At 42.1% G+C, this 72089-nt stretch overlaps 1 protein-coding gene across 10 annotated transcripts; it reads left to right on the top strand.

Annotated features, from left to right (window-relative positions):
• Nucleotides 1-17436: 17436 nt before the first annotated feature.
• On the top strand, nt 17437-45056 carry LOC147903284 (uncharacterized). Of its 10 annotated transcripts, XR_015540814.1 has the most exons (11): nt 17437-18360; nt 18550-19072; nt 19193-19352; nt 19458-19548; nt 19630-19701; nt 19783-20408; nt 20508-20574; nt 24898-25007; nt 41048-41107; nt 44627-44746; nt 44913-45056. XR_015540814.1 is itself a non-coding variant. In XM_087373044.1 (8 exons), exons 1-8 carry the CDS (start codon nt 17557-17559, stop codon nt 22552-22554), a joined length of 2382 nt encoding a protein of 793 aa, XP_087229170.1. In that variant the 5' UTR covers nt 17437-17556; the 3' UTR covers nt 22555-23090. The 10 variants fall into 10 exon arrangements, 4 of the variants coding, with proteins under 4 accessions (XP_087229170.1, XP_087229173.1, XP_087229169.1 ...); XR_015540812.1 differs by having other exon boundaries at nt 44627-45056; XR_015540813.1 differs by having other exon boundaries at nt 41045-41107; nt 44627-45056.
• Nucleotides 45057-72089: the final 27033 nt, after the last annotated feature.

The following is a 72089-nucleotide window of genomic DNA, read 5'->3' as shown; positions in this document are numbered from 1 at the left end:
TTGCAATGTTTATCTATTAAACATTTCTTTTTCCTTCTCCAAATTTGTCTATGGAAAGGGGTGTTGTAAATGTCTACACACACACACACACACACATATAGAGAGAGAGGGGGGGGGAGGGAGAGAGGGAGAGAGCAAGGGAGGGAGGAAGGGAGGGAGAGAGGGAGGGAACTTCTATAAATGCTTGAAATAAACCACCATACAAATCAATAAAAGCCAAAAAATGTGTTGATCATGGGAAATATAAAAGAAAATTGATTGCCACCTAAAAAGGGCCAACCATTTCTTGAGATCTCTACGTACTAATTAGGGAGTCTTTGGAACAGGGATAGTGGTGGGCTATACAACTAGCGAATACCTCTCTCCTTGAGAACATAAAAGGTGCCTGCGGGCCATGCCTTGCAAAAATGCTCTTGCCTTTTGGTGGTTGCTCTAGAACCCAAAGTCCCATGCTCCCAAATAGCTGACAGAGTGTAGATAATGTCCTGGTAGATTGTTGGAGACAAACCTCGTGGTGGGGCTAGTGGTATCTTACCCTTCATGCATGGCATGGTTGATGGTTATTTGTCATGCAAAAGGTGGTGGATATATTCTTGCCTCTAATTGCACCCTTGATCTCTCAGGATGAGAGGTCCTTGATGCTTGCATTTGGCTATCTCAGCTCATTTCCACTCACACTGTAGCATATATGCACGATGGCTCTATGTAAGCTTGCCACCACCAAGCAGCTTGTGAGGATGAACTATTAGTTGTAACCATATTTTCTTTTATGTAATGAGTATAGGTCCTCCAGCAAGCCCTGTAGGGATGAGGAGGACCCAGATTGTCTTTCTCTCTGTATAATCTTGCATGCAATAAAGTCTTCGTTTCTTTCATGCTCTCAGTTAGTTGCAAATGATAGTAAACTTGTGTGTGTAGATAATCTTAACCTCATCTATTGGTATCAGAGCACTGATTCAGGTCTTGTGGAGGCTTTTGTCTGCATGCATGAGATGGATTGAAAGGTGAAGATATGGAGTTGGTAACATTCACTAGAGCAAATTCCCTAGCATGGCAGCTTATGGTGTGATTATACCAGAGGGAGAAAAGCTTATGGCATGTGGTCTTGGGAGCTGAAAAGGAGGACTCTAATAGTTCTTTGCAATGCGAGAGTCAGAGTTTGTGAGCTCTTGGAATCCTTGGAAGGGCTCTTATAGCCAGGTATAACCATCATTTGGATTTGACAACGAGTGCAACTGAGAACTGGAGAGCACTTGAAACTCTATTCGGAGTCCGACTAAAAAATTGAAAGGAGATATTGAAATAGGAACTTTTTAGTTTGAAGATGGAAAGCAACATGACTTTGGGTGAGCATTTGAGCATGATGTGTTCGATTCTTAGGCAACTCCTCAATCTCCAAGTAAAGGTTGAAGATGATGATATTTGCTTTCTAGTTTACCTCCCATATATGCACGAATAGTGAAGATCTTGCATGCCAGGGGTGAGGTTTCATTTCCTTAAATGATTAAGACCTTGCTAGATGACGAACACTGGCAGAAGCTTGAAGACAACTATGATGCCAAGGGTGCCTATCTTATGAAGACAATTGTTGGCAAAGGTAAAAAGATGGATCTAAAGTGTGGGTATTGTGGCAAAGCTAGGGCATATTGAAAAGTTATCCTTCAAAAAGAAGGATGAATTTAAAACGAAATACAAGGAGGGAGGCAAGGAGGCAGCACATGCAGTGGTAACAAAATTTGCAGATCTTTCCATGGTTGAATCCAGCTAAGTCAATGATGACTGGGCATTTTTGCTTAGCATCTTTTCCTACATGTTTGAATAAAGCAGCTCCTCATAATATTTTTGGTGACACTTATATTTTGGTTTTGGTTTGAATGAAGTAGCTTCTCATAATATTTTGGTGAAACTTATTTTTTGGTTTTGGTTTACCTCTCCATCTTTGGTCATTAGCGACAAGGTTTTTCATGGACTTTTTTTGTTCATTCCTTCCATTTCTTTTGGTGAAATGGGAACTATTTAGGTTTAGTTATTCCACCTTTTGTTTTGGGGAAGCATTTTTTGTGTTTTTTTGACCTCGTGGTGGATTTCTCTCAGAGCTCACAACATTTGCTCCTAGCTTGGTTTGAGGGGGGTGTTGGAGACAAAACCTCATGGTTGCTAATGGTAGCTTACCCTTCATGCATAGCAACCTACATGTGGCTGATGGTTATTTGGCATGCAATAGGTAATGGATATATTCGTGCCTCTGATTGGGCTCTCGTTCTCTCGAGATAACAGGTCTGTGATGCTCACATTTGGTAGTCTCAGCATATTTTGGCTCACACTACAGTATGTATGATGGCTCTCTGTTAGCTCACTGTCAGGAAGCTTGTGAGGATGAACCGCTAGTCGTAGTCCATATTTTCTTTTATGTAATGAGTATAGGTCCTCCAACAAGCCCTGTAGGGTTGAAGAGGAACCAGCATGTCTTTTCTTTAATTAATCTTGCATTTAATAAAGCCTTCTTTTCTTTCATGCTCTCAGTTAGTCATGGATGATAGTAACCTTGTGTGTGTAGAAAATATTAATCTCATCTCAGATGGTGACTAAAGTGGTTGCTGGAGCGATGTATTGGCCTCACATCACCCAATTGCAGGTGACAATAGGCAAATGTAGTGATGCTAGCCACTATTTCCCACACACTAAATTCTACCAAGATAAAGGACACAACCATCTAGGAGGAGCTGTCGCATGTGCCTCTATCTTGGTCACTATTTGGCCATGAATCCAAAAGGCTAAAGTGGTGGGGTCAATAAAAAATGCATGCGCACATTTCGTGAGCCAAGCAACCATCCCCCACATGAAGACTCTCTCCATGCACTGGGTACTCGCCGCTATCCTCAAAGCTAATGACTAGACCCTCTGTGCTCATGGGCATCCCCAAAGAAGTGAGGAATCATCTTAGCCACTCTATTTGCACAACATTGGCATCTATCATCCACCCTCATTTGCTCCAACTAAGGGCCAATGGGCAAGCCTCCATGTGCTACCATCTAGAAGAAATAGGAGATCTTGCATGGTCATAGGCTAGACTAGAGGTGTGGCCAAAATCGAGGAATGATATCTCTGGGGACCTCCTGCTCAACCTAGTGTTGCTCCCTCAAGGAAGTCCATGTTCTGCCTCCAACTGTAAGTGACATCCAATATGGGTCGTAAAAGAGAAGAAGGGCACCTTTTCCACCTTGTCAAAGTGCCCTACTCAAGCAGGGCCAAAACCACTCTCTTGGATCCCAATGAACAACCATGAGAGGATGCCCTTCCCATAGCCAGAGTCTCCAGTGTGCTTTGTCTCGGTCTAAGAGAGCCAACTCTTGGTCAATAGGAGCTCTTTCCCAATTGGTCCACAATCTTAATCCTTTGCCAAGTAAGCCCATCTAAAGCCACCTCTTCCCATCAATCACTCTCCATGTCTACCATCAAAAGGTCTCCCTCCCTTACTCTGTATAATCTGCACCCAAAAATCACCTAGAGTTTGCTTGAGGAACTGTACCCTCAGAGGCACTCTCATCCGAGAGAACTTCCCAAACCAACAATGTGGGATAGTACTCAACCCCTCCCACCAAGAGTTTGGGATCACTACATCTATCTCTACCGCCCTAGCACCTACTTTTCTAATATGCAAGAGTACCTGATCTCTATCCTCATCATCCATAGGAAGTTGCTTCCAAGTCCCAAAGGAATGCGCAGGGCCACTATTCCAATGTGCCCAACTAATATGCATCCGCTGGCCAAGCATATGCCTCTCTGGATCCCAAACCTCTTGGTGTCACAGCAATGACTCCTATCAAAATCTTCCTTGCAAGTGGGATTGGCTGGAATGCTCAGACCAAGCACAAGCACTTGCAGACTCTAAACATGCTTCTCATCAAGGGGAGCCTTTCCTTGTGAGACGCATAGGTGTGAAAATTCATATAAATGATGATTGCCATTAGCCACCTGTATGGGGGGTGTTCCCAAGAAGCCCGCACTACATCAAAAGCATTTAGAGCTCAAAGCCTAGAGTGAGACCTTGCACTATCAACTTGTCTATGAGGGCTATACTCTACATCTCAGGATCAATGATGCCGAGGCTCCCTTGGGATTATGGCAAAATCACCATCCATCATGTCACCTTAGCTCAAGTATTTTGGGTGTGATCTGAGCCTACCCATAGGAAATTACATACCAAGTGCCTTAGCTACCCATGCAGACCCTATTAAAGCACTGGCTAGAGGCTACGTACCAGGATGTGACAAGGAGTACTTGGTTCACCCACTGAAGCCCTGCTTGCTAGAGAGAGTTTGCTCGGGATCCCATAGGGAAGCTTGCATTGCATGCTCTCTAATATCAGGGCTATCTACTACTACTACTCCACCATAATGTCTGTGCCCACCTAGCACCCAAAATATCACACTATCTACTCCCGTGGGATCCAAGGGCTGCCACCCAATCTCAAATCTCTTGAACATCCTCATTGGCTCTAAGGAAGCCCACTGATATGGTCGAGGTGATCCTACGGAGCCCTCCATACAAAGTGTTATGTAGTTTGTAAATTTTGAGTCCAACAACTCCTCCTCCTGCCATAGTAGGGGTCTCATCTCTATTATCTCTAGGCAGTTCCCTGGACCAACCCTCTAGAACTCCCTAGGTAAAGGTTGCCCAGGGTGAGGCTTCGGGCCTAGAATCTGAGATGAGGAGTCTATTGAAGAGGCTTTTTGTGAAACGGCCATGTCCTATAGATGGTTGGAAGTCTAATAGGCAATGAGGAGGCTGCCACCTAAGAAGAGGGGGGCCTCTACTATACTTTTTCTTAGAGGCTTAGGGTCCAAGGCAAGGGGAAGAGAAGAAGAGAAAGAAACCACTGACCCTACCGCAGTAGGAGGAGGAGAGGGGGGGAATGGGAAGCTACCAACGAGGGGCAGGTGGTGAGGGTGACAACTTGAGAGGGGGAGGGGAGAAGAAGGAGGGAGTGTTAAATTACATAGCGCAATGGAACAGAAACCAAACAAAGAATAGAGAGTACACAACAAATTGAAGATGAACAAAATTTTCCTTCAATACTAATGTAGTACAGATGATGGCTCCATCCACCCATGCTCTCCCACAGTGGAGCTTAGATGGCGATCTAGATAGATACTAGGTGAATAGCTACTAGCTGGAAGATATCTGCTGGAAGATCTAATCTGGTACAATGGACTAGGGAGGTCGCCTCTTTATAGCTATGAGGGTGGTAGTCGAATCAACATAGTCGGTGGAACTAACCAGTCAACCTAGTCGGTGAAGCTGACCAATCAACCTAGTCAGTGAAACCGACTAGTCGTCCATGGAATATTCAAGGAATATTTCCTATACTGTTGCCTCGGAGGCTCTTGCCCCCGAGCCCCCACCAAGGGGCCCACTGGCCCCCCTAGGACCCCCCAGTTTGGGGTCAGCTGGCCCCCAGACCCCAACGAGAGCAAGGGGCTCCCACACAATCACCTTTTTACCATCAATAGTCTCATTGATAGACCTCGTCTGACATGCAACTTGAGCACCTTTGACCACACTGGTGGTTACCAAGAGGGTGGGGGGCAAAAAATGGCTCCCAATCTCTCCTTCCATTGCACCAATGCTTCCATTAGCACCCACAGTCAAGATCTCCACAAACGTACCATAATCCACATCAAGGTCATACACCATAGTTTTATTAATAAGAAGCATAACTCGAACTCTTTTATCGTATGTGCAATTTCATCCCTCTATAATCATTTGGAACAGGTGGAACCTACCCTTTTGGCAAAATTGAAGTTCTCACAAATCCTTCCTTCTGAGATTCTACAATGACGAGAATGCCCTTCACCTGCAATCTTTCTTCATGGTTTTTGGAGAAGAATGTCATATACTTGGAAGCCATCTCTTACATGAGAGTGGGGAAAAATCTGCAGATGGAGAGAAAATCGAGAACATCCTCCTTTATAGCTTCTGGGACACACTTAAAGCTTGTATTCTTTCTAGAACTTGTTTCACAATACAAAACAGATAACTGAGATGATGACTTCTTCACAGTAGATCTTGTCAAGACCATTATCTAATCAATAAAAAAGAGATATTAATTAGTATACACCAAAATAAACCTTCATGTTTAGAAAATGACAATGCAAACGCCAGACACCTAATAAAATGACACCATTGATAGAAGAATCCTCAAATTTACACCTACATAATAAAAAATAAATATATTGACATATTAGAACAAATGAAACTAATAAGAAAGAATTTCATACTATAGAAAAAACAAGCACACATTCCCATATAATGTGTTGGCAAAATTGCCCAGTGAGGACCACAAAGTCCCATTCCCATTCTACTTTAAACCAAATGATTTAGTATTTTATTTGGTAAAGGATCTTAGTTTTATTTTTTTCCCCCTTAGCACAACAAAGTTGGATTATCCAATGCAATGTTGTAGTCATAGGATTGATCTAAAAGCATATGAATTCACACATTAGCATCCATGATTCATGGTTGTCCGCCATCAAAAGGGGGGCTCATGGGACCTCCAAGCCTCAGATGACTCCCTTCAGCAACCGGCTATAGCTCCACATCACTCACAACAAGAAATGACCTAGGTGACCCAACGACCATATCAAGTTACAAATCCTCCATGAAGGAACACCCACAAGCTCTATGTTGCAGCACGCAGCTATGACCTCCAAATGATGACTCCACAGGCTATAGAAAAATGCACTGTGCCTCCACAATCCTCAGCTCCATGCACAAACGTTGGCATTGTGAGGCATTGGACATAAACCATTTTAATGGCGAGGCTATTGATGTTGCTCTCAGCACAATAGCCCTTTCCTTGCCTATCATGCTCCCTTCACTTCCCATTTCGGTGCCATCTCCTCCTTAGCTTTCGAATCCCGACCCTCGCTTCCTTCTGGCATCAATCACCCCTCCAACTCCTCTCCACATCTCCAAGCCCGAGCTTCTAGTGGTAGTTTAGCTACTGTTAAGGCCGAACAAGAAATGTCTCTTATTGGGAACTATCCAGTCCCCCTTTCAACCTCAATTCCAGCTATTTGCAACAAGTCAAAAAGGGGGGCGTCATTTGCAACAAGTCAAAAAGCGGGGCTTGATGCCGAGTCCCCCATACTAGTCTACACATCTATTTTTTGCTACAAGCCCCAAGGGTAGGCTCAGCACCAAGCCCCCCCCTATAAGTCTGGATGTCTCTATGGAATGAACAAGAAGAAGTTGATGCTATGGATATTGTCATCATCTAGTGTGGGGAGTCATTCCCCATCGTTAGAAAAGGATATGCTACACTAGTGTTTTCTCTTTTGTCTTCTAAATTTATAGTGTTAACCTTAAAGAAATATTTAAATTTGGGGTCTACATTAGTATTCATGAGTTTAAAGATAGAGTTATATACTTTCAAGGAAGATTGAGAGCGTTTCTAGTTAGGTTAAACGTGGGTTTAGCAAAGTTACAAGAAGCTACAATTACAGCAAAATAGGCCGACCATTAACATGCAGCTATTATATACTATTGTGAACATAAGGAGAACATGACAGGTCCAATCATAGCTAAAGCAAAGGTCAAGGACCTATTTTACATAGACTATGAACAAGGAAATTTCTAACATAACCATGATTAGTTGGTATCATGCAAAAGACATAACAAACTATTGGCTAGTAAATATTGCTTAATAGATAATGCACAATTGGTACTCAAGCAGATCAACATCCAAGAAAATAAACCATGAGATTCACAATTCATTGTTCCTTACCATCTTGGTGCAAAGGAGTACGTGTGGAAGGAAGGAGGAAGAGGAGTGAGGGAGGTGGAAGTGGAGGCAAGTGGGAGGAGCAAAGAGAATTGGATGAAGGGAGTGAGGGGAGGAGCCAAGTTCAAACATTGGTGTTGGACTTTTATTAATGAGACCAAATAAGGAAGGGGAACATTCTTCTCGTCTAGCATGCATCTCACTGACTTTGCTATGATCTTGTTTTTCTTTTGGCAACTCCATTCTATGGAGGAGTATACATACATGCAAATATCTCTTTATGTCATGTTGTCTTCATAATTGATTGAACTTGTTTGACTTATGTTCTTCTCCATTGTCACATCAAATGGTCTTTTTGTACTTGCTAATCTTTGTTCAATGATTGAACTAAGGCAAAACCCCAAATATTGAAATGTGTGATTTAGAGTATATAGTGCTCCTAGACCATGTAGTGGGGAAAGGTTGTCGATGCTACTTTTCCATAAAGCATGATTCAAAATGCCTTCTAAGACTAGACCTACCAAAGGCCTTGAGCCATGTTGTCTGCTTTAGTGAAACCAAGCTTTTGAAGTTGAGTTTTTCCAAACATTTTGTGATTTAATGTGCTCACTAATCATCCTAGAACTTGTGAAAAGTTCTCACGACTCTTTGAATAGGCACTTATGAAGAAAGTTTGAACATTCTTTTGATCTTGGGATCTTTTGCTATGACTTTATTTGGACTATAAAACTCTCAAACTATGCAACCCAACTTGTTGAATAGTAAGTCCACATTTATTTAAGCCATCAAGCCCACTGACTCTAAGAGTTTTTGTGTCCTAAGTTGAACAAAAAAAGAATCTCCTATGCTTTGAGCATGGCCTTTATAACTCATAGAGAAATGCCACAAACTCCTACTATCTTGTATAGGTATTATCATCCATCACTATGTCCTCCCTTACCTTTCTATCTGGACTCAATCCTAAAAACCATTCTCTCTTATGTGATATGTGATTACTTGCTCTAGAATCAAAGCGTCATATTGTTCAATTGCTTTAGACTTACTACTTTTTAATATTGAGAAATAAGAACATGGAAAACTATTGTCCATGCTTCTTTGCCATAAAGCCTAATTCACAAATGCCTTCTGGGATTAAACCAATCAAAGGCATTGAACCATGTTGTCTAATTTAGTGAAACCAAGCTTTTGAAGTTGAGCTTGTGCAAACCTTTTGTGCCATACATGCTCACTAATCATCCTATAAGTTGTGAATGATTGTCATGGCTCTTTGAATAGGCTTTGATGAAGAAAGTTTAAACATTCTTATGATCTTGGGATCTTTTGCTATGACTTTATTTGGATTGCACAACTATCAAACGATGTAACCAAGACTAAGTCCACGTCTCTTTTAGCTATCTAGCCCAGTGGAAAGAGATTTTGTGTCATAAGTAGAACAAAAAGAGCATCTTCTATGCTTTGTGCTTGGCCTTTTCAACTCCCTAGAGATATGTCAACAAATTCCTACTATCTTGTACAGGGGATTATCATCCATCATTATGTTTTCCCTTATATTTTTATTTGGATGCAATTCTAAAAACCATTCTTCCTTACATGATATGTGATTACTTGATCTATAATCAAACCACAAAACAACATCAAGATCTTTGAACTTACTACTTTTTAATCTTAGGAATAAGAACTTCATGGAAAACTATGTCTTAGGTTGGTTTTGATATTCTTCATGCGTAAATTTAACATTGTCTCTTATTATTTTGTTGTACTATTCACTTGCAAGTGCCCTCGGCTTTTTCATGCATTACATCCCCAATGACCTAATATACCACAATAACTAGTTCTGTTTGGAGCATTTGATCAATAATCAACTCAATTAGAGGATTCCATGTCACTCTCTAATCAGAAGGAACATGTTGATGTGTGGAAGAAAGTGTTGTTTGAGTATGTCTATATTTACTTATGGGTTGATGACTATTTATGATTGATTTCTTCCTTGGCCTCTTTGAGAGCCTATCTCTAGCCAATAATTCCTACTCATGACACGTGGAAACTAAGATAGAAAGCTATTCTTGCAGTCATGAAAAGTCAGTAAAGCATCTCTTTTGCTCCCTTTCCTAGACTATTCAAACGCTATTTGAACAAGTTGTTCACTCTTAGTTCCCTATCCAACGGATGCCAATTGCTTTGAAAGATCTTTTGATCGGATCACAATAGCCAAGACCTATCTTGGACTCTTTCAAGCATGATTGTTTTGGACACTTTATTTGCATTCAACTCATTTTCCAATGCTTTCCATGTAGCCACAATAGATGTCTTTCCTATGGTCTCATTGACATTGAAATTTATGTGGTTGAGTGCTAATTGAGCTTGCTCATCCTAGTACGCTTTTCGATCATTAAGATCTTTGGCCTCATCGACTACTAAGGTTGTTGTAGAGGTTATTAAAAGAGGTTTGATTCTTTTTTCTAACTTGGTGTGACAATGTTCAACAATTTCTTTAATTGAAAAATGTTGTTAATCTTAAACTTTTAAGTTGCATAATTACTGTCTCCCTTTATATTATGATTCAAGAAGATGGTATAGTCATGTGATTTTGCCATGATGGAGCAACCCAATGTACAAGATCAAATATGTAAAGAAATGATTATGGCAAAAATACATTGGAAATAGCCAAAAACACTTTACAAGGATGATATGTCAAAGAAGTGTGTCATAAATAGCCCAAAAAGTGTCTTTACAATGAGCATATCACCTATGAGGTTCAGAAAGTAGAATTGCCCTAGCCAAAGGAATAATATGCCAAGTGAGTCACTAACTATGGTGAACTCATAAACATTGTGGTGAAGGTGCTGACGTGTTAGATGTATGAGCATGAAAGTGTTGTAAGATCCATATGGGACTAATGCATTAGGAATAATCTAAATTTTTTGGGCAACATATTACTGACTTGTTAGTCTAATTATGGACTACACATCATGAGTGAGAAAAAGCAACAATAAGGTGCCAAACTGTGGTCTGTGAAGAGGCTTCAATAAACCACAAGAGATGGTTTTGATAATAAAGCTAATGAGACAGCAAAGCAAGGTCGTCAAAACCCCGAGGGGTCCACTAGGGTTTATCATATGGTACCACATGAGTGTAAGGGAGGGGGGTTATATAAGGGAAGGAAGGTACATTTTATAAGGTAAGGTTCCATAAATAGGGGGTAGATAAGGGGAATTTTCATATATTTATTGCACGCAGGTGATGTCTCCTTATTACTACTAGTGAATCCCTTGTGGTCAAAACTCACATCTAACAATTGTGTATAGCATGAGACACCGTGCACTTTTCCTGTGAAAATTCATTTGGGATCAAGTGGAAGGTTTGCAAAAATTTTATCAAAAGAAAGTGCTCAAAATGATGATGTGTCAATTAGGCGCATATGCAATGTGTGTGCTAGTAGAGGGATGTGCTTAGCATGCACAAGTGATGTGGTAGTAGTGTACGTGCATGTGTTGTTGTACAATTGTGCTTGTGCAGCACACATGGCACAAGGGCAAGTGCATTTACAGTGTGGGTGGTAGTGGAAGAGTGTGTGTAACCTACACGAGTGATGTGGTAGTGTATGTACTTAGCCTACAAGAGAGATGTAGTAGTGTATGTACATTTACTACAATACAAGTGCGCTCATGTACACACGATGCTTAGGTGGCACAAGGATGAGGTGCCATTGTGTGGCACATGTTTGCTAAGACTAAGGTGGATTGCCATGTGGTAGTGACACATGGCACTACCATGTGTCTTGTTGACATGGTAAGATAAGGTGACTAATACCACGCATCAACTGTTGGAATGGTTCTTACCTATGACACCTCCTTTGCTAAAGAGATGCCACGTGTCACAAGGTTTGGCTTCTATTTTCCCACATGGTCTATTCTTCACTATGTGGATGGAATTTGTGGAGGGCTGCAAAGGATGATGATGTTGGAGCTGGAGGTTGATGTAGAGGATGCATCACATGAGGAGATTTATGAAGTAACCGAGGTCACAAAAGTGAATGTAGAGGCTAAAAAGGGTAGATAGAAGCTCGTATTGCACCATTTTCAACATGAAGTGTTGTGAAACAAAGTCCAAAATCAAGTATGAATTCTTGCATTTGAGATAACAATGTCTTGGAATGCCCACCACTTAATACTACATGTGCTTTAGGAATCTTGGTTTCTATGAGTAGAGCTGCTAGCTAAATAAGGGAAGTCACACCTACTCCTTAAGATGTCAATTATCCTTCTATAGAGAACTTAGAGGCCCTGCTTGTGCAAAACGTTTATGAGTCTAAGGAGCTCTTTTATTAGATTGAAGAGAGGCTCACGTTTTCGAATTTCTTTTATTAGATTGAAGAGAGGCTCACGTTTTCGTGGACCTCTAGTCATGGGAATCTTTGCCTCACTCTATAGAAAGGGTTGGAGCTTGGCAATCTAGGAGGACATGATTCAAATAGCTTCATCGTGATTGCTCTTGACAAGCAAGTGCACTCCACCAAGAGATGCTATTGGAGACTCAAGAAACTTGAGACTTTTGGATAGGCTCAATGTCAACACTTTACAACATGAGAAAACATGACGAATACAGATGATCACAAGGAGCACACTTACTTTTTGAATAGGTGAAGAGAGAGAGGAGGACACAACCAAGATATATTATTATGAACATGATTATGAATACATACACCTTTACCCCTTAGGGTTAGGGTCCCTATGCCCTTACAGTCCTCTCTAGAATAGTGCAATTTATGCTCTACTTAACACTCATTTCATTTCTTGCAAGTTGGCCCATAGAGAGTAGGTTCTTGGCATAACCTAAGACATAAAGTAACCCCTTAAGTGATTTCTCTTGTCCAATGGTGGCCTCAAATGGCACAGTCTCGATTCGCTTGATGGGATGGCTTTGGTTGTCACCCAGAGTCATGTTGGATACAAAGCCAACTTTGGCTAGGGTTAGAATCACTCTCAAGTCTTCATCATGTGCTTGGAAGCATCACTATCATTGTACCAATCCTCACCATTGAGACTGAGAATGCAGGTCACACCACCCAAGCAATGAGCAAGTCCTCTTTGATGAGTGCTTGCTACATTTGCCCTTGTTTGATCTAGTTTGGCATTTTTTGAGGTGTTCCATGCTCCTTGAAAAAGTGTCCCAATTTGCTACAGCACGTCATGTGATTTCGATCAGATCCAACATTTTCAAACCTCAAACCCTCATCCAACTTGCTCTTGTCATGTCTCAATTTGCCATCCCTTTTGCTAAGACTTCAAATTCATCGTATTTATTCTCTCAAATTTCTTCCTACAGGAATGACAAAATTAGTTTCTAAAGCACAACCAATGTTGACCTGGCCTACAATCATGGTAGCATTGAGGATGCAACTTAAGTGCATGTTGGGATCTAATAATTCAAAACGACTCCATTTTTTGACTAACCACAGTCAATTAATCTTGTACAACCTTCAACTTTGTGATGTAGGCCTACACCGAATCTCCCTCATCCATATTCACATTGTAAAGATCCATGTCAAGGTCAAGTATATGGGCTTTGTTGGTCACCTCAAACATCTCCTTAAGTACCTACCTTGCAAGATTTTGGTGATGTTTCGACCAACTGAATGGTGTTTGTAGTAGTCTTGATGATGATGGTCAGTATCTTTGCATCCCGCACTACACAATCCTACATAGTAATTGAGCCTACCATGGTGTTCATCACTTTGGTGGCTTTCTTGATGTGCTTGGATCTCGACTATATTCCAATAGTAATTTGCCAAACAGCTCTAATAACCAAGTGACTATGGACCTTCATCTTCCACAATGGATACTTGGATCCATTAGGCTTGTCAATTTCCTTGAAGTTGGGGATGATCATCTAGTTAGCCATCTTGAGATAAACCTCCTTGAGTCTGTGACATGCTACTTAACTGAACACCATGTTTTCTTGGTTCATGAGGAACTCCTTGATTCATTGTCAATGTAGACTGTAAGATCTTTGAGCAAAAATATTTGATACCATGTTGGAAAATGTAGTTGAACCAACCCCTAGATGTGCTGATCTTGACCTTGAAAGCTTCTCTCTAGTCCTACACTCAATTGGTATTGCAAACAAAAACATGGGCATGATGCACATGAGGAAACAATTGCTAGATTCAAATATAGTATGTTGCACCACACCGCATCCTTGATTTATATAAAGCTATCAAGGAGTGTCACTCACTCCGAACCTATTGGAATGTGCAACAACACTTGAGCTAAGAGTATGAAGAGTTGTGAGGATTCAGCATCCCTCTGCAAAGGCTTTCAATGGGATCTTGTATGCTTGCTCAAGGTTTGCACACGACTTTGCAAACAACCCTCGCTATGTGATGTCTAGCATGCCACTCCGTCCATCTGTGTTGTCGGTCGAACAATGGAACTCCTAACCTATTGCTCTTGCACTGTGGCTTTGGACTTTGAACTTGCAATTGTATTACATTGCTAAGCCTATCTCTCTAGCAATTGCCTAGTAGCTACTTCATCTAGCAGCTTTAGTCATCATTTAGTAACTCCTTGAATTGCGTTCATGTAGCCTCTCATTCAAGCTTATCTTATCCATCGCACTACCCAAGTGAAAAATGTGTTAAAACACATGTTTTCATTTTTGGTCAAAGCTTAGCAATATCCCAAAACATATGAACCTTGACAAAGAAGTATGTCCTCAAATTTTCCGTTGAGTCCATGTATTTAGTGAGAGAGGAAGGGAAAGATACGTGTACATGTTTGGCATGCATTCACAAATAAGTGCCCATGCAAAGTCAAGGCATAAGTGATGAGAGAAAGGTAGGAAAACTTGTGCTTGGTGCATATCTCCTGTCAAAGCAAAGCAAATTACTAACATGTTGCTATTACTTTTCTTTTAATGGAGCATCATTACTTTTGTTTTAATCAGATGAAGAATGACTTACATCATTATCTTTTCATTCCTATGAGGAAATTAACCATTTTGAGAATGTTCACATAGCAAAATACATGCTCCATTGAAATGATTCAAAAACATGAGAGGCAAAGTTGTAAATGACTTTGTTACATGGAAACCATATCTACTTCATAAAATCATAGGCTAACATACTAAAGCATAACAAAAAGATATAACCTTCTAAAGATTTGATTTCATACATAAAAAATGTTAGAACGATCAGCCCTACCTAGCCATATAGATATGGTGAACTATACCTAATTATATGGAAACCATGCCATTATTGATTGTGGGGTACAGAGGTAGGAGGAAGAGCATAAGGGCAATGGTGATAATTCTAATTCTAAAAACAAAACAGTCTAAACAGCATTAGAATACAAGAATATGATAATAATGGGGAAACTCGAAAAGGCATACACATAATCTATATGACTGAAGAGTTTCTGAAACTCTGATCAAATCATCACTTGTTGAAAAGAGTTAATACATATAATGTGAATATCAAGCAAATATAAACACCTCATACATAACAAAAGTGATACCAGTAAAGGAGAGGGAAAAGGCTTAGGAAGAAAGAGTAAAAAATTTAGTGGAATGAAACAACCTAAGATATGAAAAAAAGATGAGCTACCAAGGGGAAGTGTCATTTGTGATGATGGATATATAATATTCGCGATCTACGCATGCCAATAATGAAATGCTATGATGAAGGCTTTGTAATAATTTGCAATGTAGAAATGATTCAAAGGGAATACATGCATGCATTGGAACAATAAGTTTTGGATGCCAAGCCCCATCGATGGTGGCTGAACAATGCAACTTGCATGATGAATAGATATGTTTGGCTAGGTCTTCTTCTATGTTTTAATCTCAACATGAAGAATTATGCTTTATTACAAAGATACATAAAGAACAAGGGAAATTTCAAGAAGATCTAAACAAGCATAGGTACTTATGCATTTGATTTGCAAATTCTACAAAGTTTTGATTTGCAAATACTACAAAATTAAGGCTCGCTAATAAAAGGTCAATGAGTTAAAGGCTTGAGGGATAGAACGGGATGACTAAAGAACATGGTTGGATATTTTGGAAAGAGCTACAAAGAATGTGTGTATCAAATTCATGCCTCATGCCACACTAGCATGCATACACAAGGTGCATTAAAGGGCCTTTTTTCGATTGGACATGTGATTATTCATAGGTATCCTTACGTTTTCTATTGGAAGTATGATAATTGGATACAACATGTAGGAAATGCCACTACTTATTAGAGGTGGATTCCAAAATCATGCAAAGTGTAAACGCAAGCCATAGTTAAATCTAGAGTTGTGCTTGCATGCATTCTACATATCCCTCAGCTATGCATAACTTGTTACCTATTGTAATGTCATCTCGAAGCATGATAACTATGAAGCATGTACTATAAGTTTGCAATAAGGAAAAGGATGGAGAAAAGTGTAGCAAGAAGTTATTCTCTATGGAATATAATCGAGCCTTACGAGACAATGAGGAATCAGTACAGGGAAATGATATGGCAAACCTTATGGAAATGCCGGATTTGATTGAGAGGAGGAACACATAGACCATGACCAATCAGATAACATTGACATAGTGTTTTGGGGGGTAGGTGGTTGAGGGATTGAGGTTGGGTTATGAAGCAATTTGTGAAAGTCTTGCTTGTGTCATAATGTCACTTTCACATGTTGAAGGGTTTGTTAGTGTGACTAGTGGCATAACTTATTGCACAACCTTGCCAACCACCTTGGCAAGTTTTCCACTTGCAACAGTAGTGAAACTCAAGGAAGAGAGTCTTCTAATTTGAAAGCATGTAGCCATTAAGAAATGACCATTATTTCTAAATTTATTGAAGGTTTTTGTCATCGATACTCACTAATTTGTGATTTTAGAATGCACATTCCCTTGCTAGTTTGTCTTGGCCAAGGGACTCCTCCCTTGTTAATTGTCAAGATAGAATGGTAGACAAACACAAGGCTAAGTTGAAAGAAAAAGGTTATGCACTAAAAAACACAAAAGATTATGATGAAGCCTATGCACCAATCATGGAGCAGTGGTTTTGCAAAGGAAGTATGTGTCCAAAGAAAGCATGCATGCCATAAATGGGATAAAACCATTGGACTACTGGATCTTGGTGCGTTTGGGTTTGGAATTGAGGACCCTATGATGTGCCATAGAGTTTTAGTTATCTAAGACCATGAGTATGGTGAAGATACAGCTTAGGGAATTGTAAGAGGCAGGATCAATTGATGAGGAACCCGAAGGATTCTAGTGATGTGGTCAAGTTGAAAGTCAAAATCTCAAACCTTGGTTAATTGTTGGAGGGCAGCAGGCTGTGCCACATTGGCTCTTATGGAAAGGTGGGAAAGATCCATCGCCCTTTTAGGTCTAGGTTCCAAACATGGTGAGGAGCTAGGTTCACTTAGACGAAGAGGATATCTGTGCATACCCAAAAGCTGGTTTATAAGGTAAGTTGTTCGTGTGTGGTGCAGCGAGTTGAAGGATAACCAAACCTTGGTGAGATATAGAAAGAGCCCTAGTGTTTGCATGTGTGGATTTTCTTACTTACTAATTAAACATGTTTAGAAGAAAAATCGGGGATGGCTTAAAGGTTAAGTATGTCTGCTTTTCTACTTCTTCTTCCTCAACATTGTCATCTTGTTCACTTTGGGCCTGCAGACCTCGGAGCTTCCTGGCTATGGCGGTCCGCCTGCCCCCCTTGCTTTTCACACACGGTTGAAATCCTCCCCCCTCTCCCTTCCCCTTCCCCTCCCCTCTTTGCCATGGCCTCTGCTTCCCCCCTAATGCCTCCTTGCCCCAGCATTGATCCTCCCCCTCCCTCCGCCCCTTCTTCCTCCTCCTTGGATCATAAGCCTCACCCCCGGTTCAAGAACGCCTGGTCTCAGATCGTTCGCGGCGATGGTGAAACCTCCAATCCTCAGCCCGGCCCTTCCCAAAAGCAGCAGCAGCAACAACAGCCGCCGCCGCCGCCGCCTCAGCAGCAGCAGCAACAACAGCCGCAGCGGAAGCAGCAGAATCCGCAGCAACAACAGCAGCAGCTTCATCATCATCAGCAGCAGAATCAACAGCAGCAGCAGCAGCAGCAGCCGCCACCACAGAACCACCAGCAGGAGCAGCGGGCTGCTCTTGAAGCCGACACAGCTTCAGGAACGGCGGCAGCAGTAGAAGCAGCGCTTTCTTCCGCCTCTTCATCTGCAACGCCCGCTCCGTTGCAATCAGAGAAGAAGCATGTCGGCGATTTGCCCTCTCAGGATCCGAAAATGGGGATTGATGTACCCGATCGATCGGACGCCGACGCTTCGTTGGGGGAAAGCAACAAAGCTGATGCTGCCGCAACAGAGAACGCTAAAGTTTTCAAGCCCGCATGGCGTAAACCTCCCGCTAATGCTGGCCTATTCCCAGAGTCTGGAGCCGTGATGGGAGCTGTCTCTTGGCCCGCTTTGGCGGACGCTCGCACCAGCAAGTCATCGGAGCAGCCTAAACAGACCTCAGCGCCTGCGGCGGGTCCAAAAGCAGGCCCTAAACAATCCCCTGCATCACCGTCAAGCGAGGGTTCCACAATTCAGGTATTTCCCTGTTGGCTCTGTACAATGCAGTTTAGAGAAATTGACTAGATGCCGCTATAATGCCACCTGTGTGACGTTGTGTTCTTGGGGGATCACATCTGATACGTGTTGTTGGGAATACATGCCGAGATTATTTATAGGGGTCGCTATGTTTGCATGTCTAATGCTCTGCACTCGTTGAGATTCCAGGGATCTTACTCTGACTCTTCAATCCATGTGGGGGCTGGGAAGAATGGTAGCATCTCCCCCACAGCGACGAAACAGAAGTCATCTTTCAAGCGGGGGATCACAGGAAATGGCATGCCTACATTTTCGGCGCCTGCCATACCGGAAAGCGTCCCTGCATCTTCCATGGGCCATTCTGCACCCGGTGCTCATGGGCTACCTTCATCTCAGTCGGTGAAGAATACTGGGGAGATTGGAACGAAAGCGGTTCTGGCAAATGCAGCGAATGTTGATCACGGCCGTGTTTTTCATCATAGAGGGGAGGGACCTGGGCCTTTTAGTAACAATGCAGGGAATAGGCGCAATAACATTCGGGATCAAGGCAGGGGAAACCATGGCTTGCAATCTCATGGCAGGGGATATATTAATGGTAGGGAGAATGGCTTTCCATTGCCGCAACAGCGTGTTGGCCCCAGGAACCTACCTCGACTTACCCCTCCTTTCATGAATACCAACCCGGCATATATCAACGCAACAGGATTCCAGAGTAACGTTTTTCATCTTTGGAAGGGTTATGTTTTATTGTAACTCATGTCACATGATAAACCACGTGCAAATTTTTGCAACCGTAAGAGGGAGATTTGAATGCAAGCTAATGTTTGTGTAGATGCACGAGGTGGTATGTATTATATGCCAGCAGCAGCTCCGGATCCTATGCTTGGTGCTGCATATTTTGTTCCCCCTGCACTTCCAGGAGTGCTGATGCCTGGCCCTGACCTGATGACGTTAAGGGTCATGTTGTTGAAACAGATCGAATACTACTTTAGGTGTGTGGGTCGGAGACATCAGTGCCTTTACTAGTTTGCACTGCAATATATGTGTGGTTTCCCTTGACGGTGTGCATGGGTTTTGATTTCTTGTTTCGTTTCCAGTGTTCAAAATCTGTGTAAAGACATATATCTCCGATCAAACATGGATCATCAGGGGTTTGTTCCTGTTTCTGTAATTGCCAACTTCAATAGGGTAAGTTCTATAATATGATTTGGTTATACCATGTGCAAAGCTCGCGGTGAAAGTTTTCTGAAGCTAGTTTTTGTAACACAGGTGCGTACACTAACGCCGAACCCTGCTCATATTCTGGAGGCTTTGCGTAAATCAACAGTTGTAGAAGTCCAGGTATGTTGCTCCGCTTTGCTTATATGTGCATTATGTTCTCTGGCACTTTTGATTGTGAATATTAATATGAGGAAATCACAGGGTGACAGAATTCGCAAGCGTGATGACTGGGCAAAGTGGATACTACCATCAAGCCAGAAGGGATCAATGGCCTCAAGTGCCCCACGAGAAGATAAAAAGGAAAGTGCTAATTCTTACATTCCCACAAGGAACATCAAGGATTCCGATGGAGCCAATGATCAGCATAATGGTGCCACTATATTGGAGGAGGAAACTGTGCCGCATCCTTTAGAAAGATCAGAGGAGCCAATGGCTTTGCAAGAATCTTCTGTGAACACTGATCCTTACTTGCAGGCATGTACATCTGAAGTTAGGGGTGGTTTTGACAATGGACAGGCAAACTTAATTGAGAGGCTTAATGATCTAGGGGACGATACAAGTGCAACGTCCAGCTCTCTGCAGGCTGTGGCTCGATTTAATGTAGGAGACAATCGCGCTCATGATGAGTGCAGCTCTTCAATTTCAAATGACACAGGCCCACTTGAAGGAAGCAGTACGGGTTCCCATTGTATTACTGAGGAGCAGACACAAAACCTGTCAACATCAGATACATTATCACCCTTGACAGATGGAGAGACCTTTCAGCTGGATGGACAGCTTCAGCTCGAGCATTCTGATTGCAGGGACGCAAGATGTGAATCAAACAGGTTTAAGCATGGTTCCTTCTGCCCAATGCCTCTGACACAGTTCTATCCCTTATATTAATTGTTTTACTTTCAAACATTGCATGTTTATGTATGTAACAGCCACAACAATGAGGACGAGGATGCAAAATTGAAGGACAGAGATCAATTGCACATCAATGTGACCCAGGTACAGCTCGGCTCTTTCATTGCTGCATCTTAAGGAGTTCTCTTAGAAATGCGTAGGAGAATTGCTGAGCGCTCACTTTCGAACAGCCATTCTTTCAAATCTGAAATGAAGGTAAAAAATTGTGCAAACTTGTGCAGACGCCCACACGATACATGTTAAAGGAAAGTTGACTTGTCCATGTGCATGTCAAAGCTTTACATTAGGAAATGTGAGGAGTGCAGTCTTTTGGAGTTGAGTCATGTCTGCTTCCCAATTGGAAACCTTGTGAACTTGCCAAAAAGATGGCAATCCTTAAGATGAATTTGTGCATGAAGCCTCTAGCTTAGTAACTCAAAGAAATGAGCTTTAGACCTAGAGTCAAGCTCGGGAGCTGTCATGGTTGGTAGGGCTTGTATTCTTGTAGCTTGCAGTCCTCCTCAAGTTAAAATATATGAGCTCTTAAAAGGGTGTAAAGGTTTTTGTGTGGCTGGATTTATTCTATATGCTGTGGGAAACCATGAAGGCAACTTATCTGTCAACTTATCAGTGTTGGTATCGAATCTCCTCATTAATCCTCTTCTCTCTTATTGTTAGCGTGCCTTGCACATTAGCTTGCTGCCAAGTGGTAGATGCTGAAGTGTCAGCAGAGGATAGTATTGCACAATTGGAAGTGCATTAATTGGTTGAACTCGTTATTTTTTCAGACTTGTTGTCTGGTCCTGTGATGGCAGTACTTCTCATATAGGAAGCATTTTACAAGTTTTCTTCATGGACTTCAAGATGCCAGAGTTTCCAAGTTCATACCTGTTTTTCATGGACTGCCAAGATACAACTTTCAAAGCCCCCCCAGGTTTTGTCAGACTTCTACAAGTTGTCCATGGGTACCAAGATACCAGAGAACTTCAACTTTGGTTAATATCAAGGGCTTGTCAGTCTATCGTATGAAATTTTGCAACTGATGACAGATGATCTCTGCATAATCTCATAGAACAGTGGTATGTGCATGGATGTTTGACAAGAAATCTTGAAGAAGTGAGGTTTCCTAATTTCTAAAAATAGTATATTAATTTGGGTCCTTTCAGAATGTTTTGGCGAGCACTTGTCATTCCAATGATTCTTGATTTTTTTGCTAAAGGTTCTATCTGATGTTATAGTCAAAATAGCAGCACCTTAATACTACTAGGGCTTGCACTGGGAGAATGCGGTTACTGATTAGTATGTTTACCGTGCTTAAGTTCTTGCATGTGGTTGACATTTTGGTTATTTTGTTATATTCAGAAGTACTGGAGGCACAATACTGATTTGTCGAGAAAGAGCAATATTCCTGGCTTGAGATCATGATATCAAGTCCTAATTGCATTCTGTTTTGGCAATTTCAGCCTGCACATTAATTCCTCTCAAAGTTTTGCTACCAATCGGTGGAATCAGCACTTCTGAATTCCATTATTTGCCTCGGTTTGAGAGTGAATTGTTTTACTTTGTCTTACACTTGCATGCTGATGCCCTTTCCATTGGCATCAATGAAGAGCTTAATATGAAAAAGAGAGATCGATGCTTGACAGTTTCTCTTAGGTATGTTCTTAATAAGCAAATTGATAAATTATTTGTAAATCTGATTTGTATGATTAACATCTACTTAAACCCTAAAATGTGGCAACAGTAATTATGGAATGCTTACTACAGAAAAAGCCTTGTGCCTCTTGTTCAACAATATCTCTGAAAATATGGGGAATGCGTGTTTAGTTGACAAAGTGGTGATCTGAATACTGCATTGATCATGACTTATTTGTAGGGTTCTCTGAGTATCTTTAAAAAAAATGAACACAGATTTTATTAAGGGATTTGGTTTTGTTGGGTACATAAATAACAAAATGAAGAGTGTAAAAGTTTTTTGATATTGCTTTATTGTTGATGTTCTGGTATGCAGTTGTGCTGTTAACAATATCCAGTGAAAAAATGCAGGACGTCCAAGGTTTTCATGCCCAGAAAGGGGAAACATAACTAGTTATGCTTCAGGCAGAGATTTTCGTTTGGAAGGTCAAGACTATGTTGGGAAATGTCTGTGCTTTTGATATGTAGTACGAATCTTTCAATTGATTCCATGGGCTCAAAGAATAAGGGAGGTGCGACCGGCAGAAGTTTTTGCATTGCAGACATGGTATTTGACACAGTGGCAATGAGGAGTTGCAAATAAAAGAACTCAAGCTACGATTCACCTGTGTTTAGAGAGCAATGTGATACCCATGATTGGGTCGAAAATGATTATGATACTAGAGGCGTCTGATTATTGAAGCCATATTGGCTTCGAGCTGCTCTATGCAAATTTTGACCTGCTCAGACTCTGTCACCTATATGGTGATTTTACGTTGTACATTCTTTGTTTTGTAATTAAATTCAAGTGATTCTACCAAGGATATTTTCAATTTTGAGTTGTTCTTCAGCTGGGTCAGTCTTAGCAGCTCATCTCTGTTTGCATTTAGGAATGGGATATATTCTGAAGTTTCTCTTAAGAATGCCCATCCTCGTTCTGTCCGTCAACAACAACAGTAGAATGGAATCGGTCCTTTACGGAATATGGTCTGGAGTATGATTAGTAAATATGTTGTAGATAAATATTGGACAAAAATTTCAGAGATTCTAAACCCTTTGGTTCGTAGCATCAAATGTTAGAGGCGATTGGATTTTGTATTGACATTGTACTAGACGCTGAAGACCTGGAAATTTATGAGGCATCAGAAGTATTGCCTGTAAAAAAGACTAGATAAAATTCATGTTAAGGTTTTTTAAATGAAGTGTAGGGCTCTCAAATATATGGTGTGAGGATCTCAGGAGAGTTTAATCTTCTTTATCGAAGTTAGGCCTAACTATTCAAAGAGGCATCAGAAGTGGGGTGTATGATATAATTACAGGCCATAAGGCAGTCAAAAGCTTGAAGGCAAGTCTTTATCATACTTTTCGTAGTTTTATGAGAAGAATGAACCAAAGCTTATATGCTTTGTGAGTTGTGCATTAATTTATCATTATTATGATAACTCGGTTTTAGTTTTTTTGAACTGTTTCATTTGTCTTCAATGAATTAGTGCTACAGAATTTACGTCAAGCTCCCATGTTGTATTCATGGGCAGATTTAGTTTGTTTCTGATGCAGAATCACTTCAAGCTCTGATATTGTATCTATGGGTTTGATTTTACTGCCAGCCTCTGCCATTGACCTTCAAATGCATAGTTAAGCACCGGGAAGTAGATCTCCCATAGCCAATCTGTGGCACCTTGTTTCTTTTTTATTGTGCATTATGCATTAAATGCTTTTTGTCAAGGTTTAGAAGACCTCTTCATTCGTACTTGACTCCTATAAATCTCACCGTATTCCACGTTGATTATCTTGTCAAGGCTTAGAAAAGCTCCTCATTTCTACTTGTTTCCTATAAAATCTCACCTCTGTTCCATGTTTATCATCTTCTGAGTTGTCGAAGCTAGTTCTACCTAATGGATTCATTTGATAAATATCATATTGTAAAGCCTTATTTCTGTTGGCTACAAAGCTGGTTATTCAAGTCTGCTGCAATGCTCTTATGTCTACGTAATGGTTCCCCTCGTATGTTGTACTTGTGCCAGTAATGACTGGTGCTCTGGCTTTTTGGGAGCTGCTTGTGATGCTTTTCGTTATAGTTTGATGGTCGCAGATTCTTAATTTGTCAAGCCCTTTTTGTGTATCCACAATGGATCTCAAGTGTGGTCTGAGCTTCATGGTTTATTTGTGCTGGCTGGAGGAGGTAAAGTTATGCTTATTGGCTTCAGTAGTCATATTTTTTGGAAATGTGGTTGTAGAGGTTACAGCTTAGAGGCTGTTTCTAGGACCTACCATAGGTTGGCTTAAGAGTGTTTTCAAGCTAACAGGGGTGAGGGGTTTATAGCTTAAAGGTGTTTTTAGGAACTGCCCATAGGTTGGCTTGAGATGTTTTCAAGCTAACAGTTGGGTAAGGTAATTTCTTTAAATGAAACTATGGGCAAAGGAAGTTTCTTGAGTTTGTATTTGCCATGAACTTCCTTGGAATGCGTTAATCAAATTGATGTATTCGCTAGTTCAGATGGCAGATGGTTCAAAGGAACAAAATTCTAGACTCACTTTTTGGGAACTTTGCCATCTTGCTGAACAAACCAAAGCTCTAGGTTTGATTTACATCTTTGATCAGGTGTTGAATACTTTCTCTCTCTGGCACAGTCTGGTTCTTTTGAATTGCGAATAGAGACAGTGGTCCGTGGACTCATCTCATAGTGTTTCTGATTGCTGCTTTGAGGCCTGATTGCTTGAGGTGGGAGTAAACAGTTTTTTAATATGGTGCAGGTGCATCAAGGAGTTGGAACAAGAAACTCAGGGGGCCCTAAATCAGGACGGCCATGATAGTTGAGACGAGAAAGGCAGGCTACAGTGTGGAACTTGGTTATTGAGAAAAGGTATGAAACTGTGGTTCTGGATTGTGTTTGGCATCTTAATGCACAGGTACATTGTAGACATATTTCGTTTCTCTTTTTATTTTCTATGTATAAATTTGGACTTTAGACAACAAAAAGCTGAATTTGGATAATTGGATATATTCTAGTCTTACAAAGGTATATGGTTATATTTTGGAAATTTCAAGAAAACGGGCTTGTGAAGATTTTGTAAAGAAATTGATTAATGCTCGTTATTGTTGAGTTTTGTGGTTCGTTTGTCAATCTAGGAAATGCAGTTTATGTGAGGGAGGACGTACTGCTGTGCTGCCCATCTTAAATCAGCTGAACCCGTAGGCATCCTGATGTGGCCTCCTGTCATGTTGCTGTTAGCCTGGTACTTTGTATAGGACCAGGTCATGAAACTCCTGTGTCCAAGCATCTGTGGGTTTGGCGCACTGGAGTATCCCTCTCTACCTTGAAGTGCTTGCTGTGAAGGCACTGCGAGGGGGCTCTGTGGAACAATTCTGTGATCCTTTGCTGTCTAGCTGCGATCCTGTCTGAGATTAACTATGAATGGGACAAGATCACTTTCTGATATAGATCCTACTCAATGTATTGTTAGTGTGCGTGGCCTTGTAGGTTCAATAAGACAGACAGTACTAGGGTTATTACAGTTGTTTCACTATGACAATCTGTAGAACTGTTAGTGCAGCTAGTACTAGGGTAGTAGATAGTACATATTTCCTTGTACTTTCTTTAGTATGTTGCACTTGAAGCCTATGCTGGTTCTGTGCATGTGTGGTGAGCTGAGTGCTTTTGCAACTCAACAAAGTAGGGAGCTCCTCACACAGACTCTTGACACATTGAGGCATGCTTGCAGCTCGTTGTTCCTGCTGCAGCATCCTATTCATGAAGCTAATTGATAATTGTTTCACTCGTCAAACAGCAGACATTTTGCCGCCTATCTGAGTTTTTCTGTAGATCGCGGTGCTTCTGGCAAGCCTTCAATCGGGCCGTTTCTTCATTTGCTACCACGTGGAACTTGTGCGCTGTCCAGCCTGACCTCTTCTTGTGCACCGCCAGTTGAGCCTCTGCATCTCCTGTCCTTGTGCGCTGCCTCAGCAAGGAGTTGATCTGTGTGCGTCACTTTTGCCGATTCTGTACAACTGACCTGATTTTTGACCTAAAAACACTGTAGCCCCTTTCTGCCTATCATTTCCATATTGCATCTGCCCAGACGACATCTGCAATTTTTTGCATGACGTATAAGGTCTTTGGTGCAAAATTAGGGTTTGTGGACATGGTACATATTTTGCGTAAACATTTGGGCCTTTTGTACTCCTCTGCTAGCATTCAGTGCAGATTCATTCAACTTTGAGTTGCATTGTCGTACAAAATTTGGGTCTTTTGCATGGCGTTTTTCTTGGGGGGGAGCATGCATTAGCATTTTCAGTGAGCGTTTGGTGCAGTCAGTTGCATAATTGTGCAGTTACGATAGCAAATAATGATTATTTGGAATGCTGGCAGCTGAAGATAAACTTGATGGCACAAATATCCCATGTGGGCTGTAACCGGCCTTCAACAAACTAAAGGGCAGTAATCTTCATCTACTCAAACATAAACCTCATAAATAGCCACAATGCAAGCTTCAGTCACTTCAACCACTTAACAATACTCAGAAACACAATAGCAACAATGGGGAGGCTAGAATGCCCCTGCTCAGTGAAAACAATACACAATGCACCCATTAGCCCCAAATGCCTTGGCGCCCCTTTCGGTATTTATTTAATGCTTCTGAATGGAAATGCTTCTGGCATCTAATCCAAGTGCACCACTAGAATACCAGTAGCAAGGCAATCTCAGGTATCCACTTCTGAACTGACCCAACTGAAAGGCATTCATGCATCCAATCCTCTAGAAAACTGTGCTCAAAGCAGCCTCAAGGCTTTCACATGCATCCACACTGTCCTTGGGCCTTTTCCAGGAACACCCTTGCCTCTGGGTGCTCTCTAGAACCTGAGAGAGACCAGAAAGGACTGCAAAACACCACACATGCACTGCAAAATGCTCCAAAGCAAGAAATGCAAACAAAAGGAAGCCCAAGTCCAAATACCCGCTGTCCATGGTGGGGGGCGAGCTCAATCCTCACGCCTATCCCCTGACCAGGCTCCCAGCACGGTGCAGGTGACTTCCAGCTTCAGGGAGATGATAGAAGATGAAGAAAGAGAGCGGAAGGGGGCAAGAAATAGGCTGAAGAGGACACCGGCTTGCAGATCTGCCCCAAAGCCCCGACCTCGGGATCCGTGCCTCAAAAAATGCACCCTAGCAGCCCGTACAACAGTCTTGGGGGCAGCGCCTCTGTTTCGTACAGCCTGTAGGGACGGCAGCAAATGCTTCGTACCTTGCCTCGGAATCTGCACCAGCAACCGTACACAGCCTCGAGATGCAGATCTGCAGCAGGGCTGCCTTGAAAAGTGTGCAAGAGATGGAAGAGCAGTCAGAGCAGCAGCAAGGGCCAGCAAAATGCAACAAAAACTGAAGAGGGAGCTTTTGCTAGACTTGCTAGCCCCTAGGAGGGTGAGGGGAGAGAGATGCTAGGTGGTAGGACATACACCTACATGCATGACACTTGGTCCTTCATTAAAACTCTAACCCACCTGACCAAGGACAACGTTGGTTGTCCTTGGGGCCAACTTTTAGACCCCTCTCTAGTGCATATGCCTTGCCCTAAGGACCTAGCGGTGCACCTAGATTTTGCCCCTAGGGACTTCTAGGAAGTGTGCAATTCCACTAGCCAGTCCCTCACGGTCAAACCATTACTAGACCCAACCACGGTTAACCTTGGGTTAAGCGTGGGTTGAGTTACAAAGTACTTTACATCACTTTTTACGTCCCCATGACATGGGCATACATGTACGGGTGGCAAAAGATGTTTGGAACATTGTTACAGGTGTTCAACAATAGATCCCATCTACCGTACCTGTAGTCACTTTAGGGGGTGACAATGCTTCTATCTCTTCATTTCCCAGCGCTTCCATAGAATATGCTAGATGGATGGTAGGGGATGCATAGATTTATGCCTTAATTGCTTTGTGCGTGGAAAGATGCATAATTTCTCATATCAGTTCATGCAAAACATCTAAGGATGCTTGGGATACATTAGCCTCCTTGTATTAGATTTGCAATGAAGCAAGAGTTGCATTTTTGCGAAAGCAATTGGATGCCTTGAAGATGAATGAAGGAGAAAGCATAGATGCATACTTGGCTACCGTCAAAGATTGTCTACCATACTTAATGGACTTCTTGATTCTTACCAAGGTTTGCAACTACATTGAGGTGGGTACCCGGCTATGGGTAACCCCAACCACTACATTTTTCACCAGCTGGTCACTTTGCTGTTGCAAGAGAGGCAAAGCCGTGCAAACATGATTGCTTCTACTAACATTTTTATCTATCACAAAGGCAAAGGAAAGACACCTAGGAAATGCAAAAACAATGGTGGGAGCACATCTGATGCCAATATAAATCTTGAAAATAAAAAGTAGAGGTGTAACTAGTGCAGGAAACATGGACATGTTATCTCTGAATGTAGGAAGCGCATGGAATTTGAGAAGAAGAAAATACAGTCAAGCCTCTAGTCAGCGGATATTGTTAGACTTTTGTTGTCACATGCGAGTATTCCTTTGGTTCAAGATTCATGTGTGGCTGCCACTGATGCATTTAGTACTTGGTATTTTGGATGGTGGTGCTTCTAAGCACATCTCGTTATGCAAGCAATTGTTTACGTCTTTCAATAATGCTCTCAATGGAGGCGTTGTGACTTGTGCCAATAATGCTTCTTATGCATTGAAAGAAATCGGTCAAGCAGTATCTACACAAAAAATACAAGAGAAAACAAAAGAGAAGAAAAAAGAGGTTTAAATTTTTTTTTGAAAAACAAAAGGAAGACATACTTAGCAAGCAAAGCAACACTCATGTCGTCATCAGTGCCCAAGCATAAGCAGCTATACTGGACAATGATTAGATCACTAGATTTTTGGAATTTAGAACAACAAAACTTCTATTTTTGTATGATTGGATCTATTCTAGTCTTACAAAGGTATATCCAATCATTGTCCAAGATGTTTTGTATGTTCCAGGCATTGAAAAGAACCTCGTCTCTATTTCTGCTATTGCTACCTCTGTGTATCGTATTTTTTTTGATAGTTATTGGGTGTTATTTATGACATCAGAAACAGCAGCACCATTGCCATTATGAATAGAGGTCTTTATAGACTTGATACATATGTTAGGAAACTGTCGCAGAAGCACTTGCTCTGGATGATTCAGTACACTCACTAATGGCATGAGATTCCGACATTTAAATCTTCACAGTCTGGTCATATCACATTGACAAGGTATGGTTGTTCACCTTCATAAGATGCTTACATGTTTGTGAGAGATGCTTACTTGGCAAGACTTGAGGAGGATTGGGTTGTTAAAGAGTGTATGTTGCAAAGAGGTTCTGGGAGGAGCAACTGCCATAAATAATTCCGGCAGTATATCAAAAGCCCCTTGTTTTGCGCACTTGACCTTCTTGACAGTTAGATTTGAGTTTTAAAATCCATATTGTTAGAATCCCTTTGGATCGTTCTGAAATTTTATTTGCATAACTTTACCATGTAATCGTCTCATTCACTTAGTGTTAGTGCTGAAAGCACTTTCTATGGAGCTGGCCAATAAATGGATGGAGAACAAAATGTACCCATGGCAGTTTCTCAAGTCAACTCAATGGATAAGGAACATCTTTTACGCAACACCTTATACAGAGTTTAGACAGTTTCAACTTAAAAATTGAATCATTAGAAGTTGAATTTCTAGTCTGGATGAGTTACTTAAAACATTCACTTAATCTATTTTAGTAAAGGTTTTGAAACTCAAGCTAGGATGGATGTCACCCAATTGTAAATACTCCAAGTCAAAGTTCTAGCTGATCATTTTATTTGACCATGGAGTTCTTTATTTATTTGATTATGGTCAAATAGCTATTTTCTATTGGTCAAAGTATTGACTTCGGTCAAAGTTATTTAATCATGGTTAGGTAAGCCTAACCTTGGTTAGGGAGACTTGTCTTACACCAAGAGGGATTAATTGCGGTTAACCAGAGAACCATAAAGCTGACTACGTTCAGAGAATGTTGACTTCGGTAAGCCAAGAGGGATTAATTGCGGTTAACCAAAGAACCATAAAGCTGACTACGGTCAAAGAGTGTTGACTTTGATCATCGAGGCTTGGCTTTGACCAAGGAGGGTTGACTTCAGTCAACCAGTTATTCCAATTTTGGTATGAGAGGTTTTATTATAATTAAAGCCGCCTTGACCTCATTCAAAGCCCTTTATTTACAGTCAAAGAGGGTTGACCTTGGTCAACCAAAGAAATAATTGTTTATGTGCACATGTTTGCTTGGTGGCGATGCCCATAGAGACTAGCATTAGTCTAGAGTTCATTTATGCATGCAAAGCGCTTACGATTAATCAGTGCCATGGCTATGCACATTTAATTAATTGTTGCAAGTACCAAGAGGGGTTGAAAATCCAAGTGGTATGGAGCTTAGCAGGCAATCAGGAGGTGCCCATGTGATCGAGGGCTACGAAGGCTCCAGAACTGCCCTATGTGGCATGTAACTAGAAATCTAGTCTAGGAATTAGACACTCGGCATATTGCCAACTGTGGAGACTAGATCTCCTTTGTAACAGCAGCCTTGGAGCTGAAAGCTTGTATAGAAGTTTCTCAAGTAATAAAAATCTTCGGGTGGGTGGAGCCCGAGGATTGTCCTGGGCCCTGCTGCTCTGTGTGTGTGTGTGAGAGAGAGAGAGAGAGAGAGAGAGAGAATGTTGTTGGTTCAACATCAATCCAAATTAGTTGTCAGACCTATGTTTCATAGAGTGAGAAATTGGCATCGACGTTTTCTTTTTCTGGCACTTTGTATTGCTATTGCTATCAAGAAATCGGCATCGACATTTTCTTTTGCTGGCGCGTTGTATGGTATCAGAGCCAAGGTTCATAGCCTCCTTAGGCTGTGACGATCCAGCAAGAAAGCATCACGGAGCTTCTGAAATTGCTACGTGCAGATACGGTGCAGAGTGCTTAGTTTTGGATCGCATGCTGACGCTAGTCCATACACAGGTGTGAACCAGGGCTTAGCATAGGGTGTCGGGATATAGGCCAGCTACTCGTGAGGTGCCCCAAATCTGGGGTTGATTGATTGCGCGATGCCACGAAGAGGCTAGAGATGCAGTAAGGATTGTATCGTGACTAGGAGCAATGATCGAAGTGGGAGATGCCTTACGGAATTCAATGCTTTTGTTCATGCGTGAAGTGAAACTGAGAATTAGGCGGGGCTTATTGACTTATTGCAATTCTCTGAATTAGTCGTGTTCGTGCGATACCACACATGCCTTGAGGACAAAGCCTGAGTTTGACTGGCTTTTTCTTTGCTGGGAGCGGATGACCACTCGCGTATCTTGTACGCAACGATCAGGATCAGAGGGAATGACGTAGCAGGTGCAGATGTGGCCAGCTCGCTGACATGGTGCTGTCAGCTAGACGCTGACATGGCAGCACAGAGTGCAGAGATGACATGACAGTGCATGCAGACAGGGTGTCCGAATGGCAGCCCGAAGTCATCCCTTTGCATGTATCCTGTTTGTCATCTCTCCCATGTGGCAGTCAGATTTCTGCCCATATGGCTCATAGGTGGGGAGATAGCTGAAGTGGCCAGACACGTGGCATGCTGATGTGTCAACTGATGTGGCATGGCCAGCTAATCTGCTGATGTTGCAGTGCCTAGAGTGCTGACGTGGCAAACCTGCAGTTGACCCATGCTGGGTTAGGTACCCTGACCACAGTTGGTCTAGTTACAGTAACTAGTCTGCTCAGCTAACCAGACCACAGCAAACCAGTCTGGTTAGTTTAACCAGACAGTTAGTCATCCTGTTTCCCAAAAAAAAAAGAAGACAGTTTCACCTGTCATAGACAGTATTTACCTGTCAGAAAACGGAAGAAAAACAGAGAAAATCAGAGATTTGTTGAGAATAAAGAGAAAAAAAAAGCATGCCTTAGTGAGAAAAGAGTAGCCAGATGCACTCTGGGTGTTATTTGCAGCAACCAGAAAGGGGCAACACAACACATAAGGTCTAAAACATAAGCTTTGAGGTGACAGCCAGCAGTTTGCACAAGGCTGGATTAAGTGTGGATGCATTACACCTCTTGTTGAGGCATTTTCGTTTTGAAAAGAAAGGCTGAGTGCATTGGTTACATACACTCTATGTGAGAGTTTGTAAATCTCAGGTTAAGTTTGCAGTGATGGCTTCATGGGAACATGCTCATTCATCCCATGAGGGAACTACACATATCGTCTAGGTCAGGTAGGAAGAGGGCATGCAGTGTAACAAGGAGAGGTTTTACAGAGGACTACTTGCTCAGCCAGTACAGGCAAGAAGGGATCCTTTGTTTTGCCAATTGGTACAACCTCTTACAGAGGAAAGGACAAAGAAAGCTCCCTCTGGAGCACAACTTAGAAGGAGTTTGGCAGGAAGATATCCCTGAGTACAGCTCCTATTCTTCCTTTAAATGATGCATCTAGGAAGAGTAAGATGCCTCGTCATGAGGACGGCAAAAAGAGAAGAAGAAAGCCAAGAGAGAGTTCACATCCCAGGAAGAAGAAGGCCAGGCATAACCACAGCTCTTCGAAGCTCTTCTTCCTCTTCTTCAAGTTTCACCTCTTCATCTTCAGCTTCGTCTTTTTCTTTTGGTTCATCGAAGCAGAAGAAGTCATCTAAGGAAAAGCAGGTAACTAAGAAAGCGAAAACTAAGAAATTCAAAGAAGATAGGAAGCCTATCAGGTTGGCTGCATTTAATGGCCACTATGGTCGTATAGAGAAGGCCATGCAATTTATTAGGCAGTTTGATGCAACGTTTGGTACAAATTTTTTTTATGAGTCCTCCAAACTGCGCATGGTTAGCTTACACTTGAAACAACTAGTGCATGGTGGAATCTTGTGATCATAGTTGAAGGACTTCAAAAAGAACTTCTACAAACAGTTATGTCTAAACGGTATCGAGACCATTCCTTCTTAGATGGAAAAGTTTACATATGTATGATGGAGACACAGTGGAGATCTATAACCAAAATTTTGGGATGCATATCTCAGACTGTAAAAAGGTCCTAAAGTGACACGTCCCAGCACTCCTGAAACCTCTGATCTGCAAGCAAACACAAGAACACACACAACGTGAGAAAACTGAGCAGGTTGCTCACCACCCAACCATGACATCTACGGGATATGATCCCGAATCAGGAGATGTCCCCTCCGAGCCACGAGCTGAGCTACTGGCACGAACTCCCAACCAGATCCAAACCAGCCTGGTGTCCCATATCAGGTGGTGCTGTGAAGCTTGGGATCTGCTACTGGGCCTTGGGCTACGCTATGATGCAAGTGCGCGTCCGCGACTCGATCCAGGATCAGACCTAGCACGTGGGAACGAAACTTGCTCCCATCGGCTCCTTGAGAACTGAACCCCTGGGCCCCTTTTATAGACTCGGGCCCCAAGCGCCAAAAATAGCGAAGACCTCTAACTGGTTCGTACCCTTGTCACTCAACTCGAGAATCAAGCCTGCCTAGCTCTAAGCCTCCCCAGGCTACTTGAGCTAGTCTTGTGTACCCAGTACACGTCAGATACCAATCCGTGCACATGACATACTTCCCCTCCTCTAAGCTGAGCTACTGGCACGAACTCCCAATCAGATCCAAACTAGCGTGGTGTCCCATACCACCAGGTGGCGTTGTGAAGCCCTGGATCTGCCACTGGGCCTTGGGCTACGCTAAGATGCAGGCGCGCGTCCGCGACTCAATCCAGGATCAGACCTGGCAATTGGGAACGAGACTTGCTCCCAACTGCACACTGAGAACTGAACCCCCTGGGCCCCTTTTATAGACTCGGGCCTCGAGCGCCAAAAATAGCGAAGACCTATAAATAGTTCGTACTCTTGCCACTCAACCCGAGAATCAAGCCTGCCTAGCTCTAAGCCTCCCCAGGCTAACCTGAGCTAGTTCTGTGTACCTAGTACACGTCAAATACCAATAGCGAAGACCTATAGATAGTTCGTACCCTTGCCACTCAACCCGAGAATCAAGCCTGCCTAGCTCTAAGCCTCCCCAGTAACCTGAGCTAGTTCTGTGTACCTAGTACACGTCAGATACCAATCCGTGCACATGACAATTATGTAGACATCTTGACCTTTTATCTTGGTCAACTTGGAAAGGCTTTTCTTAAAAGAATAAGAAACTTCAAACCCATGGTTTTTAAAAAATCATTTAGAGCAATCATAGGCTATTTGTGGTTGTTGTCTAGTCAATAAAATGGGATTTGTATGTGTGAGAGCATATGTTGATACTATGGTCTATACCCACTGTTGGGTGTCGATGATGTCAGTGGGGATGCCATAGTAGCATGCATAATGGAGTTTATGGTTTTACTATCATGAGAAAGAAACTCCACTATGTGTAGTGTTTTTAGAGGATGAGTTAGGGCATTTTCTTGGATTCATAAGTGTGTGTGTGTGTGTGTGTGTGTACACACTTTTTTGGTAGAATCCAGTGTATTTATATTCTCATAAATTTACAAGATGGGAAGTCTCCCACACATTGAGATTAGACTCCAAAAGAGAGCCCAATGGAAAAAGTCAAAAACAGGTAGAGAACACTTCAAGGCTAGTAGCATCCAAGTCCCTTGCAGCAAAACTGTCATATAAGGATTGCTTGAGGGACATTCTGAAGAAAATATATGCCTGAGGAAACTGTTGACCCATCCTAGAATGCAATCTCTGTGTCCAAATGGTCCATAGTACCCAAAAGCGAGTCCAGTGAAAGAAGAGGAGGAATGGAGACATCTGAGATGAGAGGCATCCAAACATCCAGAAAAGTTTCCCAAATCTGATAGAGGGAAACCGAAGCCGCAGCAAATGAGAAATATGAGTGATCAATATGCGAGAGTGTGGGCAAGACCATAATAGGTGAGGAACTGTCTCACAGTAATGAGAACAACGGGGGCATGAAGGGGAAGCAATGCGGCGTGCTGCCGATTTCACCCCAATGGAAAAAGCTCCCACTATACATCTCCAAAAGAAAAGCCTCTGTTTCAATGGCAATTTGGCTTTCCAGATTTTCATGAGTCGTGATTGCCACCAAGATAGAGGCCTATCCAAATTCCAAAGAGTGTTGGCATGCTTGTCAATCCATGGCGGTGGAAGAAGAAATCTGTAGACCTTCGAGGAGGTCAGATTGTGCATTGAGAGCGTATGGGTAGCAGGAGGTAAGGAAGTCAAATTCCAGTGCAGTAATCTGTCCTGTACAAATAGTGGAGGAACCGGAACAAATGGCTGCAACATAGTTGAAAGTATTCTCCAAATGGACCTATGATGCAGACCCAAGGAGAATGTCCTGCAAGCTTGTGGAAATGAAAGCATACAACCTTGTTGATCCACCACATCGCCAACAAATCTTATGCCCAATTTCATGAGATTGTATGCTTTAATAGGTGCCTGTAAAGCGAGAGGCAATTCAAACACTTTGCTCCAATGGATGCTTTCCAAGCGAAAAGAATTACCATGATGAGAAGAAGCACCTGTCCATTTTGCATATGAGAGTTCTCTTCCAATCATGAATAAAAGCAGTAGAAACAGGGCAACCAGGAATTTTCCCCTGAAATGTGGTCATGACTGCTTCCCAGTGATCTGTAATCCAATGCCCATATGCATGGGACGCCATGTTTCCACACATAGCTGCTAACATAATAGCCCATGGCTGTTTTTGCTGAAAAAATCAGCAATCATAGTGCTCTTTCTTGCCAACATATGAACCTGGAGATTGAATATTTCAAGTCCTTAGTGAATTGCCTCCGGGAATTGCAAGCAGTGTACGTGCAAAGGCTGTCTTGTTGAATATTTCAAGTCCTTAGTGAATTGCCTCCCGGAGAGGCCAAGTGGACAAATGCCAGTATTCCAGCTTCTTGTTGATCTTTTGAAGCACCCATTTGAGCTGTTGTTGCGGGGTAATATTCCAGCCAATGGGGTAGCCTAGATGCCTCACGATAGTGTGGGAAGAGATAATGTGGCCTGGCCAGAGAAGTGCATGCCAATCAGCTTCTTTCAAAGCTAGAAGTTTTGATTTCTGAAAATTGATTTGCAGTCCAGCAGCAATGCCAAAGTCATTCAGTGTATGCATCAAGTGAGAAAGGTCACTTTGAGAATTCCTGGGCATAAAGTATGAATCATCAGCATATGCCTGTGCAAGAAATGACTGTGCCCCTGGAATTTGCAAGCCATGAAGCTGTCCTGTATCTGCAAGATAGTCCATATGCAACAGTAACAGATGGGTAGCAATGGCATACAGTAAAGAACTAAGAGGGCAACCCTGTCTCACTGAGTGGGTCATAGTCCAGGTTCTTGACAACCCACCACCAAGCAAGCACTGCGCCGTGGCCTGAGAATAGAGCCAGTAGATGATATGGACGAGCCGAGGGCCAAATCCCAATTTATGCATAGTCTGAGAGATAAAATCCCAATGGACAGTATCAAATGCTTTTGCAATGTCTACTTGCAGAATGAGAACATCTTGTTTAGAATATTTGGCATACTCAATCGCAAGCAAAGCATTGGAGATATTGTCAGTGATCTGCCTTTTGGGGACAAACCCATACTGTCTAGGATGAAGTCTTGCTTGTAGAAAGAAGCGAACTCTGAGGACAATCATTTTAGCAATGAGTTTGTAAATAACAGGCATGAGAGATATAGGCCGCCAATCAGCCATCGTCTCACACAAGCTTTTTTTGGGAATCAATTTGACTAGGCCATGTTTCCAGGATGGGGGAAGAGATTGTTCTGCCCAAGCATGATTGATCATTAGAAGAAGAGTGTTTTTGAGATCACCCCAAAATGCGCGGAAAAATTCGACAGTCAATCCATCCCAACCAGGAGAGCTGCATGACTCAAAGCATCATCTAGTTCACTAAGCATAAAAGGCTGCTCCAATGCATGAGCCTGTTCCCGAGACAATATGGGCTGGACATGCATAAGAAATTGAGACCTAGCTGCATCCACTTGCATCAGATGATCATGCTGAAGAGAAAGGAGATGCTGGAAATGACTAGAACATTGCGATTCCAATTCTGATTTGGAAGTGGTCCAGGTGCCATCATCTTTCTTGATCCTGCAAATATCCTCCTTTCGCCTATCCGCATGAAGACTTTTAAAAAAGGCTTTGGAGGAACAGCCCTTATCCAAAAGGGGTTTCATGCGAGCTCGGATTTGCCACTTCTTTAATTTGCGAAGATCATTTTGGTGGATGATATGAACCGCATAAGCACAAGAATCGTGTTCAGAAGAGGTAAGCTGCCTATGAGAACTGATTGCATCCATTTGCTGCTTGTGAGACTGAGCCCATTTCAGCTTGAGCCTGAGGTTTCCCATGTAACGCCGTCCATAATCGTGTTCAGAAGAGGTAAGCTGCCTATGAGAACTGATTGCATCCATTTGCTGCTTGTGAGACTGAGCCCATTTCAGCTTGAGCCTGAGGTTTCCCATGTAAGCGATGAGCAAGACTGATCCAAGCAAAATCCATATCCTCCTGAGCATGTAAGAGGAGGGGACGGACAGCCACTCTCACCATGTTCTGAAATTGTTGATGAAGCAAATAAGCACTATTAACATGGAGCAGGCGACAACCAAAAAAAGGAATATCATCTGTCAGATGTGCTATTGATAATGTCAAGCATACTGGAAAATGATCAGAGAGCAAGAGGGAATGATCAACCCAAAGTGTACATGTAAAATCAGCATACTGCTGAGCATGCAGCAAATACCATCTGTCAAGTCGAGCCCAGTAATGAGTAAAGGCATTGTGATGATATGTATAACCCATATCTCTGTCCCTTGTTGAGAGCCATAAATCTTCTGCATGCAGGGGTGAGAGCATATCTTCCCAATGTCGAAGCTCAGTGGGGATCATGTGAGAACGATGAGTGGTATTGTCTTGAGTGGCAGGCGAGTTGTTGAGGTCTCCACACAAAAAAGCATTGGACAGCCATGGATATTGTTTGAGGGAGTCCCACATTTGAGCTCTTGTCGCAGAGGTTTGTGAGGCATAAACAGATGCTATTTCATAGAGATCAGCCTGCCAGATGCACCTGATCACCATCCATCGACCCTGAGGGTCATTGTAAGCAACCGTGGGCTGCATATCATGTTTTACCAGCATGCAGACCCCCGAAAAGTGCATTGTACCAGCATAAAAAATATCATAACCAGCATAGTGACCTTGCTGACCAGCCAAGAAGTGTTGGTTGTGTTCCTGCAAAGAGATCACATCGGGATGCATTCTATGTATATTAATGCCAGAAAAGTCTCCACTTATTGACATTGCAAAGACCCTGAACATTGTATGTAATGCAAGTAATTGAAGTAGACATAGAAGATATGTACAGTCAAACCAAAAAGCAGAGTAAAGTATAAGTTGTCAGGCCTCAGCCATGACATCAACATCCACCTGGCCTCCTGGATCATTAGCTCTATGATCCTCATCATTGTCACATACTAGGATGCCCCTTTTTAACACCTCAACCCACAGTTGAGAAGCAAGGCTGTCAGCGGGGGTAGAGGTTTGACCAGGGGTAGAAGTTGAAGCATCCCAATGGCGAGATTGTAATGGACGTGGTTTGAGAGCGAATACCTTTTTGGGTTGCTGCCAGGCACCCTGGGTAGAGGCATGAGATTCTGAAATTTTGCCCTTCCTCTTATCCTTTTGCTTAGCTGAAACCTGAACCACATTTTCTTTGGAAGGGACAGATTTGGATGCGACATCACCCAGTTTGGTAGGCATAGCCTTAGACCCCGGAGCATAAGTAGGGGGAGGAGTATTTTCTGGAGCAATAGCTGTAGGTGGGAGCTGATGCAAAACTGCAGGACACTGTGAGGCTATGTGGCCAAACTTATGGCATGTGAAACAAGCACCTACAAAAACTCCCCATTTCAAATCAAAATATTTTTCACCGAGGGGAACATCCTCCACTTCTACCGCAATGGAAGGAGGGGTTGGGTGATTTGTATCCCAAAGAATACAAAAGCGATTGCGATTACCCGAAGGACGGGGTGGGCATACAACTTGCCCCAAAGTGGCTGCCAAACTTGGTAACTCAGCCCTCATATAGTCCGAAAAATCCAATACCTCAACCCATACGGGGCAGTGATGTCGAATGAGGCTGTGGTAATCCTTATTTGGCGACCATGGCATGACATGCACCATTTGTCTGCCATAGAATAAGGGCGACATCTCCAATATCTGCTGACGATATGAGGCATCCGAAAAATGCACTTCATAAAAACCCCTGGAAGCAAAGTATACTCCTTCAACAAAGCAGCCTCCCAACAATGCCTGAACCCACTGGGCCACATCATTGGCTGAAGGTAACTTTCTTGGGAAAAAATGATAACTGCTTGCTGAGAGAACTTTCGAAGAGGAGCAACCAATGAAGGCAGCTTCAACTTATATTTGATGGCCGGGGGAGGTTTGGCCCACTCCTTCCGATTGTGATGAAATTCATTTTTAAGCATGTCATAAACATAGTGAGCATCTACAGAATCTGCAGTAGAGAAATCAACTTGCTGTCTTTTGGAGTCTCGGGAAGACTCCTTGCGAGAGGAACTTTTGAACTGGTCTTCCATGAAGAGAAGCAGGGCGGGATTGATGAAAAGGCGGAAGCAGAACAGAACTGTACGGACAATGAACGGGGTGGAAGTGCAAGCTGTACGGATTGTACGGATGTACGGAAGAGGGACTGCGGGGGTTGAGTCATACGGAAGGCGAGAAGGTGCGCAGAGGCTATACGGAATGTAGAGAGGAAAGGGGCTGCTGACGCAGAACGGCGAGGCAAGCTGTGCGGAACAAGACGGAAGGTACAGAAATACGGCGAGGCAAGCTGTACGGAAGGTACGGGAAAGGACGAGCAGATGTGGCCAGGCTGCACAGGGAAGAAGGGAACTGTCTGTACGGCGTCCGTTCAGCTGTACGGGCAAAGCGCGGGGCTGTACGAAGTGCTGATGCAGACCTGTACGGGGGCTCAGGGAGGCTGAGCAGCAACCCTCACGACCTCCTCACACACACACACACCAATACACACACACACACACACACACACACACACACACACTTACCTCTAAAAACACAACACTATATATATATATATAGAGAGAGAGAGAGAGAGAGAGAGAGAGAGAGATGTGTGCGCACACACACACACACACACACACACACACATATATATGAATCCAAGAACATACCCAAACTCATCCTATAAAAACACAATACTATATATATATATAGAGAGAGAGAGAGAGAGAGAGAGAGAGAGAGATGTGTGCACACATCTATTCTCCCTTCTCCTATTTGTAATCTATCTTGATCTATTAACCCTTGTCCTCCTAATATGGGGCTGATGGGTGGGACAATGATCTCCAACATAAATCACCAAGGGGAACTTTTCAAAGACAAAAGATGAGACTATGTGTGTTTGTGTTGAGTACAAAGGCTGGAACACTGAAGTGTAAAAAATTGTTGTCCTTCGCCTAGAATGGATGACTTGATGGATTTTGACTTTAAGTTGCAAAACATTTCATGAAGCTTGATTTTAGGTTAGGGTATCTTCAGATTCGAATCAAGGCAAAAGATGTTGCCTAAAAAGGATTTTGGACCAAATATGGTTAGTATAAGTTTCTGGTTTTATCTTTTGGACTCTAATGCTCTTGCAACCTTCCAACGGATAACAAACGAGCTTTTTATTGCAAATATGGAGAAATTTTTTGTTTGTTGTCTTGCTAGATGATTATCAGTGTATAGTAAATAATTGAAAGAACATGAGCAACTACTTAGATTGTCTTAGAGATACTAAGACATAAAGGTGAAAGGAAAATATTCCAAATGTGATTTTCTAAAAGATGAATTTCTTTGTTTTGGTCATTTGATTAGCAGATGGGCTGCGGCAATATCTAGAAAGTGGTGGAACGGCTATTTCCTAGAATCCTTAGACAGGTAAAATCATTCCTAGTTTTGTAGGGTTGGTTTGAAAGTTCAATAATGAAATGTTTCCACCTGATCTAGTCAAGTGATTGCGTGATTGCATTTTTCTCATTTACCATGCCTTTGTTGTTTGTGGTGCAATACTAACATAACCTATTTTCTTTTGCAATGTAAAAACATGGATCTAGCTAGTATACACAAGTGGACCCTCTTTGATAGCTTAATCAGATAGTAAACACTCAAGGGAAGGCTTACTACTGCCTGTCGCATGGAAACCTACATGACAGTTCTCTTATTGGGAACAAATGCCATCTAAGTCTCGAGGGTGTGGACTAGTGGATACATGATTGAGAAATACAGAGGTTTGGGAGAGACTGAAATGAAATCATTTAGACTTCACAAGTAGTTGTAGCTTGAATGAAGAGATTTGGACTACTTTTTGATTAGCCTTCTCCTTTAGTGCTAGCCTTCGTCATGGCTGAATTTGCCCTTCGCCTCCGGAGTGCCGATAGAAAGTCAGTACGAAGACTTTGTATAAATGGATGCTCAAGTATGTGTGGGTGTGTGAATTTGTATGTGTACTATGGTCTACACCCATTGTTGGGCGCTGATCGGGATGTCATAGTAGCTAGTCCTTGCCATGTGTGATGGAGTTATGGTTTTTAATCTTATGAGTGACTATCGTGAGATTGAGACTGCACTATGTTGTGTTTTTAGAGGATGAGTTTGGGAATGTTCTTGGATTCATCTAGGTATACACACCTAAATAGACCTGTAGGAGAGGATGGGTCTTACAAAACTAAAACCTTCTTGATGTCTTTGTGTCAAGTTGTAGAGGTGGTCCAAAGGACATTTGTAGTATTTATATCGTATCTATATCCCTAACATAAAATGATAAAGTAATCAAGATACTTTCACTCGAATATTCAAACCATAAAGAGAAATTGCGACACTGTTGGACGACCAAAATTGACTCTATTATGGACAAAAGACTATGACGGACTCAATACTATGGCTCATCTCTATGGAGGATTTTTGCCATTACAAGACTCCAAAGTACTATAGGACAGCCACTTACGGACGACTCTAATGAAGGAAGAGAGCTTTCACTCTGTTAAATAGTTACTTAATAGAAGACTTCACCGCCTTAACTTTCAAACTGCTTCATGAATGTAGAGGCCATTGTGTAATTCGATTTGCCAGCCATGCTAGCTTCACTTCCACGGTGAAACCAGCCAATGCCAACTTCGTGCCATTCTTAGCCTCCGCGAACCAATTAGAAGACACCAATCACCATGCAATTGTATATCACCAATCATATACCCATAAATTAAGAGGCCTTGTAATCAAAGGTTCTCCATAGTTCCCACACAATCTAACCAAGGCCCCCCAACGAGGATTTTGCCAACAACATTCAAGTTTGATAAATGGGAGTTGCGATATTAAGAACCCTATGCTTTTAGCTATAATGTGGCCTAGAGGCCTTGTAAATAGTTAGAATATGTATTTCAATGTCATGACGGGCTATTATTGTAATCAATACATTGGTTGCACACAAACTCGGCTAAATCAGACTAAAAGCACTCTGAACCTTAATTGAAAACCCACATTTAAAATAAGAGAGTCACTTTCTATACTCTCGGCTACCCAAACGTTCTGCTCACTTTCCCAGCCTGAATTTCATCCTATCAGTTATTGACAGCAGACATCTTGGCCCTGTACATGCAGTGGTCTGCTCTTGTCAGACTGAACTGCCCAACTGTTGCAGGATGGATTGCCTCTGATCACACTATCTCCCTATGCCCTTCACCCTCAGTGGTGATTGCAGGCGCACTATGCTGGTCTTTCCCAGCCCATTGCCCCACCAAATGGGCTGATGACTGGGCTCAGTCCTGTCAGGGCAGAGAGTCAACCCTAAACATGGACAAGGGTGGCCCATGTGGCTTCCCTAATTACAATCTAAGAAGAACGTCTATTTGCAGCCCATGTTGCAGCCAGATTGCCTACATGGGAGCCGCATTTATCCTATCCTATGCCGTATGTCATCCTCATATGGGGGCTTACACTTGGGGAGGTGACCATTTAATTCGAAGACCTTTCACCAACCCGTTGTGGGCTAACACACACGTGTCGGTGCAGATGCTCCATCAGATCTTGTGGAAGGAACAAGGCGAAGGTGTCTCCAAACTTAGGTCGTGCAGCTCTTGTTTTTCCAAATTCGGGCTCCGTACAAGCAAACCATCTTAAAACATGGGTTCTTTCTGTGCAGCATAGAATAGGTGCATCTGTGAGCCCCCATATGAGGAGGACATGGGTTCAGTGGACCTGAGTATGGCCTGGAGTAGTTGCCTACAGCATGGCTGGCTCCATGATGTGATTGCCCTGCCTGGGGCAATCCCTAGAGTAGTGCAACGATCAGGAACAGTGCATGAATGAAGATCTGCAGCAGAGAACAGGCCCATAATAGGCATGTTTGATGGATGTCTAGGAAAATGGCTAGCCTTGAGTTTCCTTTACTTGTGGGGGATTAACAGAAACTGAGTGTGAAGTCCATTTTATGAGTAAATGCTCAAATCTGTGTGTTTATTGTGGGAACACATGCTTATACTATGGTATACACCCATTGTTGGGCACTAATGATGGTGGGAACGTCGTCATAGCGAGTCCCTGTTATTGAGAGATTAATGGTTTATAACCTTTTTGGTAGATTTGGGCGTGTTCCTAGAGATACATTGCTACCCTATTAGAAGGCATGCAAATTTCATTTTGTGAAGTTTTTGTTTGAGTTGCAGCCTAGACCCTAAATTGTTTGAGCGTGTTTTTGTTTTCATTTGGGCGTGTTCCTAAACCCTAAATTCCTTCAATTCATAGTAATGTGTTGCCCTAGAAGCTATTTTTTTTGCTAGAACTACTTGTTTAGGAGATTAAAATTAAATACTTGTCTTCGTTTGATGAACATAATGTGGAATTTTTTTTGATTAGCTGCCTTTTCTAGTCATAGGTGAGTCTAGCTTCACCTCTGGAGTGTTAAACAAAAACTCAGTATGAAGACCTTTGTATAACTGTACGGTCGAGTATGTATGTGTGAGAGCATATGTTTGTACTATGGTTGAGGTTGGTGGGATGTCATGACTGTGATGAAGTCGAGACTGCACTATGTGTTCTGTTTTCAGAGGACGTTCATGTGTTGTATTATGGAAAGGTCCATTGAGGATGATAAAATGTGTAATTAGAAATGTGTGGCATTTTGGTTGGTACAAACTAAAAAGTCTAGCCAAGATTTCACCCACGAAAGTCTATTGGTGACATTATTTGTACCACGTCCCCCCATTTTTAGTCAGGTTTAGGCTTTTTCCTTGGGAGCTCAGTTGAGCTCCATCATTTTGCGTTTTGTGTGCTTCTAGACTCCTCTTTCTTGCGGTCCCACTCCTTTGATGGTCAATTGTGTACATAATTTTTTCAAGGCTTCATTCTGATTTATTTCGGTATGTGATGGCTTGCTAATGGAGCCACATTTTGTGCCTTTTGTAGGATTCATTACCTTCATTTGATGTGAGAGCCCAGCTGTTCCTCTCATTCACACATTTGAACCTTGGGGCGGCTCTAATACATGCATAGGTCTTCATCCCCAGCAGATTCAGAATAAATAAGGTGATGTTCACCACCAGAATTAAAGTTTTGGAGGCTAAAGACAGCCCCAAAAATCAAGTCTTTACAGCTGGTTTCTATTAGTTTCAGCATATGGCACTGATCCTGACTTTATTTCTTGCACAAATTTCAAATTTTGTGCTGATTATGAAGCCCCATGCGTGGGCAGGGTTTGAGACTTGATGTGTAGTAATCTTCCGTTCTTACCAGCAACGATCAGATTTTGCAGTCTGCTGTTTTTAACATAAATTTGAAGACCATTTCAGAAGTTTTCCTGTCACCTTAGCGGACATGCAGTTCTATAAGAACCAAGTGGTGGCCAGCTGCTGTAGCAGCTACTTTATTGCTTGTTCTATAAGAATTTTAATTTGTAAGATTGGATATATTCTAGTCTTGTGAATATATATATAAATTTAAAGACCATTTCAGAAGTTTTTCAGCTCCAAGAAATCTTGGCATTCCATGTGTGAAAAGTGAAAGTAAGAAAAGGCTTTGTGTAGTAAGATTCAGTATCCTAGCCTTTTCTTCACTATTTTTGAGTGGTCCGTTTATTTTTCAATTGAGGAATAGAATACAAGGGTACAAAACAAGCAAATATCTTAAAATATGCCCTAAATGCCTGTCATTGTGATGTCGAAGCACATGAATTGATGCCTCTTTGTAGTTCAGAATAGTGGGTTGAATGTGAAGCACTTGGATAGTGATATGCCTAACACATAGACTAAAAGACCGATTTTTCCTTTTTGCATTTAGTGCTGGGAAGACTCTTTAATGTGCAAATAATGTGCAAATTATGCTACTCGTGAGGTATTGGACAAGGAGATGTATAGCACAGCCTCAGGAGGGGGATTCTCTAGGCTAAGATGCCTAATCCGTTTTGCACAGCATGCACTCGCAATGTCTACCGCGAAGTCTACTGCACTATAGCATGCCATAGATGGACATATAAATAATCAGATCTTGATGTTTTGAAGAAATAGAATTACGAAAGTTACAGCGGCTATAGAATTACGAAAGTTACAGCCAGCCATTGCTACTTTATATGAAGGATGCTTCCATGAAAAATTGAATGGCATCCCATTTCCAAAGAGTGGCTCTCTAAGAGCAACAATACGTTTGCACTGTGCTGCAGGTTTTCACGTAATGATGGTATTAAGCCTATTATGTTTGTCAATAATTGTTCACTAATCACTCAGGTATTTTCAAAAGTTAAAAGAATCTGAGGCACTCGCAAATGTCATAAATGGTTAAGTCCAAGGGTGTTTTGCGGCTAGTGGGATAGGCGTGCCACAGTCAGTTTTTTTTTTCAAATTCTAGAGGGCTCAAAGACATTGGAAGAAGTGTTCTCCTCGTGAGGTGATGTATATACCTTTTGCAAGCCTTGCATTGTCTTTATTTTCTTGCTTCTTTTTGGTCTATGCTCTTGTCCCTCTTGCACTCACTTCTCTAAATCAAAACGGTCTTTGCTCTTATCCCTCTTGTGCTCACTTCTCTCAATCAATCCTTTGCTTCCATCTTATCTTTATTTTTTCTTCCGACTAGTTTGGATCTCTTGTGATTCCATCTCTCAACTATTGTTGCCTAGACAATCTCTTATATTACATTGGTATTGTAGCCTTTTCTTGGCTTCATTTCTCTCATGAATATTTACACCATGGCATTGGTCCAACGCTCATCTTCATGCACATCAATGTAGCAAAGATTGTACCAAAGACTTATGTTGCAATATCTCCTATTTATAACCTTTTTTTCTCCTTCCACTCGTCTCGCCTCATATCATATCCTCCTTGTGCAATCTTTATTCACAACCTATTTACTCTATGCACGTGTCTTACTTGAATCACCTTGGCTTATAAATCATAGCAAGAACTTTGAAACTGTCAGCTCTCTCTTCCACTTACTGGTGGGATATTGCAATTTTGCAGATGAGCTTACATCTGTGAGCTTGCTTCAACTTCCATACACTATCCATCTGCTTGTATTACTCGCTCTAAATATCGTTGATCTTAGCTTCTTGGAAATTACCACCTAGTTCTAGATTCTAACAATGCATTTATAACCTTGACTGACAAGAGGTATCTTGGTCAACTCCTACTGGGAATCGTAGTGAGTGCGTGCTTGTTTCCAGGAAGATTATCTTGATGTTTGTGAATTGATGCTTCTTAGAACATGCTATACTAGAGATACTATTAGTTTATTTGATGAGATTATTATTAGTGACACAATACTACCAAGGATGCTTATTTTTAACATACTTTTTCCATGACGCATGATTTGCTTAGGGTTTCTAGAGAACCAATCTTTGTATCTCCTTCTGTTTTGCAAAAACCTATCATGGCATGGGCCTTTGTGTGTTGATTTTGCCAAAGCAAGCTTCCCATGGATATGATGTTGGGTCCTTCCTTCCATGCAAATCATTGGTAAGAATTGTAATTGGGTTAACGCAGCTAAAGCTTTCAATTATATGGCAACAATGGACCTTGTGCTTTACATTGCTAGCCTTTGATAATGATATGAAATTAGTGGATAGAGTTTTGTTTTCTATAACATTGCCTTAAGACAAGTCATAGGTCAATTTAGGGTAACTCCTAATCTCTACCATGATCACTTCATAATATTCTCATTAAGATTCATTTAAACATTGCGTTTAGCCTTGTGTGAATCTTAGATATCTCCAAGCATCCCAGAAGTAAACTATCTTCATTTATTCATCATGGATGCCCATTCCAAAGATAAGAAGGTTTCAAAGAGGAAGCACTCCAAGCAGGTTATGAAAATGATGATAGTTGGAAGATCATCAAAGAAGATTTATGCAAAGAGTCCAAAGCATAGCAAAATCCCCCTAGTGAGGAAATCTCACCGAACAATCATAAAGGAGGACAAGGATTACAATATTGTAATCCTTGACCACAACTAGATTCATCGAGCAAACGACAATAAGGAGATGTACAAGAGAAGATGGCATCACTATTATCCTCTTTCTCTTGTAAGAATCATGTCAAATAATTGTCGCAATGAGAATCCATGTTAAGGTCTTACAGTAGAATGGTGATGACAAAAAGAAGGCAACCTTTCGGCTTCATTCGTACTTGAGATAACCATAGGTGTGGAGGTCTTCGAGTGAGAGAGACTCAAAGATGGATTGTCCTGGAGTGTTATTGCAATTCCAAGTAGGTAGGTGAATGACCACAGAGAGCTTCAAAGAGTATGAATTTGTTGCCTCTAATATGGGGCAAGTGTTAAGGATGGTGTAAATTGCACCATACCTCTTGGGCATTAGGGGCAAACCCTAACCCTAACCCTAAGGGGTTCACACATGTATATCTTCATGTTCATGTTCAATACAACAGGTAGCTATCTCGTGTGCACTCCTCTCTCTCTCTCTCTCACTTCTGCTATCATGGTATTAGAGCACCAGGTGCTCCCAAGCCCTTGCATTCCATCAAGGCACTAAGCCCTCCATGTGTGAGGCATTGTTCTTTGCTTGTGTGAGATTTCTGTTGAGAGAGTGTTTAGGACCTTGTTTAGTCAAGGCATAAGCCCTCATTTGTGAGGCACCTTCTTCATTTCTTTAGCTTTTCACGTAGAGCTCATCCTCATCTTCGACTTGAGATAGAAAGCTTCCAATTCTGCTTCATGGAGCTTTAAATGTTCTTATGAGTGTTGCTCTCTTCATGTTCATTCTATGAGTTTTTAAGGAGGATTGAGTGAGAATTTCAAAAGTTTTTCTCTGAGAAAAATGTTGCTCCTTGTCCAGCCATTTCAGTTTATCTTCTTAATTGAGACAAGAGGAATTCTATTTGGTGATTAGCCTTCAAGACTCTACAACTAGAATCGACCAAAATTCATTCAACGAGGAAAAGCCATCTCAGGTTTGGCACGACGCCAAGCAACATAGCACCAATGGGCAGCTTCAACTCCAAGCATGAACTCCAACAATGATCTGCGCATCAAGTAGGCCTCTACAAAACTGTTGAGCCACCTTCTGTGCCAAACGATAACCTTCACCGACAAGCCCAGACTATCTATCCACGACTCACTCAACCTCCAAGCCTCAAGCAGCTCCTAAGCTATAACAGCGGCTCACAACGGGCCTCTACAGCTGAAAACTCTACAGACACCTTCGAAAGTGGCCTCCTTTAACAGTGCCATCAACCGCGACTCCAGTCCACATTTCAACAACCTCAATAGCAATTGACCTAACAACGGGCTTGACGGCTCCTACACCAGTTGTGTCCTTCGCGCAGCACAGCAACGACTTCTTGCCTTAGGCGCCTACACGACCAAGCAAACGACTCTCAAGGCCTATCTCCCATAGTAGCTCTCAACGAAGCCGGCTAGTGGATACTTATGCGTGACGGACGACGCCACAGCCTTTCCACTGGCTTAAGCTGCGACTCCAGGATGCGACTTCTCCAAACAGCCCACACAGGGCTCCAAACCCCAATCGCATGCAGTCCTCCACTCAGGCGCAGCAACAACGGGCTAGCCCTTGACGCCTCCATTGATGGACCATCAACGACTGACGGTCGAGCCTCCAATATATGACGGGTACTCCACAGTGAGTTGCCTCCAACGTAGCTCCGCCATCACATGGTCTCCTGCTAGCTCTAACGTAGCTCCACCATCACACGGTCTCCTGCTAGCTCCAATGAGCCTCCAAACGCGAACAAGACTCACGAGTGATGCCACGGGCGACTTTCGCGAGTTCTATGCACCTCCAGCTGCTTCAGACGGTGACCCCGACGATGTTAGACGGGAAGATGTTCGTCAACGGAATCTCCAAGAGATTCCTTTGGCATCTCTAAGATTCTGGCAAGGACGGCCCACTATGTTAACATTTGGTAGGTCACCCAACCATCCCAAGGGCTGGTCACATTTGTGACACGTGACTCCTTATCTGGTCACATCAGCAGAGGCCCCAATCCACCACGTCATCCCTCATTGGCCACCTGCCATGTCAACAGGCTGGTCCTGTTGCCACGTCAGATTATCTGCACATGAAAGCTACAACGTCAGCCCTTCAGTCCCGCGGAATCGGCCACGTTAGTAAGCCCACCCCACTGCCATGTTAGCAGTCCAAGTATTTCTACCACATCAGCATCATGGGCCTTAGTGCCACATCAACAATCTTGTCATCCTACCATGTCAGCAGGACATGTGGCTTAGCCACATCATCATGTGCCATGTCAGCAGGCCCATCTTGCCATGTGAGCATGCCCAATAAGCAATGCTACCTCATCATGCCGAGTCAGCTTCATGCCATGTCATCATGACATGTGGCACAATGCTAGCATGGTACACTTGCCTCTACATAGGCACAATGCATTTCTACATGTGAAGGAACTAAAGCTCATTTTGCTGCATTTGACGCTTCGACGTGTACTCTAGTTGTAGAATAGCACCGCCATAAAGGAGATCCAACTCCACCAAGCCAAGTCAGTCCATTGCCACATTACCCGATTAGTTCCCAACGGCATCAGTCCCATTGAATGTATCATCGATATACGCATTCACACAGTGACACCAGCTCTGTACTCTTGACCTTTGGCAGTTCATCACTCAATGTGACACTTGGCAGAGTTCTCCTTCTCGGATTCAGGACTGTTGCATTCTTCTTGCATGCACATATGCCACCCATGTACAATCATTTTCATTGACTATTTTTGGCATTGGTTCGTGCACATATACATCATCCTTGTACAGCCTCTTGGCTTCTCCCGAAGCTCAGTTCTTGATCTTGGCATAACACAGCTCTCACATGACTTGGTTTTGACAATTTACCATGAGCTCCCCAGTGGCAGCTCACACAATGTTCTCATGGGTAGCCAGTACACGGGTAAGCCTCTTGCACAGAGCACTAGACCGCCTCCAGCATGGAGTTATCCACATCACATAGTTGATGATACACTAGCCATGAATCCGGACGAGATCCGTGAGTGGAAAGAGAACCTTCTTCGACCATTCCTTACCACAGGATATGTACCAGTATACGATGCAGACTCGAGCCTCATTGGCCTTGACAGATCAGATACAGAAGTTTCACGTGCAAACATGGATCAGCCCACAGTTATGCATACTTGTCGGTAATCACTCAACATGAGGCACACCTCTCGGTAATCCCTCGACACGAGGCACATCCGACAGTAAGTCCTTAGTACGAGGTAGTCTCACCTACATCAGCACAATCTGATTCTTATGATGCCCAGCCATCATCTTCATGCATGGATCGACTCAATCCTTTGCCACAGCTGCAGATTCTCAGCAGGAGTTCACCAGTGATCATGTAGTTTCTCGACAGGTAAGTCCTTAGTACGAGGAACTCACAACCTTCTGCCGCATATAGAGATTTATTCCCCAGCGCATTCAGCTCCTTAGGTGACTCCATTTCAGCATCCATCACTGATGCTTTCACATCTGACACGAAGTATACCATGGACACAGTTTCCATGAGGAGTGTAGATCAATAGATCAGTCTTCAGGACATTCCAGCATCGATTCAATCATGCGGGATTGCACCACCCTTGGATCCAGTGATCATCACCTCTTTCGATTAGTAGATCATTCCTCAGCACGAGGATACCTATGCATTAGTGCGGTCCTGCCCTAGTGTAGTGGACATCATCAGGTTCAGCCATAGTGCAACATGGGGAGACTCAGTGTTTCAGCATGCACTTATGGCTGTCGTATACAATCCTTACTTGATGCAGCGCAGTGGTTGGACCCACGACTTTAGATCAATCCCTTTATCAGCATTTAGCAGCGCATATGCCTCGGGGACATCTTATGTTTTGACAATTGTATTTTAGGCTTCTAGACCTTTACACTGTAACCTCCTTCTAGATGAGCCTATGACAAATGCTACATCCCATGCCGATAGATGTTTAGCCATGCACACATCAGATGACCTTCAGCGCATGACAGTTGAGCATATAGGTTTGATAGGTTGCCATACCTTGTCAGTTATATGGAACTCTTCTTCAGCAGAGTAGTGTATCCAACCTGCACCTTTGGCCCCAGATATTCATCGCCTAGATCACTCTGTCCACACCGACTATGTGGTCTTCTTTGACCCTACATCATTCGATCGAGATCATAGCTCTATTGTAGCATACCTCACACATTGTTGTCAGTTCTTTTGGGTTGGTGACACCCTTGTATGTCACAACCTACCAGATCACATCTCCATCGCTACATCGACTAGCTTCACATTCAGATGCCTCTTCTATAGAGCAGATGCACAGTCCACGATGACTTATGACATGTTCAGCATGCAACCATACACATAGTCATCTTTCGATTGACCAGCCTTTGATCTAGGTGGACTTTACTTTCTACACATTTCCTTTCTCTTCCCTTCGACTTATCTTCTAGGTTTTATTCCCAAAGGCGAAGGATGACCCACAACTTAAGAGGGGGAAATACACATTATGTACATGATTATAAGTTGTACTCATTGTACATGCTTCTGCTACGTAGTCACTATGCTCACATATGCACATACTACTCTGATTTCTTTTCCGTTTTGGATGCTATCATATGCACCAAACGAAATCCACAAAAAGGTCTTGTACATCCACCCTCTACTTACCTAGTGCAATTAAGCGGGAGTGTTGAGGATGGTGTAAATTGCACCATACCTCTAGAGCATTAGGGGCAAACCCTAACCCTAACTCTAAGGGGTTCACACATGTATATCTTCATGTTCATATTCAATATAACTTAGTGTACAGGTAGCTACCTCTCTCTCCCTCTCTCATTTCCACTATCAGCAAGGGAGTCTTGGATGCTTAGACATAGAGCTTATAGTTTATCATGCACAAAGAGTGTGGGATGCATCCACTAATGCATATTTGTATGCAGACTTGGGCATGCCAATTATTGCATTACTTGCATTCATGCTCAAATATGACATGGAAAAACATATGCAATAGATTGAGGTCTTACCGACAAGATTGTCCGTAAGTTTTGGGAGTTAGTAGATGGAGACAACCTTGAGCTTGAGGTCTAGATTGTCCTGACATGACATCTTGACAATAAGAATAACAAGCATTTGTGAGAGGAAACCTTTCCCCAAGGTGGTGGCACTTAGGCCTTAATGCACGATACAAACACAGTTACTAAATCATTAGAAATCCCAACTTCCTTGGCTCTATCATAATCTTCGCTACTTCCAAATGGGTAGAAATTTGGAGCTACTCCTATGATCCACTTTTTTTGAACCCTTTGTCTTCTATATTTTGTCAGCCATGGATTCTAAAAGAATTCTCATTAGGGAAAGTGAATGAAATGAAGAGTACAGTCCCATCCCTGTGAGAAAAATGCTTGCGGAACCTGCAAATGCTTGAAAACACAGCAAATCATGCCACACATGCATAAAATCGCACGGATGGTGAACACATGCTACACATACTGTCATCATGTAAGTGGTGCACACAATGCCACACACTCATATAGCCATAACTGTATATCTAGCCATGTAGGAGCACACATGCATCACTACGAACAATGAGCACACATGCATCTTGCGCGACAAAAATGATGGATCTCACTCAACTAAATACTAAAGGATTAAACTAATGGGATAATTCCAATTCTCGTAACATCCCTCTTTCTTTAAATGGCAATCGCCCTCAATTGCACGATAAAAACGTAGTTAATAATCAGGGTACTAGTGAAAATATCGCTCGGGCATCTCCACTTAGCATCCTCAATGAAGATAAATTGGATAGGAATTTTCACGTCTTGTCTAAGGGATTTGTCTATCAATGATAGTATGGCTCTACCAGTCTCCCCTTGGAGCAAGGGTGCATCCTCTATAATAGGTCAAGTCAGTGGATCACCATGGAAAGGTCTCAAGAGGTGCAAATGAAAAGAATTGTGAATGTGCCAATGTGGGAGTAATTCTAGCTGGCATTGTCATTAATACACTCCAAAATCTTAAAGGGACCCTAGGGTTTATTGGCAAACTTAATTGCAAAGTGGGTCTCAACACTCTTGAGTCTATGCTTCTCAATATGTAGCATGACTAGGTCACCTTGAGTGAATAAAACTCTCTTTCTACCCTTTTTCGCTTGTCCAGTGTAGATAGCCTAGGTGTGCTGGATCCTCTTATGTATAGTGGTCAAAATGATAGAGAAATTCACTAGCCTCTACTCAATGCCTAAGGCAGGTCAATGGAGTAGGGATTGGTCTTGCCATGGATAATTTGAAATGGAGATTTGCCTGTAGCAAAGGTGGTTGTAGGCAAATTATTAAATGTCTAAATATTTATCCCATTTTCCTGGCTGACTAGACATGAAACCACATAACATGTCACAAATAGTATTTTGTGTGACCTCGGTTTGGTCATTGGACTCTGGATCAAAAGCCGTGGAGAAGGCTTACTTTGTACCAAGATTTTCAAAAAAGAAAATCTTGAATTATAGTATGATATGTCGCAATGACATGGTGGTTGATGCACCTCTTCTAGTACCAAGCAACGAAATGGTGCAATGACAAACAAGTGTTTTTTGTCAAATAGGCGACTTTCATGAATGGAATATGAGGCGATAGGGGTACCCATTTCTTGTTTAATTTAATGGCAAAATTTTGAAAAGTCTCGATGAGTGGCATAGGCCTCCTTGATAGACTCGAAAAGGTCACCCTTGATGACTTAGATATTATTTATGCTAAGTCGTCGGCTCAGTGCGTTAGCAACTATATTGTATTTTCTTGGTTGATAATGGATCATCATTCAAAGCTGTCAATAAAGGCAGCCCATTTGATGTGCCGATCCGAGATCATCAGCTGAGTAAGGAGATGTCTAAGACTCTGGTGATTGGTCTTAATGAGGAACTCGGAACCCATAAGATAGTGCTTTCAAAGTTTAAGGGCATGAACCACAATGGCTAACTCTTTGTCATACGTGGAATTGTTTAGCTTTGTTGGTTTCAACTTACATGACTTAAACGCAATTGAATGGTTGTCTTGCATGAGCATAGCCCCAAAACCCTACCCACTAGTGTCGGTGACCATGACAAAAAAGGTCGGGTGAAGTACTTCATGGTTAAAAGTGGTGTTTGGATCATCGCCCAAGAGAAAACATGAGTCTTACACAAGAGTTCAGTCAATGGATGTGCCTTGTGCAGTTCTTAGTGATAGAAAGTACATAGACCTAGAAAAGATCGTAACTTGTGGATGTCTTTAGGTTATGGCTAGTTCACTATTGTTTCTGCCTTCTTAAGATCTACTCGAATGCATGCAGCTGAAACATTGTGACCAAGATATTTAATTTTGGACAGAAAAACGAATGCTTCTCCGATTTGGCATACAGTTCGTTCTCGTGTTAGAGAGAAAAAATGAGATCCAAGTGTTTCTCATGTTCCTCTTGACTCTTGCTATAAAACATGATGTCATCACAAAAAACTACCATGATTTCATGGTAGAGTAGGAAGATATGGTTCATCATCCAACTAAATGTGGCAGGTGTATTCGTTAATCCAAAAGGCATAAGAGGAATTCATAGTGGTCGATTCAGGTCCTAAAAGAGCAACCTTGAAAATATTAGGCTCAGGCACTCTCACTTGATGATACCTTCACTTAAGACCGATCTTGCTAAAGATTGTGGCTCGTTTCAACTTGTCAAGAAGGTTATCGACTCTGGGAAAATAGGGTATCTGTTCTTCATATTGTGATTTTATTCAAGACACGATAATTGATGCACATTCAAAAACTCCCATTTTTCTTCTTGATAAGAACAGTGCCCTAAACGGTGAACTGCTAGGTCAAATTAAGCCCTTTATTAAAAAGGTCTTTTGTTTGGATTGGATCTTTGATCTGCTCGGTAGGGATATGTCTATACGATACTTTGCATGGTGGTGTGCTACCTGGGATAAGGTCAATCTTATGATGCTTGGGGTCTAGATTGAGGAAGACCAAGGGGTTATTCTTCCATAAAGCAGTCAGCTTAGGCAAGTAGAAAGGGAGCCAAAGGCTCTTGATTATGTTTCTTAATCTCAGGACTAGCCTCGATCTTGACCACCATAATAAGATATGTCTTGTCCCGTTTGCGCAAAGCTCTTTTATCTTGGGTATATGATAGTAAAAGCTAAGAGGGAAGGTTATTGTCACATTCTAAAGTCATGGGCTCAGTGCCCTGAGTCATGGTAATGGTGTGCTCAAGATATTTAGGTTTGGCATTGTGATTGACGCACTAGGGCATCCCTAGAATGAGATCTTGCTTATGTAAAGAATCGACTAGGAAATCACGTCTCTCAACTAATGGCCCTAAAGTCACCTCAAGATCCTTAACCATTTGCAACAATTATAATGCAATACTTGAAAAGCCGATTTGATTTTATATTTCATTTTGATGGATGAAAGCCTTGTTTACAGCTAAACGATGCAAAATAAAGTCATGGGTGCTTCCATCATCAAACAAGATGTTATGTTCTTTTCTAGTGCAATAGTGCATTCATGTGTAACAAAGAGGTACAAAAAAGAGATGCACATTTACCTGAAGAACACTTACTTGAAGGATGTCATTGGTCTCATTGCCCTCATCTGCACTCTCTTTCTTGAAAGAATGATCCTGGTATCCTTCAGCAATATCATCAATATAGTTGATCAATGTGGGGTTGTTGCACTAACCATTTCCATTGGTATGACCACTGGTTCATCCTCCATTGCCTCTATTGCTGTTGATGGCATCCTTTTCTTTAGTACCTAGCTTGCCTACAACAATTGGTTTTTTCAGGCATTCATAAGAGTAGTGCCTACTTCTCTTTGCAATTATAACATGTGACAAGTACATTAGCCCTTTGATTTTCATGTGACTTGACAGGTTTCCAATTAGACTTTCCATCATAGCTACCAACTTTACCACTTGTACCCTCTTGCTTTAAGAATGGAGTACGTTCCTTGCTTAGGGGGTGTGATTAGGAAAGCTTCTTCCCTGTCTCTAATGCTAAAGCCATAGCATTTGAAACTATAGATGGCCAAAGCATGTGCACATCATCATGATAGTAGAGCTTAAACCCTCAACAAAGGTACGGCATTGCTGATTTCATGGCACTTTTCCAATGGTTTGTAATGGTAGTAGTGCATCAAGATATTTCTCATTGTATACATCTATACTTTCATTGTCCATTTGCCTCATTCTTCACCAGGGCCCACTGCGAGTATCCTCTTCAAATTGTGTCGATAGGAAGCGCTTCTTAATTTTTTCTTTGAACACTTCCCATGTATTTGTTGGAATGTGCATGCTTTCTGCAAGCATACTCCACCATATCTACCATACTCTTTGGAATGTGCAAGCTTTTTGCAAGCATACTCCACCATACTCTACCATACTCTTTGGAATGTGCAAGCTTGCATACTCCACCATAATCGCACATTGTTTGTCATGTGACTTGCAACAAGTTTCACCGTCTCCATCTCTCGGTATCATTTCTCCAAACGGTATTGGTTGAAGGTATTAGATCTATATAACAATAACCCTCAAAGGGGCATGCATATAAGGAACTAATCTAAGCAAGTAGAGCATGTCCATCTCTTTTACGATCATATTTTAGAAAAGTAAAAGTTTTACGGTTAATCTTACTCAAGAATTCTTTTTATCATGTAGCTTGAGTGCTTTTCGGATGCCCTTTCCCACTCTGTCTTCATCACTGGACTCATGCGAAGGAGTAGTGTCATGGTGTCACCAACGTGAAGTCTTCACATGATGCTTCTTTTTTCTATCATGTTGTGTCCTGCTTCTTCCATGCTCATCATCGATGGTTTCTGATGGTTTCCTCCTTCCACTTTCATCATCATTTGTGTCCTTCAAGAGCTTTTTTGTGATTTCATTCATCTCCCTTAGCACTTGAGATGCACATTCTTTGTTAGCTTTCTGCATGTCGCACATGTTGCACATATACTCAAGTTCTTGCTCGAGGTCCTATGCATGTTGTTTCCATGCATCCAATGAATCTGATATATGCATAGGGTCCTCATCCCCAATAGATGTAGGTGGCAAGCTCCAAGTTGATGTCACTTGACATAATGCATCTTCAATCTCCTTACATTGTTGCTTCTCATGCTAATAGTGTGCTCGCCACTCTTTCTTAATATGTGTCATTGGCATTGGACTTCTCTCTGGTTGATATTGATCATTTCCCCAGATCCTCGTCATGATGTAGAGCTTTACTATGACCTATTTTTGATAGAATACACTTTTCCAACATAGTTAAATATGTGGATGTGTAATCAAGAAATCACTATGCAAGGAAATATACAGAGATAGAAGACTTATCTCAATTTGGTGCCCAAGATTTGAAAGTGGATATTTGTAAAAAATAGTATCCTTGTGGCCTATTAGACTCACATGATTACAATGAGTACACATGTGTTGCAAAGTACAAAAAGCAAAGCTCATGTTCAATAGCACTTACAGTTTGTCTCTTGCTCTCGCAAACACCTGCTTATGGCATTTAGGAATTCTCACTTCCAAAATCCATTGGGTTTCTCCCTTGCTTGCACTTTTTCATTGAAATATATCTTTATGACAACAAACTTCATGGTAAAGAGAAATAAAGTGACTTGATTTGTGGATAGTCACAATTGTTAAGTGTGCTTGGGCTAGAATAGTCTTGAGATGGGTGACCTCTTGGGAATTTTTGAAAGAAATCTCACAAGCCTCCCTCGTGCACAGCCATAGGTATGCCAAGGACTATGCCTTGGTTGCTATATTGGTCATTCGCTTAGGGGGAGCTAGGTGAAAGTCATTGCTACCATTTTTTTTCTCACGATTTCTTCCCCACTTGTGCACTGTAGTACCCTTTGCTTCACAACTTCTCAGTCCTTTGTGCTCCAAATTTCTTCTCAATCCTCTTTTCCCTTGCACCCTTCAGTTCCAGTTGCTTTGCAACTTCTCAATCCTTTGTACTCCTAGCTGCTTTACAACCTTTTTTGCTCCAATCCACAGTATCAATGTTTATTTTAGACCACATTGCACTTGTTTGGGATATCGAATTCTGCTGATGTGTATCGTCGGAGGGGGGAAAACCGACACAATTTTTTCCTACTCCCATGAATTTTGAATTTTCACACCTCCTATTCATCAAATCTTAGAAGATTAAGTACTTGCAATTTGCCCCCGCCTAGCAAATGCCCTGCAACCTACACGCACCTGGACATGACCTTGTGCAGACTTTGATTTGCCATTATCTTCTTTCGGGTAAGTTGTCTTCTATTCCTTGCTTGCCTCACCAGCTAAGTTTTGTGGGTCTATTATGGAATGATCGTGGCCATGGCATCAATGGCAACATGCATCTCGCCATGGCTTACAAGAGAAGTAGACAGAGGCTACAAGATAGGAAAGCTGAAAAGCCAAGTCAAGGCATAAGGAACAGATTGTGGGTCAAGGAATGCACTGGCACAGTATCAAAATGGCAACGGAAGACAGTTTTGCAACATATGCAAAGGGAGAAACAACAAGAAGAAAGAAGACTCCTTGGAGAGCAGCAACATTGCCATCAGAGTGAAGAACATGAGCTATGGTGTCATGATTGCTGGGAGCATTCGAGGTAGCAACATCAGGCCATTCATGTGACTACCAGTCTCGAGTCTTCACAAGCTTTAGCCTGCACCCTAAAGTTCATAGAGTAACAACCCTACCAACACCTCAAGAGATGCACGCCCAAGAGGCGATGCTCTCTAACCTGAGAAATGGCCTACAGAAAGTGAAAGGGGTTCATAGCTTAGATCAACTAGCTGCAAAGAGGGTGACATTAGCTATGTTGGTGTCCCCTGAAACAAAGGAGAAATAGCTTGGGCGCACAATGTCAAAGATTTTGTCAATCGAAAGGACCAATGTGGCTCCAACGGTGGTTAAACGTAGAGCAGAAGCAATGCATGATCATCCTGATCCGAGAAGTCTATGGGCTTCAATAGAACACAAGAAAAGGAGAGACAACCTAAGTGAAAAAGTCATTGCTACAATGACAATGCTTTGGCATGAAAACACGAGAGTTTCTCCATATAGAAAGGACATATGTAAAAAGTGGATGGGATGCAAGGTGTTTGAGGAGAAAATCATACACATGCTAGATACAACGTAGGTCAGTGGTGCCAACCCGGTGGTTGTTTGTGATTGAGCTTTGGAATAGTTTACTTGTTTCTTTTCTTAAACTAGGCTTGGACTAAATGTGATTGTCCTAAACCAGCATGGTGGTTGGAACATCATGCAACTGGGTCCTGTTCGTGACAAAATCACAAAGGGATGCCTTGTGTGCGAGTTTGACATCTACATTTAGGTATTTACTTTAAAAGTATACCATGGTATAGTCCTACGCAATCATATGATTGTCTTGGAAGGCACTACCATTCAAGTCTTGTAGCCTTTCTTGATGTGCGGCAACCATGTTGCTCTACATTGGAGGAGATTTGAAAATGTCAATGTTGAAGGATCCAATAAAAAGAGATGGCTACTATCATGTAAGAGCACTCAGCCCAGGGAGCATATATGTCACGTGGTTCAATCCATCCCAAAATATGTGTTTCATAATTTCATGCCTAGCTAGCAGGATAAGCAGTTCAGGAAGTGCCTTGCCAATTTTCCCCATGACACTATTGCATCTGTCATAGATTTTGCTGAAAATTATCCATTTCAAGAACAAGATGAGATACAAAGTGCTCATTGGTACAACAAGTAGATAACAATTCTTGTGCATGTCATGTATAGTCATTTGCTTGATTCTTCTACGACTAATACCAATATGCTTGCTGACTCATAGGAGTCTAGGTTAGTGCAATGCACATACCATTTCTATATTCTGATGATAGGAAACATGTCACCTTATTTGTATCTCAAGTTTATGGATCTAGACATGATGTGGAATTTCTTTGGGTCTAGCCATGACAAGGGTGAATATGATGGATGCGATGCTGTTATTAAGCAAGCTCTGTTTAAACACCAATTAACATTTCCTCAAGAAAAGCTCAATGATGCCCATGATGCTATAACATGGCTTATAGCCAACCTCTCCACAGGTGTGCATTCAACATATGGTAACCTCTCCACAGGAGTGCATTCAACATACAATAAACAAAGCCTTAAGAATATTGTAGTACACAGAGTGTTCCATGCAGTAAAAGTGGATGAAGTGCAAAGGAGAATCCGACATGATTGCAAGAAAATTAAAGGAGTTCGTGGTCTGCACAGTATATGGGTTTCAAACAACCAAATTATTAAAACAAGAAAACTTTCTTGTTTTTGTAGTGCGTGCATCATAGGGGATCATGACGATTGTGAGAACATTGCAACTATGAAGACATAGGAGCGACGAGTTCAAGTTTTCCCTCTATGTTTAGATGGAGTGACAAATAATGTAGAGACAAATCACTCGCCACAGATTGGGGAGAGTTTTGATGACCTCACTGAGTGTCTGGAAGAGGGGAATAACTTTGTACTTATCGCTGCATCTGAGGAGAATGAGGAAGATGACCCATACTTTCTGTTGCAGTGCACAAAACCTAAGCACAAGGTTGAGGAAGCATTTAAGGATAATTGGAGAATAACCTATGAGAATTGGGATGTAGAAGTCAAAGATTTTTGGTACAAAAAAACATCCAAGAGAGGCCGCAATTACGAACTGCTACATAAGAGTCCACAAACATTTGTGTACTCTCATCTAGTAAGAGCTATCAAGTTCTGTTGGCTCCTTTTCCTCGTAGTCAAGCTCGGTCTTGGCCTTCTTCAATTTGAGCTCCTTGTCTTTTGCATTTTGAGCCCAAATGGAAAATTGAGTTGCAGCATCTACTTTCTTGTCGTAGATAGCTGTAGTAGGCAGGACATTTGATCTATCCATGACCTGGGCAATGGCAAATGGCATTCTCTATATAGCTAGATCTTGCATGCACAAAAAACCCCAAAGCAAAAAATGTGCACAAGGTGGTAGCATGCACGCCATCAGATCACGCAGTCATCTATGATGGGGGTATGGCAAACCATGCATTTTGGACAGTGCTGCATATCAAGATAGGCATCCAATTTAACTATTGAGGTCGTCAATATAATAGTCTTGCCCTGTACATGATGAAGTTTCTTCTTGATTCCTTCCTCCCTCATTCTAAGGCTACAAATGTTCTCCTTCATCTCCTCCACTCTTTGCTCACTCTGTGTAAGAGGTTCATCTGAATCCCTCAGCATCTATTGAAGCTACTTAAATTGCTCAAAAACATTAAAATGGGCCTTTTCCAAGACTTTCACTTTAGTTTGGAAATATCTAGTCTCAAGATGATAGACTACTTTTCAAAACTATCGAATGCCATGGCAAGCTGGTGCATAACCCTATCGTAATCTTGTTGCAGGGTCGTGTAGCTTACTCTTTGAACTTCCAATAGTGTTTTAAAAAAACAACCCTATCATAATCTTGTTGTAGGATCTTGTAGCTTACTCTTTGAACTTCCAATAGTGTTTCAAAAAAACAACCCTCATTGTGGCTGCTACAACTTGCTCTAGCATTGCTGCTCTCTGCATCCTTCTTGGCCTAAAGAGCTGCCTCATTGTCTTCTCCACCCCAGCTACTCTTTGCCCCATCCTTCTTGGCCTTGAAGCTCTCTCCTAGTTCCTACATCACCTTTCTGGTTTCTGCATTGTCCCTTTTTAGCTCCTCCATCATCTGGTCTTTTTCAATGTTCAATGTGTTCTACATATTGTAGAGCCGTTTGTAAATACCCTCCTTTTTGGCTCTTTGATCTTCAAGCTCCTTTTGCACCATTGCTAGCTCCTTCTTCACGATGTCCCCATCACTTCTCACTTCTTCAAGCCTATCTTGGATTTCCTTGATGCGCTTCTTTGCTTCTTCTCTTCTATGCCTTTCCATGTCGACCATTTTTATAGCAGCCTCAACTTGCTCTTTTGCCTACAGTCCTTGCTGGTGCCTCCTCTACCTTGGCTTCTGCACCTTCCCTGAGAATTTTCTCAAGTTGTGCTACCTTTATTGCATCGGTGGCTTTCTCTTGTAGAAAAGTCACCATTTGAGACATCTTCTTATCGTATTGCTCAAAAATCCCTTTGAGGGTAGATACCATCAGGTGCATTGCAACTCCAGTGGACTAAGATGACAATTGAAATCCATGCAATTGTTTAGGTTTGTTATCATGCCCTTAGAGATTGCCCTTAAGAAAGATACATCATGTCCTTTTAGTTGCTCTACCGGCTACTTGAACCTGCCAGAACTTCACAGTTCCTTTGGTCTCAGAAAAGAAGTGAATGGTCTTCTTCAGCACATCTTGGAGGTCTATTGGCAAGCTAAAAAGCTTGACTCCACCATCTTTACTAATTTGAGCATTGGGGTATACATCTAGAATATCTTGTCTCTTCCACTACTTCTCAAAGAAGTGTGCTTGCAAATTGCCTCTAGGAATGCCTAGCGCATTTTCAATCATGCTTTTAGTGATGGTAATCTTTTGAGCTTGCCAGACTAGTTGCCCCACCTTCACATTCGCCTCCTGTACTAACCTGGTGAAGTTTTTGAGAGTATCCAAATTGGGCTTTTGAAGAGCAAGAGAGGAGCTCCCATATGTCATGATTTCAAGATCAGGGGAGGAAAGGTGTGACGAGCTCCGGGATTATGTGGGGTCCATTACGAGAGGGGATAGAAGTTACAAGAAGAGTGCAAGGGAGATAGAAATGGTCAAGAGGGATAGAAGATGAAACAATGAAGAAGATGGAATAGTGGAGGCTTGAGTTTGCAATCCGAGCGCAAGGGAGAAAGAAACAGTTGAGAGGGATAGAAGATGAAACAGTTAAGGGAATGGAATAGCGGAGGCTTAAGTTTGTACCCTGTCTACACTGTCAAGGTGAGAGCCACTATAGTGGTTGGCCTAAATTTTGATTAATTTAAGAAGGCAGTACTACCTTGCATGGTAATGAGTGATTAGAAGTGGTGGCATCTAAGATTCTCAGCCACGTCTGTGGTGGTAGCTAAGACCCATCAGGCTAGTAGTTAATTACCAACCACTACAGTAGTGGCCCATAATTACTCACCTTCCAAATACCACCACCGAGCTTGTATGCATGATTACTAGAAGTGCAATAAAATACCAGTCATGCAAAGTGAAATAAATTACCCGACACCGACTTGCATGCTCAAGAGAGTACTAGAGTGCATGGTAATGAGTGATTAGAGGTGATTAAGCTTCATGATTTACTTTTGTGGGAATTATTAACTGGTGGTGGTGGCTCTCATTAGCCACGTCTGTCGTGGCTACGATTCCACTGGGTTGGCAGTTAATTACCAACCATCGCAGTGGCATGCTCACCCACCATCGGGCTTAAACATGCATGATCACTACGAGTGTAGTAAAAATTACTAGTCTCACTGGGCTCACATGCTCAGTAGAGTACTAGAGTGCATGGTAATGAGTGATTAGAGGTAAGGCTTCACGATTTACTTTTGTGGGAATTATTGCCCAGTGGTGGTGGATCTTATTAGCCACATTTGTCATGGCTACGATTCCAGCGGGATGGCAGTTAATTACCAGCCACTATAGTGGTGTACCTATGGGCTTAAGTATGCATATCACTACGAGTGTAGTAGAAATTACAACCACTAGGCTTGCATGCTCACCAAAGTACTAGTGAGTGATTAGAGGTGATTAGGCTTCATGATTTACTTTTGTGGGAATTACTACCCGGTGGTGGTGGTGGTTGTAATCAGCCACGTCTATCGTGGCTAAGATTTCACCGGGTTGGCAATTAATTATCAACCACCGGAGTGGCCTACTCACCCATCACATGGTGTCTGCTTCATGATTACTAGCTCATTTAGGGTGGCTCCTAAGATTGCACCGCGGTGGCCTACAACTAATATTGATGGAACCCTGAGCTCTAGCCACCACGGTGGCTCGAACTTTATAGTATATAAGATCCGTGGCATTTGGCATTTTACTAAGTTACTCTCATACTACCCCAGCTCTACTACTTTTCTCCCACACTTTGCTACTTTGCTCCACACTCCTCCTCCAGCTTTTTTCTGCCCCTGCTCTACTTTGCTCGATGCTCCCTCCTCCAACTCTCGTCACTCATCTGCTCCCCTACTCATCTGCTTCTCACCCACTCATCTTCACCATGCCTACTACCACCCCCCCTCGATGCACTGTGATCCCAATGTTATCTGCCTTCTCATATAAGGTGATTGCGTTCTCACTTGGAGTAGAAATGCTGGCACTAGTGGAGGCCCTTCGTTTCCATAGTCGATTCCACCCATATCTGCATGTCACCACCTTAGATGACATACTCACCTCTAGCCTCTTTATGGCTGTGCTATATGGGTTCCCCTAGACGTTGACAAAGGTTTTAGTATTTTCACACCAAAATACTCTCGACTTGTTAGGGGGGACGTAATTTGAGTCTTGGTAATGTGCATGGTCTTCGGCCTCTCCATTGTCTCCTCCTTTGGCTCCCTAAAAACTTTTAATGCAACAAACTAGATTGGCGGAAATACTGAGTTTTGTACAAATTTCCTCTTGCTCAGACGAGGCTCATAACCACTCAACAATGGCTGGATGTAATCTTTTGGCCTCTAAATGGTCCTTTGGCTCACTAGATGTAATGTTTTGGTCTCTAAAGCTCTTAGCAATTGCTAAGTTTTTATTACATTTATGTAATCTCTTTTTGTTCAATTTGAGACTCTCAGTATGGACTGCTGTTAACTTTTATATTTGAATGGTTATGGTCACTATTTGTAATCTTTTGGCCTTTGAGGCTCTCAGCAATTGGCGAGTTTTTATAAATGTAAGATCCTCTATTCAATTTTCGCTCGGTATAAGTTGTTAATTTTTATATAACCTGTTATTGGATGTAGATTTCATTGTAATCTCTTTTGCTCAATTTTCACTCGATGAATTGTACTTTTGCCCTCATTTATATTTATTGCAACAAGGTCTAAAATACTAGTAAAGCAGGACTATAATTCCTTGGTTAAAGGTAGGGGATAGTGATCCCTAATTGTGGCGGCATTCACATTCTTTAAGTTTACACATATTCTGAGCTTCTTGTTGCATTTAGGCACAATGACGATGGGTGAAACCCAATCAGTGTGCTCTATCTCATAGATGAATCCGGCATCTAAGGGTTTTTCTAGCTCAAAACCATGGTGCGATACTTTGGATTTGTTTGATAAGGTCCACATACCTTAGTGTGGGCACCTTCCCTTATAGGTATTGTGTGTACTGCCACGTCTGGTGAAATTCCTTTCATCTCTTTGTATGACCATGTTAGGTAGTCTTTGTATTCCATTAGGAGTGCTGTGAGCTTGGTTTCACCTTCCTATCGAAATTGTTTCCCAATGAAAACCAAATTTTCTTCCTCCCCTTCAAGGCCGAGGTTTATTGTTTGAGTTTTTGCTAGTCTCTCATAGATTGGAGTCTCTCCAATGCTATCGGTTTCTTGAACTTTAGATTCTCTTAGTGGTCTTGGCTTTACTATGGGGACACTGCCACGTGTAATTCTTGAAGTACTCTAGCACCTCTCAAAGACGAGCCTCTGATGGTGTTGAACTGGCTTGGTATGTGCTATGGGTACTAGGTGGCATACTATCATTAACCAATTTGTTAGGATCCTTTTGACTTTTTTTTTCTGAAGTCTCTAGATTGAGCTTCATCCGCACATGTGGTTTATACTTTCAAAACTTCTTACGTTGGGAGCTTTGGGGTAGCTTTTCCACTAGTAATGTGTTCCCAAGTAAGGGTTCATTTGCTGTGCATACTCCTTCCAGTCCATTAGGGGACCATTTAAGAGGAGGTGGCTCAGATGTTGAGGGAGCTAGCTTGGAAAGATACAATTCGATGATCTTTGTTTGGACTCGTTCGAATTCATTGAAGTGTTTGGCTTTAGCTTTTCGAAGATTTCTCCTTCAGCTTTCTTGCAAGACATTCTGCTGTTATTCAACTTTGGAGGTTTAACTTTTGGAAGCTCGACTGCCATTAGGGCATGCAGAATGGCTAAGTCATTGTCAAAGACTTGATCTTCAATTTGAGCATTCTTAGCCTTAGTTTTGAGGTCCCAAGGAAAATCTGAGTCATTATTGGTATGGGTACCTTCTTCAGGTTCATTATTCCACTTGAGGTCATTCAGCCATAAAGGTGCCACCTCTAGACCGATTGGTTCTTAAGGGAAAAGTAGACTCCTGCAACTTTTGTTGACATGCCATTCACTATTTCCAAGGGTTTTTCTTATGAATCATTGGCAAGGTGTATGTTGAAATTAGGCTTTTGCATTGGTGGGAGACCCCATTCATCATAGAGCTCCTTGGATATGACATTTACACCTGCTCCACTATCCACTATGGCTTGGACTTCATTATATGCCTTGTGGATCAAAGGCATAATGATGTTACCTATGTCATCTCTCTCACCGAATCTGTACAGGGATATCTTCTATGTATTCTATAGGTGGAGGGGGATTTGCGAGTTCAATCTAGCCTTTGAAACTCTCCCAAAGATTGGGAAAATTCCATAATAGGAGTCCAATGGGAATTGACACTGGACAACTTAGAATGCTAGAAAGCACTGCTCCTTCAAGTTGGCGGGATGGTACATTATGTTGTGGATTCTGTTGTTGGAACAGAGGCTCGAGTACAGTATCAATAGTCGGTGGGGCCAAGTCATGAATTGGATCTTGCGCTTGCTTCTTAGCCTCAAATTGAGCTTGTTCCTTTTGTAACCATTATTGAAGTGCCTGAAAGCGAGCCTTCTCCACTTCTGCATTGGGGTGGAGCTTCTTTTATTTGAGGCTCAGGAGCTGATGTGGATGACTTTGGCTGCTCATTGCTTGGCAATGGTAGAGGCACTTGTGATTTCTTGTGAAGAAGTCATCTTGGTTGGATTGGAATAGTAGGCTCCTTGGTGGCCTCTTTTTGCTGGCATGTAATTACATTCATAGGTTGTGATATTATGCTTGCCGCCCCCAGACTTTGACGGTACATCCCAATAATGCCAGTTGGGGATGTCAAGCTTAGCCTCAGTTTGTTGTGGGACCTTATTTTTCATGGGACAATCCATACAAGTATGGCCTATGCCACAATCTCTATAGAGTAGTTAGAAAGTAGTGAGGCTACCACGATGAGGGTGCTCTGTGATTTGGTGATTTTCTCCACAATCGTAGCACTTGATTGGCGGTCGATATGTGTTGGGTCGAGCTTGATTTGCATAAACTAGTATTAAAACTTTTGTGCCTTTGACATAGTACATTGGGTACTCGGCTTCATACTCAAATGGCGAGTCCACTTCCTCGGCTTGCAGTTGTTGTATTGGAACTGCCTGAGGAACTGGATTTGGTGCTCTTGGATATGGTCGTGGATTTGGATTCTTGAGTAATTATGGGACTTGTGTCAGAACGGGAATAAGATTCAGCCTTGAAGTTGGGGGCACTTGTGCAAGTTCTAGTTGCCTGTACACTGGTATGGGTGTCGATTGGTATTGTTGAGGTCGAGGCAGGTTGTTATGCATGTTGAAGATGCAATTATTTTTATCATGGCCACCAACTAAGCAGATATGGCACTATAACCTTAGCGGTGGATTTGCTTGTGCAGTGATGCTAGCTCTTAGAACAAGGCATTCATTTGCTATATGATTGGCCATGCAGTATGGGCACCATACATTTTCTCATCGTGGATAAGTTTGCGGTGGTGGCTGAGACATGTGAAGCTTTTGTTCCATGGCTTGCATCATTTCTTCTTTTAGCTTCATGGTCATGGCCTCTAGGTGATCTTCATTTGATGTTTTGGTAGTGGACTTGGATTTTTCCTTTTTAGAGCATTTATCTCGTGCACTGGATCTTCCATCATCACTGCTGGTATTAGAGTCGATCATGCCATCCTAAATGGCTGCTGCATGAGTAGCACTGAATGTTTCATAACTGCTAATCTTTTTCATGTCTTTGCGGATTTTCTTCCTTAGTCTTGCAGTGGACTAGGCCGTGCGCGGTACTTTGCATCGGGACGTGGGTCACATTTGGCAATTAAGCATTTCATCTTGCCCAGGTATGTGCGTACATCTTCTTGGCAACCTTGTTCGAGCTTGGTTAGTTGGAGAGCATGATCATCTTGTAGTCTCTCTATTTTTGAAAGTGCCTCTTGAATTCAGTTTACAGCAGGTCCCATGTGGCTCTTTCTTCCACTAGGAGGTCTAGGTACCATTCTGACGCTTCATTGGTTAAGGCCATGGGAAACCAGGCCACCTTGGTTTCATTAGATTGATCTCCACCTGCTCGGCATGTAGCATCAAACGCTAGAGGAATCGGGTTAGATCGCCCCTACCAGTATATTTGGGAAGTTCGAGTTTTCCCAAGGGGCACCTGCACCTGCCTTGATTGTTATTATTGTTGCCAAAATTGTTGTGATTAAAGAAATTGTTCCCCTCCACATCGAGGTTAATATCCCCATCATCACAATGGCGCTCGGCCATGTTGTGTCGTGGAGGAGTCAAAGGGATTTCTTGAATTTCAGGGGGGGAATCGGGGTAGAGGATTGTCAAAGGTGTTGGTCGCAACAGAGTTGTACGTGGATTTGGTGAGGGTTAGTGTCAGATGTGTTGGCTGGAGCATAGCTACATGCAGATTTGGTGAGAGGTGCAATGGGTGTCTTTGTCGCAAGTGCGGGTGTTAATGTAGTTGTTGTAGGAAGGTTAGAGATGTGTTAGTGTTATAGGGAACGTCGTGTTAATAATGTTCATAAGATTTTTCCACATGTGTAAGGAAATGTGCCAGTGTAGACAGATCATCAATTGAAGGTCACAGTGGAAATATACAAGCGAATTAGTGCAAAAAGAGGCCCACATGGCGGTGAAAATTAACGAGTGCTAGGGATGCTAAAATGGTGTGCAATGGGCTAGAAAAATGACCCATAGTGTGGTATTTTTGTGTGTGAAACTATGGTTTAAACGGGGTCTAGTTTGGGTCCCAAACGGACGAGATACGAAGGGTTAAAGTATAGGTTAATTGTGGGTGGGGGGGTTCTCACGTTTGGTGTGAATGGGCTTTAAGTCTAACTGAGGGGGAGTAACTGACCCAGCTCAGTTGACCTAATTGGCCTACATTATGGGGTATTTATACAAGTTAGTGGGCTTCTCTCTCTGCATGTAGGAATTGTAAGACATTCTCTCTCTACATGTAGAACTTGCATATAGAAGTTGCATGTAGGAGTTGCATGTAGAACTCGCATGTTGCATGTAGGAGTTGCATGTAGAACTCGTATGTAGAACATGCATGTAGGAATCACATGTAGGACTTGCATGTAGAACTTGCATGTAGAACATGCATGTAGGAGTTGCAAGTAGAACTTGCATGTTGAGGATTCCTAAGAGAGATTATTCCTAGCCTTATGCAAGTACAAGCGGAGCTTTGCCGCTACTCTATACACATATTCTATACTACCTAAGTCCATGTTAGCACAGAGACAACACCAAGATATTTCAAGAATAGGTGAGCATATGATCACGAAAGGGAGAACCACTGGCTTGAAGAAAGACACATGAAGTTGACACATGCCTTTGATGGTGAAAGATGCATCTGATCAAAGGATTCACCATGAGTATCTACTCTAGGATGTGGTGGTAGACTGGAGTCGAGATGAGGAGGCCCTACAATCAGGCATGTCCATAGTGATGATTGCTGACATGGAGCAAGACAAAATCCAAAACATAAGCCAGATGGCTATTGGGACTTAAGAGGCAAAGTTCGAAACCTAGATGGAGATGAGTTAAAGGGATCAAGACCAATGATCTCTAAGGTGGTGACCACCAAGCTGAAGTCCACGTAGCTCATTAAGGTGAGATTCTAGGGACCAAGGAAGAAAACCCTTATAGTCACTTGTAGAGCTTCTTGGGTATCTCCATATTAATGGTGCAATGACCAAGGAGCAGTACACAAATTACTTTTTATGTAGCCTAGTCAAGATCACCTAAAGGTGGTTCAACCAATTTCATATTATTTATTATATTGATTAATAGCACATGACGGAGGTGATTTAGCTAGGAAATCAATGAGAAAAGTCTAACTTGAATCAAAGAACGAATGAGTCTATCCAAAAGTTTGTGCTACAAATTCAGGCCCTCATTAATCAATTGGGCACCCCACCCACATGACAGATTGTGCACTTGGCTAGTTATTGGATGTAGCAGATGCATTTATGCTCCCTAAGATTATGAATTAGACCACAACATATGAAGATCTCTTGAATTGAGTTATTGCTTTGTAGAAAAGTAGTGTATCCAAGCCTGAGGAAAAGAAGAAAGATGAGGAAAGTGACAAAGATGAAAAAGAAATAAGCTAAATTCAAAGCTCAAGAAAGCTTTGTAGGAATTAAGTATCCAAGAAAGACCTAAAACCAATGAGAAAATTCTAACTTGAATCAAAGAAAGAACGAGTCTATCCAAAAGTTTGTGCTACAAATTTAGGCCCTCATTAATGAATTGGGCACCCACCTGCATGACAAATCCATGTGCGCTTGGCTAATTTTTGGATATAGCAAATGCATTTATGCTCCCTAAAATTATGAATTAGAACACGACATATGAAGATCTCTTGAATTGAGCTATTGCTTTGGAGAAAAGTGGTGTATCCAAGCCTAAGCAAAAGAAGAAAGATAAGGAAAGTGACAAAGATGAAAAAGAGATAAGCTAAATTCAAAGCTCAAAAAAGCTTTGTAGGAATTGGGTATCCAAGAAAGACCTAAAACCAATTAGAAATTGCAAAAATTGCTATTGACATGTGCACACTAAGGATGCATGTAGAAGATGCACGTTCAAATTTTGGGCATGACCAAATGGAGTGTTGGTATGCCAAAAAACACACTACATATGTCAACCAAATGGCACAAAAAACCAAACCCAAGGATGAGCATTCTCCAATTCTTGAGCAAGGCTGAGGGAAAGGAAATGACAAAAGTGACAAAGGTAAACACCAAGGCCTTCCTAGGATTAGATGCTTCTTTTGTGAAGAGGGTAGTCATACCAAGGCAAAATGTAAGTTATGGTAGAGCATATTAATTTGCTAAAGACTTATATTGAAAGATGGGAGATTGGCCATGATTGTTGAGCAATTCTTGCAGGAGTGATGGATCCAGTTGGTGCCAATGAAATCACTCGATCTTAGGGACCAATAACCAACTCTAAGAAGGAACCATTGCCATCCAAGGATATCAATTGGAAAGAGCAAGAATAAGTAGCATCCAAGATAGCAAAGGAATTGAAGGGAAAGGCCCCTGTGATTAGTTTGTCACCTGAGTGGAATTTGATTCTACAAGTACCAAACTTGGTGAAAACCTTACCGAAGGACACCCAAATCAAACCCGATGGTCCAAAATCTAAGATGACATAA

The sequence above is a fragment of the Dipteris shenzhenensis genome, chromosome 3, assembly GCF_047967505.1.
Source record: "Dipteris shenzhenensis isolate YYH24624 ecotype China chromosome 3, Dip_SZ_1.0, whole genome shotgun sequence".
Taxonomy (NCBI): domain Eukaryota; kingdom Viridiplantae; phylum Streptophyta; class Polypodiopsida; order Gleicheniales; family Dipteridaceae; genus Dipteris; species Dipteris shenzhenensis.
The sequence above is the reverse complement of the archived record's forward strand: the minus strand, read 5'-3'. Positions and strand labels throughout refer to the sequence as shown.

Excerpts from the sequence above, each read along its gene's own strand:
- LOC147903284 (XM_087373043.1), top strand. The coding sequence starts at position 17,557 with ATGGCCTCTGCTTCCCCCCTAATGCCTCCTTGCCCCAGCATTGATCCT. Across the intron at positions 18,361-18,549 it reads GCGAGGGTTCCACAATTCAG|GGATCTTACTCTGACTCTTC; the intron begins GTATTTCCCTGT and ends TTGAGATTCCAG. Across the intron at positions 19,353-19,457 it reads CAGATCGAATACTACTTTAG|TGTTCAAAATCTGTGTAAAG; the intron begins GTGTGTGGGTCG and ends TTTCGTTTCCAG.